This window comes from Brassica napus, chromosome A8 (genome assembly GCF_020379485.1).
Source record: "Brassica napus cultivar Da-Ae chromosome A8, Da-Ae, whole genome shotgun sequence".
NCBI lineage: Eukaryota > Viridiplantae > Streptophyta > Magnoliopsida > Brassicales > Brassicaceae > Brassica > Brassica napus.
The window spans coordinates 7690418-7751365 of NC_063441.1; the positions used below are offsets into that span (position 1 = coordinate 7690418).

Sequence of the window (60948 nt, forward strand, 5' to 3'; positions counted from 1 at the left end):
TTATTCGAGCTGCGACTCAATAAGGTTATTGCCGTCTTAGGGTTTTAGAACTAGGAATCTCGCCGACAGCTCTCGAGCCCAGGCTTATACCTTGTTGTAACGCTCAAACGCAGATTCGGAATAAGATCTACTTTGCTCTCTTTTCGATTTCTTATTTTTTTCGTCTTTATTTCGTGTTCTGATTGCTTGGCGTGTGGTATTAACAGATCTCTGGGACCTCTGGGAAATTAGGATTTTCCTAGGTTCCTTATTTAAACGGATATCGACAGTGCGAATTTCCCACATGTTCCTTTTACAGTTCTGCGCCCGCCCCCCTGAAAATTCCATGCAATCACATTCTTGTTAGAGTGTCGGCTAGCTTCTCGTTCCGAGCCATGCTGTTGTGCGAACCAGAGGCTTTCTATTTCTTCTTACTCAGAGCCTTATATCCCACCGAAGGTTTTGGATTTGGGCCTGCTTTGGAGGAGTTGCCCCTGACTTTGAATTTGGGAGACACGATGCCCCTAGCTAATGCTTCTTTTTGAAAGCTAGGCCCATCAAACTTGGGGTGCCCATCACATTTTTCTTCACCAGAGCCGGCTTCTTCTTCTTCGGCTCATCATCATGCCACCAGATAAGGATGGTCTTCGACTCCATGTCCTTCATCCTGTCGCTATCTTTTCTGTTAACCAGAGGGGTTTTGCTCACATCTGCATTGATCGGTACCGGGTGCTGGATCGATATATTTCAGATCCACTAGTATCAGTTCCTCATCGTCACCCAGAAAATCATCAATTGCTCCGACCGCACCAAGTTTTCTCCCAATCTCCTCATAGATCTCATTTAGCCAGAAATGAGTAGGAATACCCTTGACCGAGATCCATAATTCATGGTATTTGGAAAAGTATCACCAACATGAGGTTTCCGCTCTGAAGGACCAGTAATTGAAATGGCAGGGACGCTTGTTCAAAACCTTCCGGAGGTCATCCTCATAGTTAAAATCAAACTGGAATCTGGAGTTTCCAAGTTCCATACCTTGGACCCGCCCTTCAACATCCCATATCTTTGGTTTTGAAAGAACAGCGAGCAAAGATTCAATGCTTATGTCGTCAGCATTAAGGAGACGTCCTTCAATGCTTCTACTGAGTTGTCGACTTGAGGCAGCTTTATCACCTCGTCCTTGTCTTGCTCCAAAAAGGTTGACACTGGTTTTGGACACTGATGATGCAGGGAAAGAAGCTTTCTTAGTACAGTAGAACCTCTATAAATTAATACTTGATAAATTAATAATTTTTATAAATTAATAAATTTCGCCGGTCCAACTTGAGCCGCTGTAAAATATGACATAAAATAATAAATTAATAATATTTTTAAACTCTCATGTAAATATATAGTCCCAATAAAATCATAAATTAATAATCTATTTGTATATAATTTTTGTATAAGTACAAGATAAACATTATACACCAAAATACTTTTATATTCACAATGAAAATACTTTTATTTTTTAACATTTCAATATATTTTGATAATATTTAGTTAAATTATATCAAAAACCACGTAATAATTTTATGAAACATAAAAATATACACCAAATAAGATAATAAAACAAGATAAAAATCAAATTTCTAAAATTGAAATAACGTATATAGGATAAAATCAAATATTTTCTTATTTATGAATAAAAATATTTAAAATAGAGAAAAAAATCAGAAATTTTTGTAAATTAATATTTCTATAAATTAATAAAATTTCAAAGTTCCAACATTATAAATTTATAGAGGTTTTAAAGTACAATGCTAGAAGTTAAGTTGGAGAAGACGGTGAACAAGACTTTCCTCGAAGGAGAGAGCTTAACTATAGCCCAACAAAATCAGTTGGACGAGTTGGAGAAACAGAGACAGATCTGCAGGGAAAAGTGGGTTTGGTGATGATTTTCCTGAGCGACACCATTTCAAAAATGGAAACCAAGATTGAAAAAGGATTAGTGTTCTCGTGGAGGATGCCATTTTCTCGGAGCTTTTCTGAACAAGTTTTGAAAAACTGTACAAAAGCGGAAATTGAGGAAGTTGTCACTATCTTGGAATCTCGACTCCTCGATTCTAATGTTTGGGAGCATTTTCTCTTCCTTATTCTTTTTTTTTTTTTTTTTGAAACATTTTCTCTTCCTTATTCATATAATTTTCTTGGTTGCTTTAGATTCATTTCTACTTACAAGATGTCTTACGGTGCCATAGAGTTGATCTAATTATCTAAGTGTTATTTAAGAGAAGTTTTTGTGGGGAAGTATTATTGGAACAGAGAATGTGTTAATGCGTCCCTTGTAAGTAAATCTGAAACACCCGCCCCTTCCCATTTCCGACCGGGGTTCCAGGGCACGGGATTTAGGACACACATGTCTATTTTCCCGACATCTCCGTGTGTCCCGTTTCTGGTCCCATGAGTTTCAGTTGCATTTCCTTCTTTACCGTTGACATTTCCACTTATAGTTCTGCAAAAAGGGAGAGGGAAAAGAGGGGTGAGTACTAGTACTCAGTGAGGCGATCCTAGACCAGTCTCCCCCATGAGCCTCTATACGGCTCAATGCGAAACGAGAACCGTCTAGACACTACACTCAGTCGATGCAACCTATCAGCTAGTTAATAAGTTTCATTTCACAATCAAGCACTGTAATGAACTCAGTCATCACTCAATCATAGAATACGGTTTATTATTTAAGACACAACATCCTAGGACTTTAGGACCTACACAGCTCAAGCGGACCATTCCTCCCCTTTTCTTGCTGCATCCTGTGAAGTCGCCTGCCCTGGTAGGCCCGCCGCCCAGTTCCTCGGGTTCGGACCGCCTTTGCAGTGTATTACGACCCCTTCCCGCCAAGACTCGGCGTGACTCAATCTTACCGGCGCCTCTATTCTTACCCTGCCATTTTTATCGGATGCTATGGCCCCGCATCTCCGCCGTTTTTGAACGCTACGGCCGCCGCGTTTCATTTCTTTCCACCCTTCCCCGGGTACTTTATCCCACCCTTCTTGGGTCATTTATTCCACCCTTCTTGGGTCATTTATTCCACCCTTTCCGGGTACTTTCTAATCAATCATTTTCTTTCCTTTTTCTTATCATTTCCTTTTCCTTATCCTTTAGACTCTTTCTTTACTTTCATTTCTAGACGCCACCCGTTCTCGGTGTCACACACAATTCAGTAAACAACCATCTCACGGATGTCCTACCATTCATCTAATCAACCGGTTAACGTTTACTATTAACCTACTTTTAATTCTTTCTAAGCATCCTAGCTTTCAACCACAATCAAGAATAGATCATCGATCAACCAAACATTCATCATTCAAGTAACACAACAAACCGTTTACTGTCCTTAATCAGTGCGAGCGTTCTTATGCAGTATGATCTATCAACCTAACATCAATCAAGATCTAAACCATCCTAATTCCTCATTCAACAGTATACAAGATCATGAACAAGATCTGGAATAGAACACCTCACCTTAGCCTAGATCTGGATCTGGATCTGAGAATAGGGGGTAAGAGAAAACGGGATCTGAGATCTATGACACCACGCGGCCACCACCACCACTCGCGGCTGCTCACGGCGAGGAGAGAGAGACGCGGCCGAGAGAGAGAGGAGAGAAGGAGTCGCGGCGAGGAGAGAGAGAGAAGAGACGCGGCGAAGAGAGAGAAGGAGAAGAGAGGCGGCGCGAGGAGAGAGAGAGAGAGAGTCGACGGCTAGGGCTTCCAGTCTCCGGGAATTCTCTGCAGAGTTTCGCTTCTAGATTTCTGATGAGAGAAAAAGAAGTGGAGGCTTGCTTTTATAGGGGAAGCGGTGGGGAAAACCCTAGGGTTTTCTAATTGGGCTGCAGAGGACCCATTAGCATTTAAAAAATTTAAATGGGCTGGTTTTGGGGTGTTACAATTCTCCCCCTCTTATTCGGAATTCGTCCCGAATTCCAAATCTTCAGTTCGAACTTAACATCCCAAAACCGGGGTGAGTTTCCAAACACAATCAAGGGAAGCACGAAATGACATCCTACTGGCTCAAGATCATTTAAAACCAACAATGAATTTAATAAATGAAATGGAGTAGGACTACAATAAATAGATAGGTCTCAAGGTATCGCCAAAATCCGCGAATACCCCTATAACAAGAAAAGAAAAGCTAAAACCAAAGAAGAAAACCATGTCCTACTCCTACTAGCTGACTCTGGAATCACAGCTAGCCACTTCGACCTGGAGACTTCTGCTCCCCGTCCGGCTTAGGACCAGCCGCTCGGCCACTCCCCGTCGGCGACGCCGGCTCCTCTTCCCAGTCTGAGTCCTCCGATGGATCCTCTTCCACCTCTACGTCCTCCTCAGAGCTCGTGATAGCGACGACCCGACGAGTAAGTGTCCGTTCAGCCTCCATTGCCTGACCGGCCATCCGGTTCACCAAGGCGAATTCCAATGGTTCCAACACACCAATCAGCCTGCCTTGAATCTCCTCGCGGAGTCCTGCCTTGTACCACCGGCACCAATCCTCCGCTGTCTTGGGCTTGCATCTTTTGGCTGACTCCAGGAATTCCTCTGTGTACTCCCGGACTGAGCGCGGTCCTTGCCTGGCCTGCGTCAATGTTCCACACCGACACATTCCGGTTATGCTCCTCATACTTCCTGCATCAATGCTCGGAATCTTTCTTGGACGTCCACGTTTTCTCGTTGGTACACTGTCCTCCATCCTGATCGGCCCCGGACCTGCCCTGGTCGGCCCCGACTTCCTGGGGCGCCCTCGGCCCCTTGTGGGCGGCGTCGTGTCAACTTCAGGTGCAAACTGGAAAATACCCTGACCCTGGTACAATCGCCTGTACTCGGCTGCCCGCTGGAAATGGGGCATCAAAATCCGACGACTCACGGTCGTCTCCTGAATGGGGGCGTTCGGCGGCTCTGCGAACTCCATTTCCTCCTCGTCTGGGAAGAGTGCAGGTACCACATCGCCCCAAGCGTCACGGTAGGGCTTGCGGGCGTAAGCCCTTGTCCCTTTTGGTCCATAGCGCATGCGTCTTTCTCCGAGCTCGTGATGCACTGGTGAAGACATCCTGCAGCGTAAAATCAAAGACCTGATCAGTACCTAATAGTAGACATGCATAGATGGCAGTTTTCAATCAATTCTCAAACTAGAGCTGCTTTAACAGACAAAATCCCAGTGTGGTTCTTATCATCTCTTTTTTTTTTTTTTTTTTTTTTTTGCCCCAAGATGATCCTCCATCATCCTTTTTACCCCAAGATGATCCTTAGTTTGGTCCTCACAATCTGAAAATCGGTTTTCTCCCACTACTCGTCCGTCTGTCCCTTTGCCGCCCCGGGTTGCTCCTTCCTCGTCGGCGGGCCCACGCCCTGATGGTGGGACCCGCGCCCATATTTTTTTTTTTTTTTTTTTTTTTTTACTGGGAACAAGTTTCACTGTGATATCTGAATGCCAGAAGTCCATTTCTCTGCAGGGTTTAATCCCTCCGTGAAGTTGTGCACGCCCCGGCCTTGCGTCCGTCTCTTCTTCCCCGGCCTCCCCGGCCCGGTGTGGGGCGGTGTCGTCCGCGAGCCGCTTCCCTCCAGCTCGAATGTCCGGATTTCCATTACCCCTTTGACTTGACGTGCTAGGCGACTAATCCCTCTGTATACTTGCCTTACAACTCCTTGTTACCCATTTCTGAACCTCTGAAACTCCACTACGCCGCAGTACGAAGACTTTTTGTTAACCCGATCTCGGCCGGAAACTCTGAGCCGTTCGAATTCTCCTTCAACATTAGCTATGACGGTCGAACAGAACCATAAGGGAAATGGGCAACGGTGAGAAATGCTGATCCCTTAAGTTAGTATTAAGGGACCTTAACCTGGCTCTGATACCAATTGAAACACCCGCCCCTTCCCATTTCCGACCGGGGTTCCAGGGCACGGGATTTAGGACACACATGTCTATTTTCCCGACATCTCCGTGTGTCCCGTTTCTGGTCCCATGAGTTTCAGTTGCATTTCCTTCCTTACCGTTGACATTTCCACTTATAGTTCTGCAAAAAGGGAGAGGGAAAAGAGGGGTGAGTACTAGTACTCAGTGAGGCGATCCTAGACCAGTCTCCCCCATGAGCCTCTATACGGCTCAATGCGAAACGAGAACCGTCTAGACACTACACTCAGTCGATGCAACCTATCAGCTAGTTAATAAGTTTCATTTCACAATCAAGCACTGTAATGAACTCAGTCATCACTCAATCATAGAATACGGTTTATTATTTAAGACACAACATCCTAGGACTTTAGGACCTACACAGCTCAAGCGGACCATTCCTCCCCTTTTCTTGCTGCATCCTGTGAAGTCGCCTGCCCTGGTAGGCCCGCCGCCCAGTTCCTCGGGTTCGGACCGCCTTTGCAGTGTATTACGACCCCTTCCCGCCAAGACTCGGCGTGACTCAATCTTACCGGCGCCTCTATTCTTACCCTGCCATTTTTATCGGATGCTATGGCCCCGCATCTCCGCCGTTTTTGAACGCTACGGCCGCCGCGTTTCATTTCTTTCCACCCTTCCCCGGGTACTTTATCCCACCCTTCTTGGGTCATTTATTCCACCCTTCTTGGGTCATTTATTCCACCCTTTCCGGGTACTTTCTAATCAATCATTTTCTTTCCTTTTTCTTATCATTTCCTTTTCCTTATCCTTTAGACTCTTTCTTTACTTTCATTTCTAGACGCCACCCGTTCTCGGTGTCACACACAATTCAGTAAACAACCATCTCACGGATGTCCTACCATTCATCTAATCAACCGGTTAACGTTTACTATTAACCTACTTTTAATTCTTTCTAAGCATCCTAGCTTTCAACCACAATCAAGAATAGATCATCGATCAACCAAACATTCATCATTCAAGTAACACAACAAACCGTTTACTGTCCTTAATCAGTGCGAGCGTTCTTATGCAGTATGATCTATCAACCTAACATCAATCAAGATCTAAACCATCCTAATTCCTCATTCAACAGTATACATGATCATGAACAAGATCTGGAATAGAACACCTCACCTTAGCCTAGATCTGGATCTGGATCTGAGAATAGGGGGTAAGAGAAAACGGGATCTGAGATCTATGACACCACGCGGCCACCACCACCACTCGCGGCTGCTCACGGCGAGGAGAGAGAGACGCGGCCGAGAGAGAGAGGAGAGAAGGAGTCGCGGCGAGGAGAGAGAGAGAAGAGACGCGGCGAAGAGAGAGAAGGAGAAGAGAGGCGGCGCGAGGAGAGAGAGAGAGAGAGTCGACGGCTAGGGCTTCCAGTCTCCGGGAATTCTCTGCAGAGTTTCGCTTCTAGATTTCTGATGAGAGAAAAAGAAGTGGAGGCTTGCTTTTATAGGGGAAGCGGTGGGGAAAACCCTAGGGTTTTCTAATTGGGCTGCAGAGGACCCATTAGCATTTAAAAAATTTAAATGGACTGGTTTTGGGGTGTTACAAAATCGTTCTTAAATCAATAATAAATCTTTCTTAATCAATCAGTGTCTACATCTTATAGATCAAATCTAGACAACCATTTTAAGATTAATTTGTAATCAAATAATTTATTTTTAATTGTCGTTACATTTAAGGACGTAGCTGTTACATGACGCATGCCGTATGGAAGCAAGATAGATATCGACCGGATAAACATCACACGCACACGGTTTCGAAGTGTGTCATGCATCATGAAAAAAAATGGCCAGATGCATGTCCAATGCAATTTTTTCTCCTTAAACACTTTTTTTATTGTCCAGACTAGACGACTTTTGTCGCAACTACTATAAATTTAATCAAATTTATTGTCAATATTTAGTAGAAAATCAATGCTGTTAAAATTTTCAATTAATTTCCCATTCTATTGGTTCTTATTATTATTACAATACAGAAAAAGAATTACTATATAATATAAACTAATTAAAAAAGGAAAGTAAAAATGACAAGTTTGTATTATTTACCGAAAATGATTTAATTTTGTAGTGGTAATTTTGAAACTGTTTTATTTTATTTTTTTCATCTGGTAATTTAAAATTTTCTAAAGTAATCAACATAAATATTACTACAAAATTAACTCAAAATATTTTTTGGTTAATTTTGTATTGTTAATCTTATTAACAAATATAAATGAATTAATAATTATAAGGACAAACATTCTTACACATCTGACTAGTCAAATAGAAATCTTGATAAAGTGATAAATTAAAAAGAATTAGAAAACAAAGAGCGGATATGGTAGAAGACACCCCCTAGGTTTTACTTCCCCTCTCCAGCTATATAAATAAAGAGAATTGTGTAAGAATAAGAGAAAAAAAAAGAGAACGAAAAAGAAGAAAATAAAATTCGATTGAGATAATAAAGTAAGCAAAAATGTTGCTGGTGACGGCACTGGCCGAAATGGTGAAGGAATACACGGTGGTGCTCGCCGCAGTTGTGGAACATCTCTTCTCTCAGGCACCTTCTCCAGCAAGAATCCGACTTCCTATTTTACAATCTCTTTCCTTTCCATGATTCCAGTTCCTCTCAACCTATTTTCCTTCCTTTATAACCCAAATCTTGATGATTTTTTTCTTTGCTTACTTTGTGATTTTAATTTGAGTTGAGATGCGTGTAACAAATCTAGGAGATTGTTTCTAGAGATATGGGCGCATGGGAGAAGTTGGCTCCCCAGAGCTTTTGGTGGATATAATATATTTTATATTTCGGCATCGCCAGTGACAGAGGACCGACACGTGGCAACACGTGACTAGTCTGGATCACTTATGTGGGGTCAGGATACCTCTGTATAATTAAAAAAAAAAAAAAACAAGTTACAGAGCTTTGTTAGTATCTCATTTTGTGGTATTTGTCTTTGAATTGATCTTGTTACAAATTTTTTTTAATCGAAAACGAATAGAGAAGAAGATTCTGTTTTTACGTCTCTTCTTAGTAAAGATAAGATCGGAGATACCCATCGAGAAGGTCTCAACACTCGAGTTATTTGTCTCTAAAATCAGGGGGGAATCTCATCGAACCTTGAAGACATTCGTCAACAACCTTTGTTTTGCTTTCTTTTTCTTCTTTTTTTTTGCCAGAGGTGTTTTCACACTGACTGTTGGCTCATTAACCTAACATGAGAATTGAGGGAGAGCAGGGTCGAACCTTTAGTGCATGGTATGCATCGCTAACGTTCTAAATGGTAATAGCGGCTTTAAATAATGTGGAATGTAACGACCCAATTTTGGTCTCGGAGTTTGTTAGCTTGCTAAAGCATATGCACATATCCTAAGTCCCAATCTTTCTCTATAAAAACCCATCCAGCCTTGGTTTCTCCACCTGCAAAGAATTAAAAAAATCAGAAGTTAGAAAATTAGAGAGAGAGAGAGAATTAAGAAAAAGAGAGTTCAAGAAGAAAAAGAGATGGGAAACCTTTGTAGAGATGGAGCCACCAGAGAGACTGAGCCACAGCTGGAGCCACCGCACGTTGAGCTCATCACCACCATTCGCCGCAGCTGACAATCGCCGGAAACCGCCATGCCTTTGAGCTTTGTTTTCGTCCGTTCAGTAAATCGGCCATAACTTCCTAACCGTTGAGAATCTCACGCATGCAAAGCCGTGATCATGTTCCTCTCATCAAGAAGAAGCTGTATTTACCGACCATGCCGCAATCGGGGTCTGGACGAAGCCGTTAGAACCTCTGGAAGTTTCACCTCCGCGTGCAAGCCACGCTCCGCCGCCGGGAATCGTCTCCGCCACTTTCGACGCATAGTGCTCTAGGCATATATTGATTGTTCTGTGTCATGTAGGCACCGTGTTTGTTTCATACTAGAGTTAGGCCTACATAGTTGTAGTGTTATGAACTGAGTCAGTGGTTTGCGGTTTAGCATCCCATACCTCGCTGGGCAACTCCCCTGTTGCTCACCCCTCCTTCTTTTCCCCCTTTCAGGTGAGACTCACGACCAGAAGTGATTACATCGGTTTGGTGCTTTGGGTGTTATTGGGCTTTCAGGCCTTTGGGCTTCAGACGTTTCCGCTTATTTATACATTTCAGACTTCCGGCTTTATGATGTTTTTATTATTCAGACGTTTATTTTATTTACTGGATTTCCAGCGTAGACGTTGACTTTCAAATATTTATAAATGGAGATTTCAGAATTTATCATTTATCGTATTATTTTTATTATTTCGAAAGTGACCGGTGTCACATTTTTGGTATCAGAATTATTTATTTATCGTAATATTTTATTATGTAAATCGAGGTGTCACAGTAGAACTCAGTCTTATTGTGGTACATTTGAATAAATTCATCATGCTGAATAAGTTTATTTTACGTAAAATAAACAATGCAAGATAGTATTTAAATGGTGACAATAACAACCGAAATATATGTAAAATTTTGATAATTTTTGTGATACTTTACATAATATACAGAGGTTATTACTCAATAAGTATAGAAAATTTGTGATAGGGACTAGAATATCATACAAGTTTTGAAAATTATTCAAATGTTGGTAAACACCTAGTAAATTACAATAAACAACCTTGGCTAAATTTTTTTAAATGTGATTAATTATAATTAAAAATGATTAAAATTATTAACAAATCCACGTCACTAATAGCTGTGATCTCATTTTTTTGTTAAATATAAATAATTCTAATTTGATGGCGGTTACAAAACAGTTTTGGCGATTTTCTGGGCGATTTCGAAAGTGACCCAGATCCTATATTTTCTCACCACGATCTTAGTGGTTGAAGGGTTTAGATTTTGTGAATGTGGGTTTTACACACGTTGTACTCCCACTATGCTTTGTACTTCCATGGGGGAACCACTTTCCCAACGTGATGAGTGTGTGCTATTGAAAACTGTAAAGGCTATTTATAGATGGCCTTGGGAAATTTCTTTATCCGCACTCAAACTTTTGCTATTTCCAAATCTTCTTCTCCTACTACAGACACTATGACAGAAAACATTAGACGTGTGATTCAAGACATTTTTCTTGGTAGTAATGATGCTCCCTTGTCCTACCCTCTGAAGTTGTAGGTCAGGCCGCTGAGGAGAATCGTTTCATCTTGGTGGAGTGCCCAACTATGCCGCAAAAACAAAATCTGAGAGGCATTATTGCAACCATGCCTAGGGTTTGGGGACTGGAGGGTTTTGTACATGGTCCGGTTATGGAAGGAAGGAGATTCCAATTCATCTTTCCAAGTGAAGAAGCAATGGACATGGTGTAATGACCCGATCCCGGCCCTTGGGCCCAAGCTGATCCGCAGCCTTACCATTTGCCTATGTATATATGATTCCGGTTTTAAATCTTTAGATTCAAAGTTCATTTCATTATATATGATCCGCGGATTGTACATTCAAACCTTGCAGGATCCAAAAATAAAAGTTCTTTTTCCTTGTTGCTTTTGGTGTTGTTGGACATAAACCTGAAAGAAACAAGAAAATTTTACAAGTAAAAATAAAAACTAAAACCAAAACCTAGACTAAATCTGTCCACAAAATCTAATGGCAAATCTAATGTTCCCCGACAACGGCGCTAAATTTGTTATGCTCAAATTACCCTAACGCAACTCTTTCTAATAAGAATCAATTGCAGAACTTAGCGATCGGATCCACAAGAAGCGTGTGTACACTGTAGACTATAGGTATCTAAACCATTAAAGCTGAAATACAAATGAGAATTAACCTTTAATTATCTTTGTTAATTACAAGTTGTGCCACTGGTTGTTGCTTTAAAAATTCAATCAAATTAAGAGAATATTCATAATATCTGAGCTGATAGCTAGAACAAAGGCATCGTCGATGGGGCCAGTATCACAAGAGGATCAGGCGCGTAATGTCCTGAAGAGAAGAATATGGAAAATCCCTACACTACCCAAAATTTGAATGTTCTTGTGGAGAGCTGTGTCTGGTGCGCTTGCGGTTACGGAATGCCTCAACTCCAGAGGCCTCGGCGTTGATATTACTTGTAAACTATGTCAAAGTGGACCAGAAACAATCAACCATGTCTTGTTTCAATGTCCAACTGCTTCACGTATATGGTCTGATATCGGCATTATTCTACCTTCTACATTCCTGCAACGTGCTCTTGAAGAGAACCTCTCAGTGGCTTTTGGTATGATGGAGGATAGGAACATACCGACGACCTTAGCTCGCTCTATTCCATGGGTATTATGGTTAATATGGAAGAACAGAAACTCTATTCTGTATGCCGAGACACAGGTTTCTCAAGAGAAAACATTCCGAGACATAAGGGAGGAAGTGGAACAATGGTTCTTACTGAACGCTGTCTCACCACGAGATAATATGGAGAGACCTTGTTTGCAGAATAATGATAGATGGTTGCCACCGGAGGAGGGCGTGATCAAGTGCAATATTCACGCCAACTGGAGGAGTTCAACCTTACATAGTGGCATAGCTTGGATAGCAAGAGACCAGGATGGGAATGTGTCTTACCATGCACGTGATGCGATCACTCACGCACCTGACCGTATGGTAGCAGAGATTCGGTGTGTGATCTGGGCGCTGACGAGTCTTAATGATATAGGAGTTACAAAAGTGATCATTGCATCAGATTACAATGAGGTGATGGAAGCTATCAAAGCCCCGCTTCAATGGCCAAGGCACATAGGTTTATTACAACAGGTGATAAAGCTAACGGAAAAATTTGAAATGGTGGCTTTTGAAGGAGAGAAAACTACAGCAAATGGGATTGCCCGTGATATAGCTAGAAGCGTTTTGAGAGATGGAAGATTTCAATCCTATTTAGCGATGGGAGGCCCCTCCTGGCTTCACGACCGGATTGCTCGAGAAAAGATTTGAAGTGGCTCTTGACTCTTATTTAGAGTGTTGTCTGCTTTCATTTTAAATTTACTACCATGTGGTAGAAGGCATTGCCTTAGTGTTTTATGACTCCCTATGATTAATATCATTCCAGACGTTCAAAAAAAAAAAATGCAAACCAATGAAAGCTAAACATTTAAACTCCATATTAATCTGACCAGCACATTATATATGGGTCCCATTTAATTAAATTTCACGTGTATCTATACTATTAAAAGGGAAGCAGTCTTTAAAAATCTACTTATAAAAGGTTGTTGGACCTATCTATAACAATTTATTATATTTTTAGTCCTACAATTAATTACTTTAACTATACGCAGTTAATAACTAACTATGCATATTTATCTTTTTATGTTACCATAAAAAATTAAAACCCCTAACATGGTGGGATCACAATCATTGTGATGAAGAAGTCAAAAGATTAAAACCCCTATACGAGAATACTATATTAAACAAGATCGATCATATTTATCCCATCAACAACGATTACCAAATCTAATGACACTTAAATATACTACCAACTACAACAATCTAAGTTAAATAAGAATACATATACTATTAAGACATAATCATTCATATTTTTTTCACTTTTAATGAAAATGACTATTTTCCAAAATTTTCTTAGATTTACAAACAAAATTTAATTCTCATTGATTAAAATTTTGTATTTTGGTTTTTGGGACAAAGACTGCATACCTATTAATTTAATTCTTTGGATTCATGATATATTAAAAATTCTCATTCTATCAATCATAACTTTAATTTTATTAATACGTGTGAACCAATTGTATGCTTCTAAAAAATAAAATATATACATTTAAATTGTAATAGTGTTGATCATTACAAAACCTATAAATTAAAATGCATAATATAAATACAATGAATTTATTTATATGACAAAAAAAGTTTATTTAGTTTTATGTACTATTATAAGGTATTGATGAAATATTAAATAAGTATTAAAAATAATTATGGTTTTCCCGGGTCAATCGGTGTCGGGCCACATGTTAATGACAGATTTTTTGGTTTTATTGGATTTTTAATTAATAAGTTTTCACTAAATACGAAGTTTGTGGAAACAGATGAGTTTGTAAAAAAATCTGAAAGAATGTTATATGACGAACATAAGCCAGTATGGATTATATACGGCCACCATGTTTACTGGTTCGATCACAAGTTTGGATCGGATATAAAAAATTGTTTATATCTTAATTCGTTTATAGATCACATATGTACTCCACTAAAAAGAGTTCAATAATTTAGAAAATATAATGCTTTCTTCTCACCAATTAAATGTACATGCACTATTAGTCATCATCATTAATATTTGTAAATATACAATTTGTACTTTAAATATTCAGGTACCCTTTAGTTTTTGGTTCAGTTTTAATTTTAAGTTCTAGAAAAATATGATATTCTCGGTTATTTATGAAATTCAATTCAATTTTTTTTTTCAGTTTGTTACAATTCAACTCGAGATTCCAAATAAATGTACTTAAACTTATACTCTTATATAGAAAATCATCTAAAATATATACTTAATTTTGAAAAAAAAACCCGCGCTTAAATATATACTTAATTTTGAAAAAAAAAACCGCGCTTTCCAAGCGCGGATCAAAATCTAGTAAACATTATATTGCTAACTGTTCAATTAGTCCACTTTGACATCTTCTTACATGACAACTGAACATTAGTTTTTACACTCTATTGAACATTATGTATTCTGTTTTTTTTTTATCTCTTACACATACGTACGGTACACAATTATTAGATATTATTAATCATAAAAGCATAATAACATAATATTTTCATTTTCATATGTTATTAGTACTATACATAATTATATAAAAATACATAATGTGTCTCTTTTCCATAGAAATCATTTTTATATTTTTTAAAAACTTAATTTTATATTTTTTTTTAATATTCTTACAAATAAAAATCTAACGACTTTGAGACTATAAGTCTATAATCTTATTTGCAATAATTTATTCTCTAAATTTAATATTTTTAATAAATTATAAAATTAAACTAAAATATTTATTATTTTGATGGATTTCCATTGAAAAAGTTCATAGGTTAGTACAAATTTTTAGAAATACATATTTAAATTGATTTACTTAATGGATTTTAAATAGATAATTATAAGAACATCTGTTTATTAAATTTAAAGTAGTTACAAATATTTTATATTATAAGCTTTAAAGAAATACATGTTAATTTACATGTATTATATAGTTTGCTAATCTTAACCCATCTTACCAACGTATTAGATTTTATTTTTGAACATAAATATTTTATACTTACGAAAATAAAATTTATAAGATTTATAAATTTAATACAAATTTATTATGTTTAGCTCAATATAATAAGTTTCTTTTAATATATGATTGATTATGATTATATAATATATAAAATATTACAGAATTTTTTTATTTTTCATTTTATAAAAGATTTCAGAATTATTAATGTATAATAATATTTCAAACTAATTTCGAAATTAGTGAAAATATTTAAATATAATTTCGAAAATGAAGATCTTGTAAAAATCTTTTAAAACAGATTTGTTAGAATTTTAAAATAAATATATTTATATTTTAAATGAAAAGATATCAAAAGATATTATGATTAAAGTATTTTAAAGATTCTATGTATTATTAGTCTTAATAAAATATATTTAATAAAATTTATAAGTGATGGTCCAAATTAAAAAAAAAATCACACATGAAAAAAGTCATGACTTCTATTTTAATATATAAGATTGTTAGCTTCACTATAAATTGATTTCATTCCTAACTTATAGCAAAATATTTTTAAAAATGCTTACAATGTACTTAGTGTATATTATAATTTAAAACATATCATTACCATCACTATTAATCAACATGATCGTTGTGTGTTTAGCTGCTTTATTCGATGAAAATGTACAGTGTTTTCATATTTATGTATTTTAGATATTTCTGATGTTTAGAGTATTTTTTTATTTCAAATATTTATTTCTGGATGTTTTGATATTTTAAGATATTTTGAATAATTTAAAGTATTTTCGAGTATTTTACAGAATTTTGGATATTTTATCTAAAATAATTAATATATTTGAGTATATAATTGTGATTTTGGTGTTTTTTGGTACTCTAAATATTTTGGTTCTTTCCAAATTTGGTTTCAGTTATTCACGTTCTAAAGTTTTGGAACTGCTCATTTATTTTATGAATCTATATTTGGATTTGGTTAGGTTTTTATGACTACATGTATTTTGTTCGATACATCTATTATGAAAAAATAAACGAATCAATAATTTTTTTAACGGAAACATAATCCCGCGATTTAAAACACAGATCAAAATCTAGTTGAGATTAAACTAGACAAGTATATTGAAAGCAATAAATAAAACAATAAATATCAGTAGTAAATAAGATGCAGAAAACACTAGCTTAGGGAATTTCATAAATGATATCAAAATTATAATTTATAGATGTTAAAGGTGGGATAGGTACCATCCTAGAGCTTGAATTCAATTAATAAGATATACAACTCTCGCTGCGAGTCTAATCAGATGTCTAAATCCTATAATTTCAACTCTCGTATGTGAATTAAGGAAGAGTTTCGATCAATACTACAGAGTGTTGATTGATACTTCTTTTACACAAGCATTACTGTTCAGATCGATTTACTCACTAAGCTAATTAAACCAACTCTTTTATGCGCCTTACAACCTAGCTCAGCATGATTAGTTTCAGGAGTCGAATCCACTCTCGCAGTTGTCTATTATCTTATCTTTAAGTTTTTAGTTAGCTAATATAGAATACAAGCAATAAGTTCAATCCTGTGAAGGATCCAATTAAATCATCGTATCAGTTCTATGTTTTATAATTCATCAAAACCCTAGAAAACCCTAAATCTAACAATGTAACCATTCATCTTTTTGAAACACTTTTTTGAAACACCTGTAACCATTCATCTATCTTATTAAAACTCAAGTACAAAATTGGAGTGTTTGGAGACTTGAATAGGACTATTAAAAAAATTTGGAGTGTTTGGAAACATAAATTGTAGTCTTTTAAAAAAAAATTAATTTTGTTTGGAAACAAGGATAGTAGTATTAAGAAGAAAAAACTTAATGGGCTTATGTTTTTAAGAAAAATTAAAAGTCCATCATATTATAAAAAACTATCTATCTGGGCGAGATTTAAAATATACGAAAACGGGTCAATCTAATCGCCTAAAACTTTTTCTTTTCTAAACTAACCATAAAACAAAATTTAAACTTTATACACATATTTCAAATCAAAATAATAATTTAAAGTTGATTTATATCAAAAATTGATTAAAAACTAATACATATATTCAAAAATGGATTTTTACTAAACTATTTTTCAATAACCATTATACAAAAGTGTTGTCAATATATATAATAAAAATACAATACAAAGCCCAATTTGAAATACCAACTCAAATTATCGTTTTTAATATTTCCTATTAAGTTTTATAAATATAATATATGTAATTATTTATATGATGGTACGTATAAAATACTATTAATTATATGATTACTTATATGATGGTACGTATAAAATACAATTAATTATATGATGACAGTATACGATATATAATAATGAATAGGGATGAGATTTCGGGCACCCATACGGGTTTGGTTCTGATCGGTTTGTGTTTCGGGTTTTCGGAGTCAAAGATTTAAGCCCTATTAGGATGTTTCTAAATTTTGGTTTGAGTTTGATTCGGATCTTTGCGGGTTTGGTTCGCGTTTGGATAACCCATTTAAATTATTTTTAAAGTTTTAAATCATTATCTATTTTAAATTTCTCAAAATCTTTAAATAAAATACTATATTACCTATAAATTTGAATAACATATGTCAGAATACCTAAGCTTAACATATCAATTGGTTTGATTTAAAATTTTGGATACAGAATCAATAATTATTTTAAGTATTTTTGGTGATTTGAGTATACTTTAACTATTGCAGATATTTACTTTTGACTATCTATATATATATTTTCAAGTATTTAAACCAATTTAAAAGTATCATTCTTAATGTTTTATATACGTTAAATCTAAAAATAATTAATATATATAAGTATATAAATCTATTTTTAGATAAATTCGGGTACCCGAATACTTCGGTTCGGATCAGATTTGGTTCTCTAAATAACAAAATTTTGAATAATTCGAATATTTAATCAATTTATGTTCGGGTTTGGTACTATATTTTCGGATCGGTATCGGTTCTGTTCTTTGGATTTATTTTGTAAAACCTTAATAATTACATGAAAAACAAATATCAACATATTTTTCAAAATATACACCCGCGCGCCTGCGCGGGTCAAAATCTAGTACATATTAAAGCAAGACACAGAGATAAACTAAAGGAATTACATTAAAAATATAGAGTAAGAAATATTAGAGTTCCAATTAAATCTCTGAAGGAGTCTTCTAATCTTTTCTCCAAAACTCTAAGAACAATAAAGCTTCTATGAAAGTATTCTAAAGTATGTTAAAACCATATTAGCATAAACAATGGCTTAAAACTATATATATATATATGTGTGTGTGTGTGTGTGTGTATAAAGGTGGCCAAGGGAAATCTCATAATATGTGGAGACTTCTGGGCCAAACTTGACTTTGGAAATTGAGTTGGCCCGTACTCGCGTCAGTGTCGAGCGATACCAAGGATGGTTTTCTAAATCTTGATTCAATCTTTTATTTCCTTGAACAACTGCGATTTTCTTTATCTTTAAGCTCCATATGGCTTTATGATATCTACAATTCTCCAAAACATTTTTGGACCTTAAAAGACTCTAAAATAGATTCGAAACATAATATAAATACTCTAAGTAGGACTTGTATTATGGATAAAAACTGATGAAATCCATAGTATATCAAGGTCCAAGAACCACCTACCAAACATATATTCTCTGAGCGTAAGATTTGAGATGTTTCTACTGGTGATTGGATCAAATTTGTTGTAGTTGGTTCATTTTTCTGAAAACCATGCGTGACATTCTCCTTGTACATATCTTATCAGCTCAAGCGGGTCTCTATCAATTCCTATGAATAGTTTATCGTTCCTTACTTTCCATAGATACCAAATTATCCATGGATAATGGTCTTTGTCCATCTTCGGATCTCCAATACTAGTCTTTAACCAAAAGAATATAATTCATGTTAATGTAAATGCTGGACACATGGAAAATATTTGGAAGAGACTGTGTAGCTGCTAGGGCCCTTGCTTGAAGTGTTGGTGGACATTCAACGATAGCGTGAGTTACAGACTCATAAGGTTTCTAACATCTCTGACAAATATTATCAATTGCATAAGTAGACGGTTCAAAATTCTTTGTGACATCTACATGTCATGTGATTAACTGATATATAAGATGACAAATTTTTTGAGGAGCATTTAACTTTCGAGCAAATGCTTGGAGTTTCATGATGCTTGGATATGTGTAAACAACATCTTCTTCAATTTTTAAGTTTGTGTTTGGCCACCCAGTATCCTGACTTAATAGTATACATACCACTTTATGGTAAAACTCTATCAATAAGTATCACGATGTAAAGATCGGCTTATGGCCAAGCTTCTAATCAAGGGTATATTTTCTTATGCTACAAAGTTCTCAAGCATTGTGATGTCCCATTCTTTTGAGTTTTCAATAATAAAATCACTAAATGTCATTTTGGGATGTGCTACTGGGAAATTTGGCCTAGCGGAAGTGAAGCCGGAATCCATGATTCTTCTCATACTTTTACATCATAACCTGAATGTATCTTCTGCCGAATCCCCAACACAACAGGGGCTTCGCTGTAGATAAGCTAGTTAATATGTATGAAGGGGTATCTATACCACCAGCTCGCAAAAATATGTTCTTAAGAAAGATAAATAATTTGCATTTCGAGCCGCTAATATTTTGTAGAATTCTTAAGTATGAATCCATTCCACCATCATTTTGGATTCCAAAAGTATTCTTAGGTATTTTCATGGACTCTTATTAAAAATTAAAGATGGTTTATCAAAGTTGAAGTCTTGAAATATTTAAGTATTCATTGATCTGAAGTCTTTACATATTTAAGCATTGGCGGATCCACTAAAGAGATTGGGGTGTCAAATCTGTACAAAATTTTAATTGTGCGTAATATCAACAAAATTTCTTGGTAGTTTTGGCAAAATCATCATATTGACACTTTTTATTTGTTTTCTTTCTTTTAATTGGTATTTTGACACCCCCTCAACATAATTCCTGCATCCACCACTGTATTTAAATATTTAGAAGGTAGATACGATTAGTGTTTAGAATGTAAGATAATTTAGTTTTTTTAATTGATTAATCATTATTATTTTATGGAATTTTGTTTTGTGTTAGAAACTCGACAATCTTATTTTTATCAAGTTTTTGAAATTTTTTGAATTGTTACTTTTTTCCGATTGGACAACTAATGACTTTTAAACGAACGTGTAAATTTTACAATCAAAAGAGAGAGCATATAGGAATATTTAAAAATAAAAGGTGTGAAATAACAAAGGGTAGTTCACTCGAATAGACATTTTTAAGTTTTTCACAAAAATAGATTTCAAAAACTAAAATGACCAAAATAGCATATTTTTTATTTTGAAAATTTTAATTTTTTTTAATTGTTAAAATTTTAAATCTTACCCGCAAAACCCCACTTCTCAACTCTAAACCCTAAATTCTAAACCCTAAATCCTAAACTCTAAACTCTAAACTCCACCCCTTAATTCTAAACTCTAATGTCTAGATTACTTAAGAACATCTCCAAAAAGGAACTCTATTTTGAAGTTTCCAAAATTCTATATTTGAAGTTTAAAGGTGTTCTTCTCCAAAAGCAAAAATTTAAATTCAAATTCAAAACTATTTATATTTTATAATATGGTCCTTATATTTGTCATAACTAATTTGAATTCATAAAACTTTTGTAAATAACTAGCACATATATAAACATATTGCAACAATATTAATTAATAAAATATTTTACTAAAATATAAAAATTTAAATAAAATAACTTAATTAATATTAAACTTCAAACAAAATACCATATTATTTCATAAAATGATTTTCGTAATGCATATATAATCTAATAGTGCATCTCGAAGTAAAAATGGCTCTCCTCATTTTTACTTTGTAGATTACGAACTAAAAGTTGTTAAAATTTGATAATATTGATACTTGTAAATACATTAGATCGGAACAAGAAAGTAAAAGAGAAACATAAAATATTGCTAAAAGACTAATTTCCTTTCAATTATATTAATAGTCGTGAATATGTTCGATATGAACAAGAAAGAATTGTAAAAAAAAAACATCAAAAACAACAACAACAACCATTTTCAGTAACACAAAAAAATTTGGACAATATTTGAAAATTTTGAAGGTTCCGGATCAAACTTACTGACTATTAGTGTTGTTGTAATATTTAAATTTGTGTAATAGTTATGTCTTCATGTAATTTTTAAAAATCTTTTTGTTAAGTTTTGTTTTGTATATTATTATTGTCTAAATCTAGCTTAAAATATTTTAAATCTTCTTTTAAAGTTTTATTTAATTTTATGTGTAAAATTTAAAATCTGTAAAAAAAATTAAAATATTTATGAGATTTTTTTTTAAGAAATAAAACAATAAACGAGAAAATATTTATGAATCATAAAGGTGATGTGTGATTGTAGAGACCAAAATGCAAATAAAAATATGAAACTTTAAATTTGAATTTTAAACTTTAAATATAGAGTTTTACTTCTCAAAACTTCAAATCTGAAGTTTTGAAGTTTCTTTTTAAATAGCAAAAAACTTCATATTTGCAGTTGTAGAGTGTCTTTTGAAGATGCTCTAACTCTAGGGATATAAAGATATATTTAATTATTTTGATAAAACATTTAAATTTATTTTGTTCATTTTTATTTTCAGGTTTATATTTAGGGAAATTGCATCCTATAACCATAAAAAAAATACAAACCCACTATCTAACCAAAAACACTCTCTCTCTCCTTATTTCTCTTCCTATCTCTCTCTAACCTCTCAATAAAAATCTAATTACTCTTTTTTTTTGGTTATTTGGCAAATAAGCCCTTATATTTATGATAAAAAAAAAAGTTTTTTATTTCTAGGTAATTTTCTCAATAACAAATCGTGAAAATCTCGTCGTCATCCGAAATTGGACGAGTCAGTAACGACGTGTTTTGTTATTCATTAATTTTAATCGACTCTTGACCTGAAGAAAAAGCTTCGCAAGGAAGGGGAAGGTGAGAAACGAAACCTTGTTCGAAAATCCCCTTCCGTTCTCCGATGAAGCAGTGTAGTCTTGGAATTGATGGTTTACGAAGCTCTCTCTCCGCTTCCAAATCTGAACACGAAGATTCTATCTTCCGTGATTATACTTTAGACCTCTCCTTCTTGTCCTCCGATGATTCTCTCTCTCGCGATGTGGACACAACCACCAAAGGTAACTCAAAACTTCTTTAACTTCTTTTTTTTTTTGGATTAGCGGATAATTGGGTACCTTTTGTGTGTGTTGTTTGCAGCCTTGCTAAACCCCAATCCACTTGTCTCGAAATTGCCTGAGATGCTGATTGTGTCCTCCACCGTTGCTGGCGATGGCGAGCTGGAACTGTCATGTGCCAACGCAGCTGAACATTCTTCTACAGACTCTGAAGAAGATACTCCTTGCTGGATAGGAATAAACTCTCGCGAGACTCCCGCCTCAGCTGGTGCCATTTGCAGGCGTTCTACTGATGATGATCTCAGTGGGTTTCGTAGATTGAATCCTTTGGCGCCACAGTTTATACCATCCAACTCTATCAAGGTTCTTGAGAAGGATGGTTTGAAGAAGTCTCTCTCTTCTGATTTCCCATCATCCTCAGCGGAATTCAACTTAGACGATGCTGCAAGCATCTTGGCTGATGAGAGTTTGGGTTTTGTATCTCAAGATGGAAATGAGTTCCAGCAATCTAAAAGGTTGGATCCTTCGGCTCCTGTGTTTGTTCCCTCAAATGCAAAACTAACTCCTTCAGCTTTTGAGACAAATGCACATTCAACTACTTATTCAGATAATAAGTTGCTAGGGAAGGTCAAGATTGATACACCTTCGCGAGAAGCTGCTCCTATTCATATATCAGGTTCATATAACAAGTCTCGTGGTCAGAGGAGACTGAATCCATTGGCTCCTCAGTTCTCTCTTCCTGATACCAAACCGAAAGCATATAGCTATGGAAGTTCTTCATTTAAATCTCCAACAGCTGACACTAACTTTGGGTCTACAAAGTGGTATGCGGTGGAGCCAAACACTACCCTTTCAGTGAACGGTAATCAAGATTTTCCATTTCACGTGGTGGAAACTGCAGCGGGTTCGTCTTCAAGGAATGCGAAAGCTTCATCTGGTGGCTCATCTCCAAAGATGGATGTGATGAAACTACTTACAACGATTCATGGACTATCAGAGTTACTAACACTTGCACATGGTTCAGAATCTTCAGATTCACCGGAAGAGCTTCATCTCATTAACAGTACTGTACAGAATCTCAACATGTACATCCAAAATGGCATTCAGGAACGAAGCGTTGTACAACACAATTCATATGATCTACAGCTTTTATCTAACAAGAGTAAGGTATCTTGTTCCACCTCTTGGCTCTTGTAGATTTTTTTTACATAAATGATATTGTGTTAAATGTGTCACCATGATTCAAAATCCTCTGTGGTATTAGCTATCGATTAGAGACCTTCAGCTTCCGAGCACAAACAATATGACCGTCGACCTTGGTGTTAGAAGGAAGGAGAAATACTCTGTGGTCTCAGGGGAGACGTTTCCAGATTCTGGTTTGTATCAATATGGTGTGACCAAAGATGAGGGGTTTGGTCAGGTATGGCTTTTTTTTTTTTCCTCTGCATACTTGAGATGTGTGATTTAGTGTTTATCAGGAGGTAGATCTTTGGTTCTGATTAACATGCAGGTTGGGGCTAAAAGTGGTTACCAGCAGAATCATCAAGGCGAGGAGCAGATTAACCCGCAGTCACTGTTCTATAAAAGCTTATGGCTAAAGGCTGAAGCAGAGAGGTGTTTGATGGTATACGAGACTTCTCTTTCGAATCCTGGTTCTTGAGGTGTATTAGAAAGGTGACATCAAATCATCCCATATTACCTCATCATTTGACATTTTATTGAGGATGAAGTTTAATGCAATTTTACATGTGGTAAGGCTTGCACAAGAGGTCCTTTTGTTCATTTGCTTTCGATTTTGCAGGTTCGCATGTAAAATTTCGGAGAACAGGGCTGACATGTGTTGTGACCAAACGTGCAGAAGGATGAAGTTGGTGCTCTCTTTTTTTTTTTTTTTTTTTTTTCATTCAATTGTCATGCTCGAGAGAATGAGTTTAGTTATAATCTCAGTACTTTACTTGCATAATCCTTACTGATCAAAACTTGTCTTTCTTTTTGCCAGAATCTGGGTGCTGTTTGGTCGTGGAGCCTTTTGATTGCTGAAGATTTTAATGTTTTCTTGTTATGTGGTCCTGATCTTGAATTATCAGATGTATAAACAAGCGATTTGTAACTTTTCTCTTAACTATGTCATAACGCTCTTTTGTAATATAGTGCTTTTTTTCTTACGAACTTGGAATTGAGTCACGTAAGTCTTGGATTTTTCCATAGTATGGAAAGAGAATGACCCTAAGTAAGAAATAAGTAGTGTTCCAAGAAAGTGGTTAGCTAAAATGTGGCAGGAAAAGAAACAATGAAACAAAGGCAAAAGAAGAAATGGCTATGCAACGTGAGTTCCGCAATGGCTGAAACAATATCTCCATCACTTTGCCTTTAGAGCCTTCACGGCTTTGACCTTACAGACACCTGCTTGGGTCATCACAAGCCACAAGGTCAATGTCTCTTATTTCTTGTGGACAACAAGTGGTGACTTCAGAAACATCACTATGGATCATGGTTGCCGTGTTATGCAGCTTGAGTTTGTAGCTGAGAGCTCAGATCATGATTCTTGCCTCATTCCAAATATGACACAAGTCCCGGAATTGGGACTATTGTAAACGTCTGGCTTCGGTATGACGAGTAACACTTGAGGGATGCAATATTCTCCAGAATCAAAAAGTTTTTCATTTACCAGGAAGATTGAGAAATGAGAGTTTATGGTTAGAAAGTTTTACATTCTTGATAAGAATCTTCTAAATGGTGAGGCAGGTTTCATGCCAAACTTCAAACTTCATAACAGCTTTGCGACTTTTTTCTTCTCACTTCTATTTTTCTTAGAATTCTCATTTCCTACTCCTACATGGCCTAAAACATAAAAGAACTAACCTCAAGAACATAAAAGTTCATCTTTCAAGAATGTGTAAACAAAGAAATGCAAAGTTGACATCACTATATCCAACTGAACAATACTATCAAAGTTTTATACAAAAGTCAAACACAGAAAATTCACATGTAAGAAGAAACATAATAGCACAAAAGTTGTAACTCAAGCTTGACATTTTCCAGACGAGTAAAGCCTGAGAAAATGTGATCAAAGCCTAGTCATAGCCAATAGTCTTATTTTAAAAATCCCATTGGGCCTCACTCCACAAATATTGATGTTTGTTTCCTCTCCAAGACGATGATGCTCATTGACTCTGCCTGGCTCTCTGATTGTCTCTGCCTTAGCTACTTGTCTTATCAAAATCCCTCCCAGGAGAATATTTAAACCGACTGTCTCTTTTTATGGTCAGAATTGTCAAATTAGAAGCTATTACGTCTTCTTTATAGTCAAAAAGAAATGATGCATTCATAATTTTAAGCTATCACGTCTTCTTTATAGTCAAAAAGAAATGATGAATTCTCAAAAGACACTTCTTGGTTCAGTTTCAAGAATCAAAGGAATCGCAAAATGGAAGAAGAAAACCTTTCTTTGTACGCCATGATCCTATCAAGCTCCTCTGTTCTTCCTATGATTCTGAAGACAGCAATAGATCTTGGCCTCTTCGACATCCTATCCGAATCTGGCCCTTCTTCTCCCCTCTCGGCTTCTCAGATCATGTCTCTCTTGTCCACTCAAACACAAACACACCACGATTCAACTTTACTCAATCGGATTCTTCGATGTTTAGCGAGCTATTCCATACTCACGTGCTCTGTTTCCACTGACCAAGGTGCCCCACGTGAGGTCTACCGCTTAGCTCCTGTTGCCAAGTACTTCACCAAGAACCGAGACGGAGGTGGCTCGTTGGCTCCGTTGGTTAATCTGTTTCAGGACAAGGTCGTGACTGACATCTGGTAAATTCACTGACAACATCCTAAACTCTTTTTGTCTGAAACATGATGCAGCACTCTTTCTTGTAGGTAATCTAATTAATTATGAATTTATTTAAGGTACGACCTTAAAGACTCTGTTCGTGAAGGAGGACTTCCATTCAACAAGGCTCATGGTTCAAGTGCAGCCGAGTTGGTAGGCAGAGATTCTAGATTCAGAGAAGTGTTCCAAAGCTCCATGAAAGGTTTCAATGAAGTTTTCATGGACGAAGTTGTGAATAAGTACAAGGGCTTTGATGGTGTGAATTCGCTGGTGGATGTTGGTGGTGGAGATGGCTCTATTCTCCGTAAAATAATCTCCAAGCATCCTCACATCCTCAAAGCTATTAACTTTGATTTGTCCTCTGTTATCAAAAACACTTCATCAGCTTCTCCAGGTATGCATAAAATACAAGTTCTTGCAAAACTTCTGTTGTTTTGTGATAATGATTTCAAAAGATTCTTGATTTTGTGTATTGTAGGCATTGAGAATGTTGCTGGGGACATGTTTACAAGCATTCCTAAAGGAGAAGCCATTTTCATGAAGGTTAGTTTATTTGAGAGTTTCATTAACTCGTGAGGCTTAACAGAAAATCTAACAATGGGTTTCTTGTGTGACTTGTTACAACTACAAATGTGGATGCTCCATAGCTGGGACGATGAGCATTGCGTGAAGATACTCAGCAACTGTTATCAGTCGTTACCGTCAACTGGTAAGGTGATTGTGATCGATATGGTTATCCCGGATTTTCCAGGAGGTACACTCTTGGACAGAAGCTTGTTCCAGTTTGAGATGTTCATGATGAGCATGAACCCATCTGGGAAAGAAAGAACGAAGAAAGAATTCGAGGTCTTAGCTCGCCTCGCTGGATTTTCTAGTGTCCAAGTTCCATTTACATCTCTCTGTTTCTCTGTTGTGGAATTCTACAAGAGTTTGTGATATGTACTTGTACAAAATAAATTGAAGAAGAAAAGGTTCACATCCCCAGACACTATTATTTACGATGATTTATCTATTTGTCATCAACACATTCATTCTCACCAAAAAAATGATATGACTAAAACAAATATGACATGGTATCAACCTTGTCAAATTTCCTTATGAAAATACATTTACGATTTTTTTAGAAATATTAATAAATTAAAAATATAAAATAATAATGTCAAAATGTAAAGTAAATTTTTTTAAATATTATATTTAAACTTATTATTTTTGCGCTTTGCGCAGGAAAACTCCTAATTTTATTAGAAAAAACTGTAAGCTCAAGATGTAAACGATGTTTCGTGTGAGTTACACAGCCCACGGCCTGTGTTACACATGGTGTATAAAACAAGTGGAAGCTGTTAGTCGAAGATAATGATCTAAGATTCTAGGAGGTTTGGCCAGGTGGCAAACAAGAAGATTTGGAAAGATTTATGTCTATCACAATATATATTAGTTAGTTGTAGTATATATGTGGGATCGAGCATTTCAAATAACTCACCGGTTTTGGGAATTTCATATCGAGTTCTAGAGAGTGTTCTGAACTGCGATCATTTGATAACAAGTGGTGAGAACATCTCGAGCACTGTGCTTTGGGTAGATTAAGAATTGTTATGTCTCTAGTCAAGTGTGACGTTGAGTAAATCAGATTAAACAGATTTAAGAAGATTGTTTAAGTGATTCTTAATATACAAGTTGCTTTTACTTAGTATTGCTATTGTTCTATCTATTATTGGTATCCATCAAAACTTTCATTTGGTATCAGAGAAGCTCTCCTCTATAGACCGCCTAGTCTACTTACAGGTTGAAATCATGTGGTAATCATGGAAACCAAGAAAAGAATCGTAGCATTACAAAAACCGGTCATGCTGGACGAGGGGAAACTTTGGACACTGGAAAACGAGGATACGTCACATCATCAGAGGCATAGATGATGATGCTTGGACTGCTGTACATCAAGGATGTACCACTCCTACTATGGTTATGGAAGACAAGACTATCGTTCCTAAACCTAAGGAAAGGTAGACTGACTCTGACAAAGCTGTCTCAAAGATCAATTCCAAAGCTCTCACCACCATATTTTCCATTGTTGATTTTGATCAGTTTAAGATTATACAAGGCTGTGAATCTGCAAAGGCGGCATGGGATACTCTTATCACTCACTTTGAAGGTAACACAAGTGTGAAAAAGACAAGAATAGATTACCTTGCTTCAAAATTTGAGAACTTGCGCATGGAAAATGACGAATCCATTGGAAGATTCATATCTAAGATAAGTTCAATTGCCAACGAAGCCTCGGTTCTTGGAAAGAAGTATAATTAGAAAAAATTTGTTAAGAAACTGTTTTGATGCTTGCACTCAAGATTTGAAGCGTATAAAGCTATTCTCAAGATTGATGTGAATACTCATGAGATGAAGTTCAACCAACTGGCTGGTATTCTGAAAGTGCATGATATTGAACGTGTTGAAGAACTCCATAAAGGACAGAAAGGTGTAGCATTCACTGCGGAAACAAAAGAAGAAGATCGAGTGAAACATATCAAGGAAAATATGAGTCTCATGGCTAGAAACTTCAACAAGATGATCAATATGTTTTGTAGTTTTGACGGGAAGACATGATTTTACGGTTTTGGTGAAAAATGATTTTATAGTTTCGTGAAAAACACGATTTGCGATTTTTACCGGAAAACTCAATTTTACGGTTTCATTAGAAAAATATGAAGTTTCAGTTTAAAAATAATATACAACAATTACAATAACTTATTTAATTAATTTTATATTTGTATTGAATTTTTTTGGTTCTTTAGATTTTGAGATGCAAATGTTGCGTCCAAACTATACATATTTTAATATCTCAAATATTAAATATTGTAGATTTTGCATCCAAATGCAACGTCTAAATGTTGATGTAATAATGTCCAAACGAATAACATCTGAATATATGTATCAATATGTAGCATCTAAATATTTGTATCAATATGTAGCATCTGGATACATCTGGATATAAAAGATCTGGATACAGTCATGACCTTGCTAATTTTCATGAGACTATTGCTCACCCCTGCACATAACCAGCATTCATGCGTTTCAATTTTGATAACATTACCTAGATATTATTTGTAAAGTAATTTGCATGTGTCATCACCACATTCAATTTCAACAAAAAATATAACATATCTTTCAAAAATGTGACATGACACTAATCTTATTGTGACATGTATAGTTTTACTTATAAAGATTTATATTCTTTTGTAGAGTATTTTTTTTAATATGGTAATGACTATAAATTCATATATTATAATTAATGTAAACTTTTATAAAAACATTTATTTTTGGAAAGACTATTAAAATACATTAATAACTAATAACTCATAAAATATTAATTTGACATATATATATAACATTAATAAAATAAGCTAAATATACTTACGAATATATTTTTTTACATCAACATATATATCATATTCTGTATACATATAAACATTTTACCCAAATTAATTGGAAGTGTGAATCAAAAATATACGAAACTAGAGTAAAATAGTTAAATAATATTTTTGATAATCAAATGTTTAAAAATTTATTTATCGGTTCATTAGGTTTATTAAAAGGTAATTTTTCTCAGTTTAACATATGTCTACTAGAACAAACAAAAATCCATTTTTTGAGAATATATATATATACATAACTGGGTGATAAAAGAAATATTTAAAATAAATAATCATTAAATATAATATAATATAGTTAATAGTTTTGTTTTCATAAAATATAATTAACATTATTAAAATTTAAATAAAACAAAACTGAATTAGTAAAACCAAAACAAAAGAAATAAGAATACAAAAATATGTATATGATTTTTTTTTTTAAATTTTTGAAGTTAAAATATAAAAATAATAATGTTCAAATGCACATTAATTTTTTGGAAAAGTAAAAAAAAAATACAATATTTTAAAAATTTTTTTTTTTGCGAAACGGGGTAGAAAACACCTAGTATACAGAAAACACATGTTGCAAACCAAGACATTAGACATCTTTATATGTATCTCGCTTAAATGTCTACTTGGAAATTACATTTAGAAACGAGCAAGGCATTATCAAAACATAAACTATTCTGCAGGCTTTTACAACAAAACTGCTTGCTTTTTGGGTTCAAGAACCGGAGGGTCAATGTCGATCCCCATGTTAGCTGCAGTTCCTGCAATGATTCTCATAGCAGACTCAATGGTCGTGCAGTTCAGATCGGGCAGCTTCTCGGCTGCAATTGTGCGCAGCTGGTCTATTGTAATTGTCCCAACTTTATCTTGCTTTGGATCTTTGGATCCCTTTTCAACACCTATTTCCATGATTCAACAAATTTCAAACATCACAAAATTCATACGATATAAATGATTTTATTGCCAAATGATCTGGAACAAGGCTATCAAATTAAAATCCATAGCTGAGAAGGAGCACAAATTCTAGCAAAAACTAAGCAAGATAAGATTCACGAAAGCGCCTAAGATGGTCAAATGGAAATTCATTGATCATGGCACCCATTCAGGTTCGAGAAAAGAATACCTGCAGCCTTAAGCAATAAAATCGAAGCAGGCGGGGTCCTCAGGATAAGAGAGAAGCTCTTATCCTGCAACCATACCATATAAACAATCTCATAAAGCTTATCACTATTTAAATTGCGCTCCTATCACAAGGTGAAAATTGAAAAAACCCAAACTTCTCTAGCTTAATAGAACCGGAAATGAAGATACTAACCAGCGTTACCAGCAACTATATTAGACTCACATCGAAGACAGTGATTTCTACGGGAATGATATAACCAGCTTTATCAGCGGTTCTAGCATTGTAATCCTTGCAGAAAGCCATAATGATGACTCCCTGAGGCGCCGGAGTTGCTTTCCCGGCCTCTAGAGCCATCTTTATAAGCGAACATTCTTTTGTAAGACAATCGAGCGCGAAAGATACGATTTTAAGCAAATCTCAGGGCAGCGAGAGGACTGTACCTTATTGACAAACAGAATGTAATATGAAATATCTTCATTAAAGTTAAAATGAGTACAAGGAGGAGTATTTATACTCAAATACATTAGACTGCTCTACACTAATATCTACTCTATACAAGTATGTGTATGCATATAATATACAGTATGTAATAGTCCCCCTCAAGATGGCGTTAGAATGTTAAGAAAACCCATCTTGGACATGAAATTGTGAAACAATGCAGGGTATAAAGCTTTCGTGAACGGATCAGCCAGTTGATTATCCGTCCGAACGTGTAGCGTTTTCAACAGTCCACGAACTAGCTTCTCTCGTATAGAGTGACAGTCTTGCTCTATGTGTTTCGTCCGTTCGTGAAAAACGGGGTTCTTGGCGATATGTAGAGCTGCAGTACTATCACAATAGAGAACAGGTTCAGAAGGCTCAGCAACTTGTAAGTCATTTACCATCCGGGAGAGCCATATCAGTTCCTTAGATGTAAATGCCATCGCCCTGTACTCTGCTTCTGCAGAAGAGTGAGACACCACATCCTGTTTCATGGATTTCCAAGAGATCAATGAGTTCCCAACAAAGATACAAAAGCCAGAGATGGAACGTCTTGTATCTGGACACTGAGACCAATCTGCATCACAAAATGCTTTAATGTGAAAATCATCATCAACCGGATAGAATAAGCCTTGACCAATGGTTCCTTTGAGGTAGTGTAGTATCTTGTTAGCTGCCTTCAGATGAGGAACACGAGGCGCTGAAGAATACTGACATAGTTTGTGAACCGCAAAGCAAATATCCGGTCGAGTAATTGTGAGATAAAGGAGTCTCCCAATCATTCTTCTATATGATTCAGCATTAGGAATAAGATCTCCATCTTCAGCTGCAAGTTTAATACTCGGATCCATAGGCACGGAGGAAGGTTTACAGTCAAGTAGACCTGCATCAGTAAGCAATTCCAACACGTACTTATGTTGACAGAGAGATATACCAGAGTTAGAACGGGCAATCTCAATACCAAGGAAGAAGCGAGGTTGACCGAGATCACGCAGCTTGAAGCTTCGTTCTAACTGACTGATAAAAGAAGTGATAGCCTCTTGATGATCACTGGCGATTAGTATATCGTCAACATATACTAACACCATAAGAAACCATTTCTCAGAATGAGACCAGAAGAGAGTGTGATCACCATTGACTTTCTCAAATCCCATATCCATAAGAGTGCCAGAGAACTTCAGAAACCACTGTCTTGAAGCTTGTTTCAAGCCATAGATAGACTTTCGAAGACGTAAAACTGCATTTGGTGGAAGATTGTCCCCCTGTCTCTCAGCATATCCAGGAGGTATATCCATATAGATTTCTTCTGCGAGGTCACCATTAAGAAAAGCATTGGAGATGTCCAGTTGATGAAGAAACCATTTCTTCTTTGCAGCTAAAGCAAGTAAGAGTTTCACCGTGACCATCTTAGCTACGGGAGAAAAGGTATCGACAAAATCCACACCCTCTTTTTGAGTGTACCCCTTAGCCACCAAACGGCTTTTGTGGCGATCCAATGTGCCATCAGCATTCAGCTTTACCTTATGAAGCCATCTACATCCAATTGTCTCCTTTCCCTCAGGTAGAGAACAGACATCCCAAGTACCAAGGCGTTCTAAAGAAACAAATTCATCGTCCACTGCAGCACACCACTCTTTAGACTTCTTCACTTCATTGAAAGTTTTAGGAGTAGTGATGTTGACAGTAGAATTAATAAAAGCAAAATGATTTGAGGAAAGTTTATCATAGGAGAGAAAAGCAGAAATGGGATAAAGAGAATGAGATGAATTACAAAGATAGTCTTGCAAATGAACAGGATGTTTGCGAATGCGAGAAGATGTAGTTGCAGAAGGCAAACCTACATCAGAAGCTGAAGAGGCAGGAGCCGATGATTCACCAGACGATGATGGTACAGAAGGTACACTATCATCAGGCATAGCAAGACATGGAAAGAAAGCTTTTGCTGTATCGGAAAGAGAGGAAGCAGCAAAAGGGAAGATGTTTTCATGAAATATGACATGCTGTGAAATGGAAATACTGTGAGTTTCAAGATCAAGGACTCTATACCCTTTGTAACCCGTGGGATATCCAAGAAAAACACATGTTTTAGCTCTAGGAGCAAACTTAGTTCTACCCTGGGTGGAGGTACTTTTGTAACATAGACATCCAAAGCTTTTAAGATTGTGGTAATCTGGTAACTTGTTCATGAGAATTTGAAATGGTGATTTATTACCTGAAACCGGTGTGGGAATCCTATTGATAAGAAAGACCGCTGTAGAAATACACTAAACCCAGTACTCAAGAGGAACATTAGATTGAAACAAAAGAGACCTAGCAACATTAAGGATGTGCTGATGTTTTCTCTCTACTACTGAGTTCTGTTGGGGAGTTTCAGGGCAGGAGTGAAAAGAAAGGATTCCTTTTGAACGGTATAGGTTGGTAAAGGATAACTCAGGAGCATTATCAGACCTAACTGCTTTAATCTTTTTATTAAATTGGGTTTCAATCATAGTGATGAATGCAGGAAACACAGTTAAAACATCAGACTTAGTTTTCATCAAATAAATCCAAGTTGCTCGACTATGATCATCTACTATGGTTAACAAATATCTATTTCCTTCATGAGTTATAACAGAGAATGGACCCCAAACATCAATGTGAAGCATGTCAAAAGTATTCTCACTAATGTGATTATCAGATGGAAAAGAGAGACGTTTTTGTTTAGCTTTAGGACATATATCACAATGAAAAAGTTCAGGTTTCTTTGTTTTATTCAATGATAAGGTTTCATACAATGTATCAATCTTAGCCATAGAAGGATGACCTAAACGATTATGCCATGTGTGATGATTAACAGTTGAAGAGCAAACTACACTGTTCTGATTATCGAGAAAAGCAGGAATGAGAGAACCTGAATCAAGAACATAGAGATTGCAAATTTGTCTACCCTTGCCAATCATCAACTCCCGTGTAAGATCCTGTATAAAGCAATCAGATGCAGTGAAACCAACCATAGATTCAGTATCCTTAGTCAAAGAACTAACACTTAACAGATTAAAACGAAACTGAGGAATGTATAAAACGTTTTTCAGTGTTATGTTATCAATAAGAGTAATAGGACCTATGCCTATAATGCTCACTGAGTTTCCAGTAGGTAGGGTAACAAAAGTGTTTAGTAAGGGTTTAAGGGAAGTGAAAAGAGACTTGTTATGACTAACATGGTGAGTAGCACCTGAATCTATAACCCAAGACTCACTTGAAACTACAGTATTTCCCGAAGAAAGAGCTGAAGGCATGCCAATAAGAGAGAAAGTATATAGTGGAAGGAAAGTACCATTCGCTTTGCAAGCTTTTGGTACAGCTAAAGGCGAAGGAAGAAGTCCGTCTTGTGATGATGTGCTGCCCTGACCGTGAAGTTGAGAACTGAAGTACGCAATGAACTGGTGCATCTGTTCTGGCGTGAGAGAAGAAGACCCTGGTGAAGCTATAACCTCTGGCTGATCAGTCTGCGTGAGTACTGCATTAGCTGTTACTTGAGAGTTCTGAGACTGAGGCTTCTTAGTAAAGAACTTCCCTTTAGGTTTGAATCCTGGAGGAAACCCATGTAACTTGTAGCAACGATCGATTATGTGACCATAACCACCACAGTGAGTGCAGACTGAACGATTCTTGCCATAGTTAGGATTAGAAGAAACTTGGAGAGTGACTGTATCAGCTTCAGTGTGAAAAGAGTTCCTTGCAGAGCGTTGACTATCTTCTTGATCGAGAATGTTATACACTTCAGAGAGAGAAGGTAAGGTTTTCTTCATGAGGATCTGACTGCGGATATGATCATAGCTATCATTGAGTCCCATGAGAAAATCTATGACTCTGTTGTTCTCATTTTGAGCAAGAAGACCTTCAACAGTGCGAGCTGGAACATGAAGGCTATTGAGTTCTTCCCACAATGACTGAGTCTGAGTGTGATAAGAAGAAAGATCCATGCTGCCTTGCCTGAGTGAATGAAGTTGATGTCGAAGCTTGTACAGTCTTGGAAGATTCGATTTGTGGAACCGAGTGTGTAGATCCTTCCATATATCCGCAGCTGCTCTGAAATAGAGAATACTAGTGTATATCTTCTTAGATACACTGTTGAGCAACCAGGACTTCACCATACTGTTGCAACGACACCAAATCTTATAGTATGGATCAGTTTCAGCAGGCATCACAATAGATCCATCTGATATCTTGCATATTTACATTGTTTTATCCATTCATTCATAAACATTTTCATCATATAGATTAGGATTTAGACATGTTTAGGTTGCATTTTGCATACATATGTCTCTATCAGGTATTTGAGTACCACATGGAGTTTCTGGAGACATTTGGATGCATTTGGAGCTTAAAGGACGTGAAACAGGTGATCATTGGACGAGCAGAGCATGGGAGCGAGGTTCCGCAGCGACGTCATGAGGTCGCTCCAGAGCACCTCTCAGAGCGACCTAGCTAGAGCGACCCCGTGCAGTCGCTCGCATCTCACACCCCTCTCGGAGCGACCTCCCAAAGCGACACCCCGAGGTCGCTCGCGTCTCTATGGCAAGACGACAAGAAGCGAAGCCCGGAGCGACCTCTCAGAGCGACCTACCAAGGTCGCTCCCGATCCAGAGCGACCCGTTGGAGCGACACACCAAAGTCGCTCGCGACCTCTCGCCTGGAGACACCAAAAATCGGCCCTGGAGCGACTTCCCGGAGCGACACCTGCAAGTCGCTCCGCGTTATTTTGCTGCCGAAAATCATGATTTCTTAAGGACCTTTTTGCAATTTATTTTGGACGTTTTGCACTTGGAAAAACCTATGTTTTAAACATCTTTTGTAGCCACCAGAGGCAGATTATCTTTTATCTTTGATCTATTGAGAAAGACACAAGAACTCTCTTGAGAAGTTCATCTCTTGGGTTTTGATTTGTTATGTTCTTGTGTTCTTGTTGATTTCTTATCTATTTCTCTACATGATTAATCTGAAATCCAATATGGGTTTAAGAGGAATCATGGAGATTAGTGAGTAATCACCTTTTGAATTCATGGGTTAGGGAGATTAAGGGTGATTAGGTTAGAGCTAGGATGTTTTAGTGTAGATCATTCATATTTCCTTGCTAGTAGAGTAATCATAATGCATCTTCTGAGTTGGCCACTCAGTTGTTGATCTTTAGGCATTTCTCACCCGAAAGGTGTTCGATGAAATGCCCGAGACAACTCTCCTAGGCTTTTAGTATACTTTGCCAAAGACATTTGTTGTTAAAGATGCTAAGATAGCTAATAGACTTGTTAGTAATGATTGCTTTCATATTATTCAACCAAAGACATTTGATGTTTGAGATATGTTAGCAAATGAGCATTCATCTAGACATAGAGCTTGCTTAGAATTGTGTCTAGGCTTAAGGTTGATAGTTTGATTGATCATTTGCCATCCTTAGTTCGATACTTGATCACCCAAGGTCTAATCCCTATACCCATGAGTTCTCTTTTCCTTTAGTCAAGAAAGTATCATTCTGTTATTGCTTTCTAGTTTTAGTCATAGTTTAAAACCCTTCTAAATCATTGGTTGCACTTAGATTAAGTGAGTACTTGCATTCTCAGTGCTTTGATATCCCTCAGAACTGGTTCGACAATCATTTATACTACAACATTTGTCTTAGGAGCCTTGAAAACTCCTAACATCAAATTGGCGCCGTTGCCAAATTCTGAGTAGATTTGAACATTGAGATTTAGTCACTTGCTTGAGACTAAGTCATTTTTATTTTCTTTTGTTACTGATTCTCTTTCTTCACCTCCCTTTAATCTACAGGTGTATGAACTTGAGGAGCAGGGGTCCATCAAACCTAGTTCCAATAGCTGCAGACATCAGAGCTTTAGAGAGAGAGTGTGCTAGAAATAGAAGAGAAGAAGAGCAACAGGCTCACTTGCAGAGATTGAGTACTGATATGGGAGACATACCTCAAAACCAACAGCGAGCAGCTCGACCCATTGGCACTTACGACCGCCCCAACATTCATGGTCATAGATTGGGAATCCGAGCACCCGCTGTGGCAGCCAACAACTTTGAGATCAAGTCAGGACTCCTCAACGTGATTGAGAACAACAAGTATCATGGCTTGGCTCTAGAGGATCCATTTGATCACTTGGACAGGTTCGACAGCTACTGTGGGTTGTCAAAAACCAATGGTGTGTCCGAAGATGCCTTAAAGCTCAAGCTATTCCCTTTCTCTTTGGGGGATAAGGCACGTCAGTGGGAGAAGTCTCTACCCAGCGACTCCATCACCACTTGGGATGACTGCAAGAAAGCATTCTTGGAGAAGTTCTTCTCTACTTCAAGAACTGCTAAGCTGAGAAACGAGATCTCCAGCTTTCAACAGAAGGGCTTGGAAGGCTTCAGTGAAGCCTGGGAGAGATTCAAGGGCTACCAAGCTCAATGCCCACACCATGGTTTCTCTAAGGAGAGCTTGCTGAGCACATTCTACCGTGGTGCTCTCCCTAAGTACAGAGCCAGACTGGATACAGCTAGTAATGGGTTCTTCTTGGGGAGAACTGAGGAGGATGCAGAGGAGCTGGTTGACAACATGGTAAAGAGTGATGCAGTCTACAGTGGAGACCACGACAGAAGCAGTAGAACTGAGGATAAGCAAACGAGGAAGGAGTTGAAAGCTCTACAGGATAAGATAGACATCCTCCTTGCTGATAAAGCTACCCAAGAGCAGCTGCACTTTGTCGGCAACCCAAGCCAAGAGACACCAGCTATTGTCCATGAAGTTGAGGGTTTGGAAGGTCAGGAAGAGCTGTGTTTCATCAACAACAATGGTAGCTGGTACAAGAAAGAACCCAACTTTCAGTACAACAACTACCAACAGAAGTCCTATTCCAACAACCAGCAGAGTGGTTATCAGCCTCGGAACAACCAGCAAGGCAGCTATCAGCCTCAGCAAAACCCCTCGTCTGGTTCCTCTGCTCCTCAAGAGAGCAGCACTGATACCTTACTGAAGCAAATCTTGGAGTCTCAGACTAGAAGTGAGAAGCAAGTTGGTTATGAGTTGAAGAACCTTCATTCCAAGATTGATGGGAGCTACAATGAGCTCAACAACAAATTCTCACACCTTGCTTCTACAGTCAGGAATTTAGAGAATCAATTTGCTTCCATGAACACTCACCAGAATCGCCAGCAAGGATCTCTACCTGGAAAGTCTGACCAAAATCCCAAGGAGGCCAAAGCTATCACCCTTAGGAGTGGTAAGCAGTTACCTCCTAGAACCCTCACCAAGGATGCTGAGAAATTAGGTGAGGGGGTTGCCATCAACATAGATGATGAAGTGGTGATTGTTGATGAGAAGATCAATGACGAGATCTTGGAGAAGATAGTGGAAGCCAAAGGTAAAGGAAAGGTTGGAGAGGAGAAGAAGACAGTAAAGGATGGTGAAGTTGTTACTCCAGCAAGTGAAAGTTCTTTTGTTCCTCCTCCCTATGAACCCAAACTTCCATTCCCTGGTAGATTCAAGAAGCAGCTGCTAGAGAAGTACAAGGCTCTGTTTGAGAAGCAAATGAGTGAAGCTCAGGTTGCAATGCCCATCATCGATGCTTTCATGTTGACTCCTCAATACAGCAAGTTCTTGAAAGATGCTGTAGCTGCAAAGAAGAAGGAGATGGAAGGCATGATGATTCTTACCCATGAGTGCAGTGCCATCATCCAGAGGCTTGATGTTCCAGAGAAGTTAGAGGATCCAGGAAGCTTCACACTACCTTGTGCTCTTGGACCTATGGTATTTGAGAAATGTCTCTGCGATTTGGGAGCTAGTGTCAGCTTGATGCCTTTGTCTGTTGCAAAGAAGCTTGGATTCACTCAGTACAAGAAGTGTAGACTCTCTCTGGTGTTAGCTGATCGTTCAGTGAAGTATCCTGTGGGCATCTTAGAGGACCTCCCTGTGAAGATTGGAAGGTATGAGATACCTACAGATTTTGTGGTGCTTGAGATGGGTGAGGAGGCTCAAGATCCATTGATTCTAGGAAGGCCATTCTTAGCTACAGCAGGAGCTATTGTTAATGTGAAGGAGGGCACGATTGATCTCCATTTGGGTAAAGAGAACATCCTCCACTTTGACATCAAGAGGAAAATGAGGAAACCAACTGTGTTCGGGCAAGCCTTCTACATTGAAGAGATGGACACCCCTGCTGATGAGCACCTTGAAGAGTTACCACCTGAGGACGACGAGGAGGGAGCATCTCCCTCTACTCATTCCCTATAGAAGGTAACCCACCACACTCCCTTGTATATACCATTTCATTTTTGCATATTAGTCTTCTTTTCGGTATCTCTCTCTCTACTTGACGACACAGAGACTGTGTCACTCAAGTTTGGGGGAGGTACCAAGTATTTGATCATGTTTGCTTTGATGTTGTTTCATTGAGTCATGCATGGCATACCTATTTGCATAGATAAAAAAAAAATCAATCATTTAGTTTGCATCATTTGCATTTTTAGGAGAGTCTAGAGCATATAGGTTGCATTCACTTGCATTGGGAGCAATGATTTGAATGCCTTGTAAAGAACACTACGTTGCACTTGACTAGCTTTTGCACCTCTCAAAAAGACTTGTATGTTTCGAGCCTTGAAAACTCTTCCTGAAACTTGTTGATTGTTGAAACTCAGTCTTTGAAGCCAACTACAACCTTATTTGAACTGAATGAACTTAATGCTTCTTGCTCATGGTCCCTTGTGTACTGAGTCATGGCTATACACACTGGAGTTGTCACATCTTTTATGCCAATCTTTTTGACAAACTCTAGTGGTAGACCACTCCCAAAACCTTTCCTTCCTTTTAAGCTTTCATTGTTTGATGAGTGAGACCTTCTTCGGAAAGTCTTACATGCGCATAATGTTGAGAGTATCGGGAACGACAATGCTTGATCTTCATTTTTGCTAGATTGGACACTCTTTTGTCTAGCTATAGGTGGGAGGGTGAGTGTTAAGATCATGATTTGGGAGAAATGAAAAATAAAAATGATAGACTCTTTGTGCTTAAGTGAATTGATTTTCTGGGATAAGTAGAGAACCTCTAGCTCTAGTTTCGAAAAGTCTTGGCCCCCAACCTAAAAAAAAAAAAAAAAAAAAAAAATCGAAAAAAAAAAAAAAGAAAAGAAAGAAAAGGGGGCTAGCAAAGTTGTTAGGAGCTAAGAAATGTTTTGAGGTTGTGAAAAATCCCTTGTAGATTTCAAAAAGAAAGAGTTAAAGTTCTTAAGATCTTTTGGTGAGAGATGTGAGTTGGGTTTGACATTTGGGAATGATTGTGTAATGTATGTTTGGGAAAAGGGTAGAACAATGGAGATTGAGCATTGTATGCATGAGTTGGTCCCTTTCTTAGATATATTATGTGCAATGTCAAGGCTACTTGTTTTGAGAGTAAACCACCTTAAAGATCATATGTTTTGAACCTCTTGAATCACTTGAATAAAAGCCTTCCCTTACCCAACCAAATGACTTGGACCAACTGACCATTTGCAAGAATTCACCTGATGTTTTGTGCTTAATGAATGTGAGAGTTGGTTGATTTGAATGTGTGGATGCTTGATGCTGAGTGTAAGAACAAAAAGAGTTAAGATAGGCCTAGAGAAGCTAGAGTGTAATAAGAGAGTGTGCTAGTTGTGTTTCTTTTGGCTATGTGCTCCCTCCTTCAACCTCTCTCCCTATGAGTTCTAGAAAGTTCACTTGTGGACAAGTAAAAGAACAAGTTTGGGGGAGTTGATATCTTGCATATTTACATTGTTTTATCCATTCATTCATAAACATTTTCATCATATAGATTAGGATTTAGACATGTTTAGGTTGCATTTTGCATACATATGTCTCTATCAGGTATTTGAGTACCACATGGAGTTTCTGGAGACATTTGGATGCATTTGGAGCTTAAAGGACGTGAAACAGGTGATCATTGGACGAGCAGAGCATGGGAGCGAGGTTCCGCAGCGACGTCATGAGGTCGCTCCAGAGCACCTCTCAGAGCGACCTAGCTAGAGCGACCCCGTGCAGTCGCTCGCATCTCACACCCCTCTCGGAGCGACCTCCCAAAGCGACACCCCGAGGTCGCTCGCGTCTCTATGGCAAGACGACAAGAAGCGAAGCCCGGAGCGACCTCTCAGAGCGACCTACCAAGGTCGCTCCCGATCCAGAGCGACCCGTTGGAGCGACACACCAAAGTCGCTCGCGACCTCTCGCCTGGAGACACCAAAAATCGGCCCTGGAGCGACTTCCCGGAGCGACACCTGCAAGTCGCTCCGCGTTATTTTGCTGCCGAAAATCATGATTTCTTAAGGACCTTTTTGCAATTTATTTTGGACGTTTTGCACTTGGAAAAACCTATGTTTTAAACATCTTTTGTAGCCACCAGAGGCAGATTATCTTTTATCTTTGATCTATTGAGAAAGACACAAGAACTCTCTTGAGAAGTTCATCTCTTGGGTTTTGATTGTTATGTTCTTGTGTTCTTGTTGATTTCTTATCTATTTCTCTACATGATTAATCTGAAATCCAATATGGGTTTAAGAGGAATCATGGAGATTAGTGAGTAATCACCTTTTGAATTCATGGGTTAGGGAGATTAAGGGTGATTAGGTTAGAGCTAGGATGTTTTAGTGTAGATCATTCATATTTCCTTGCTAGTAGAGTAATCATAATGCATCTTCTGAGTTGGCCACTCAGTTGTTGATCTTTAGGCATTTCTCACCCGAAAGGTGTTCGATGAAATGCCCGAGACAACTCTCCTAGGCTTTTAGTATACTTTGCCAAAGACATTTGTTGTTAAAGATGCTAAGATAGCTAATAGACTTGTTAGTAATGATTGCTTTCATATTATTCAACCAAAGACATTTGATGTTTGAGATATGTTAGCAAATGAGCATTCATCTAGACATAGAGCTTGCTTAGAATTGTGTCTAGGCTTAAGGTTGATAGTTTGATTGATCATTTGCCATCCTTAGTTCGATACTTGATCACCCAAGGTCTAATCCCTATACCCATGAGTTCTCTTTTCCTTTAGTCAAGAAAGTATCATTCTGTTATTGCTTTCTAGTTTTAGTCATAGTTTAAAACCCTTCTAAATCATTGGTTGCACTTAGATTAAGTGAGTACTTGCATTCTCAGTGCTTTGGTATCCCTCAGAACTGGTTCGACAATCATTTATACTACAACATTTGTCTTAGGAGCCTTGAAAACTCCTAACATCACCATCAATGAATCCAAGTTTATTCTTAGCTTCAAGGCTGGTAGTCATAGCAATAATCCAGATACCGTAGTTCGTTCCGTCTAATGCTTCAGATGCTAAAACTAATCCAGGATGATCAGAGCTATGCAGATAGTACGGACTATGAACGTTATCAGGAGAGTTGGATACCTCAAACGGTTTAGAGACGCGAATCGGAGTTGGATTGTCAAGATTCTAAGCGTTTCGAGGTTGATTTGAAGATCCAGACGCCTCGCGATTAGGTATAGACTGAGGAGATGCATCGCGACGAGTCGGAGTGAGATCTTCCGGAGTAGAGCTCCGATACTTTGAGTTACACTTTCGTTTCCCCATTCCGAGAGAGGATAGTTGAGAAACGAATCGAGATTAGATGAAGATCGATGACGATCGATGATGATGAAGAACGAAGCGGAAGACGATGGAAGATGATGAATGATGATGAAAGATGGTGATGATGAGCGGAAGCGAAGAGAGATCAGAGGTTGTTGAATGAATGAATGAAGATCGGAATCAACGACGATCGGAATCAATCAGCGATGATCGGAGAAGATCAACGACGATCGGAGAAGAGGATCGAAGATTGAGCTGAGCTCAGTCACTCTGATACCATATTGACAAACAGAATGTAATATGAAATATCTTCATTAAAGTTAAAATGAGTACAAGGAGGAGTATTTATACTCAAATACATTAGACTGCTCTACACTAATATCTACTCTATACAAGTATGTGTATGCATATAATATACAGTATGTAATATACCTTTCTTGGCTTTGCCTCCAGGTTTTGGCGGAGCCATGGCGATGACGGTGGGAAATCTCGGGGGTTGGGGAGAGATGTGCGAACTGTCTCTTTCCTAGAAATTGGACGGAGACATTTGCTTTGGAGGATAATTTCGTAGAAAGAGAGTATGAGAGCTTGGTGTTGGTATGGAGAGAAGAAGAAGTGGAGCTGCACAGAGTTGATAGAGAAGAAGACGCCATTGAATTCTCAGTTAATGAAAGTAGTGAAAGCAGAACGTTGAGTTCTCGGATTGGGAAAACATCCTATCCACTTTTGAATTGCACTATGTGTAAAGAATTGTTGTTGTGATTGGTAAATCAACTTTAAGAGCTCTTAAAACTTTCTAAAAAAAATAAGTCTTAAAAGTCAGACTTTCGACCCTAAGCGCCCCTAGAGAGACAAAGTGAGATCTAGCGTTCTCAGCTGATTTTCTCCCTTCTTGGCTGATTTTCTACTGAGCCAGACCAACAATTTGGAGTTATGGCTCATATGGAAAGTTGCAAGGATTAATCGTTTCTCTCTTTTTTTCTTCCTTGATTTCCAAGGTTTCAAATCCCAATAAAGTTCGGTTATGATTGGAAGCACTGCAAAGTTTACACCATGGTGGTTCTCATTTCAGGTGCATTTCACCTCTTTGAAGATCTTTTGAATCATGGAGGATTGAGGTCTATTACATTCATTTCACCTCTTTGAAGATCTTTCTCTCTTTTGTACTAGTGTAATTCTGCAGTATGTGAAATTATGCGTTTATGTATGAACAGTCTGGTCATGAACTTACTTCACTTATGATGGAATGAATGATTTAGTAAACTTTACCCAATCTGATTTTATTAGTTTAAAAGTTTTCAAAATCTCCTCAAGTCATTTTAATTATTTATGTTCGCTAATACACAACTTTTTCTTAAAACCTAAGGAAATATAGCTTTTTTTTTCTTAAGTTACAGTCCTTAGAATTCTTTTAAAGAGTGTTGGTGAGAATTGGATTTATAATGATTATTAAAAAAAATTCAAGTCTAGTGTTATTGGTTTATAGATTTTCATATTCCCATTCAAAATCTAGTGTTATTAGTTTGATGATTTTATAATTCTATACAAAATCATTTGTTATTTAAAAAGTTTATATTTTAATTATTCTACAAATCTATTAAAGTAAATGTTTTTGAGAGTTGTATTCTTAATTTTTGAACTCACAAAACTAGATTTTGAGAATACTATACATGTATCCCTTAGATTCTTAAAATTATTATATTACTTTATTTTCATAGATTTTCACAATATACAAAATTCTCTACAATTTTTCCTAATTTATTAATTACTCAACTTTTAAGATCAACAAACTCTGTAGAAATCTAAGTCTCACTAACAATTTTAAGAGTTTAAAGCCAACATTTGATACTTATTAACAAATATTGGAAGAAGAAACATGAATTCTTAAAGAAGAGCTAATCCATCCAAGCTTAGCCATCCACAGCGAGCTATTTCCACGGTAACCCATCTATGACAACATATCTATTCGACCGTTGGAAGCAAGAGAAACCATTTGAATTTGAATCAAAAGAGATGTTGGAGAGTTGTCACATCAGACTCATTTGTTTAGATTACTTTTCTGTACAATCTCTCTATATATACGCAGCTGTAGACTACAATAAAAGATTAATGGAATAAGATTCTCCTTCTTTACTCTCTCTCTCTTAAAAACAACTTCCTATACTCTCTCTCTCTCTCTCTCTCTCTCTCTCTCTCTCTCTCTCTCTCTCTCTCTCTCTCTCTCTTTACTTTATGGATTCACAATTCTCTCTCTCTTGTTCTTGGGCTGTTCATTCTGGTTACATATTTACAACTCTCTATCTCTTCTAAGCTCATAAACACCTATTTTCTTCTGCAAAATCATTTCACTCACCTCAATTTTTCACTTACTTGGTTTACTTACTCAGTTCTCTTGAAGAACACTCTTTTATCCAGTGGATAATAAGTCTGATCTTGCAAGTTTTATTCATTTCTTTGGAAGTGCTCACCCTGTTTTGTCCATTTCAATTCATCTTAAGAGAGTACACTTAATTTCTTCTTGGTTTCTCTCTAATCCAATTTTCAAAATTCAAATTTCTACTCAGTTCACTCTTTTACCCGCTGGATAATAACAAATCGAAATGGAGAAGAACAAACGAGTGATCATTTCGGTTACCCTGAAGGGGGTAAACTACATTACTTGGTCACAATTGACCAAGATAGCCCTTGGAGGAAGAAGCCTATGGGAGAACATCACCTCAGGTACAGCACCAATAAAAATCACTCAAGGAGAAGATGGCAAGGAAATGGTAGTGGTAGATGAAGGAAAATGGAGTCAGGAAGACCTTATGGTGTTGTCTACCTTGCAAATATCACTTGTTACTCCAACTATGGAGTCCTACTCTCACTGTGAAACCGTAAAGGAGTTGTGGGATGTGGGAACCGAAATTCGCACTGTCGATTTCCGTTTAAATAAGGAAACTAGGAAAACCCTAATTTCCCAGAGGTCCCGGATCTCTGCGAGAGCCAACGACAAGTGATCGAATATATGCGGAAATCATGAAAAGATAACAAACGAGTTTAGAGAAAACAGTAGATCTTATTTTGAGTCCGCGTAAGAGCGTTGCAATCATTACAAGAGAATACAAAGGCTTTGGCCGCAGGGGCCGTCAGCGAGTTACCTAGTTCTAGCAACATAAAACCCTAATCCTAGTTGAGTCGCAGCTCGATAACAAAGGACGAAAAAGATATCTAAAAGGCTTAGATTGATTTCGGACTGAACCTTGTTAAAGGCTGCCTACGTACCCCTTTCGAGGATCAAGCCGAACGTAGTTCAATTGATAGAGCTGGACAAGAGATCGAACTGCCTGGGCGAGTTCGTCTAGTAATTGAGTGCCAGTCATAGAAACCGAACTTGTCGAGAATAAGCCTAAAGTTTCTAAGTGCAGAGAATTCCGAATCTAAAAAGTTCTCCCCCCCTTGCTCCTCGCCTAGGACTCCTTATATACTAGCTCCAAGGTCGGTTTACGCTTTTACCGATCTTCACAATTATCTGTGATATTCCATTTTTTCCGGTCATAGCATAAAAATGGAGATATTCCATTTTTTCCGATCTTCACAATTATCTTCAAAACTTCCGTATTTATCCGCGGAAACTTGACATTTATCCTTCCTTGTGGACCAAGCGTAACCCAGTCTGTGGTTTACGGGCTTTTGGTTAGGAAAATCATAGGATGGGCCTCGAGTCGTGTTTTAGGTCCCTTTGGGCCGTCTTCCGACTCGACACGTTTACTACGAGTTTTCCGCGGTTTCTAATCCGCGAAGTTTGATCGATGAATTAGAATGGCGGGAAACATGGACTGAGCTTGCTACGGTCTTCGGGAGATAGCATTCGAAGGTTTTGACGAGAATGCAAGAACTGGTGTCGTATTGACGTTCGGAAAGGTTCAATCGCTACACAGCGACCGAACTTTGGCTCGAGCCCGGTCGCTTCGTAGCGACCGAGCGGGACGATCGCTCGGTCGCTACGTAGCGACCGAGCGGGACGATCGCTTGGTCGCTACGTAGCGATCGATCGGGACGATCGCTCGGTCGCTACGTAGCGACCGAGCGGGACGATCGCTCGGTCGCTACGTAGCGACCGAGCGGGACGATCGCTCGTTCGCTACGTAGCGACCGAGCTTTGGCTCGAGCTCGGTCGCTACGTAGCGACCGAGCGGGACGATCGCTCGGTCGCTACGTAGCGACCGAGCGGGACGATCGCTCGGTCGCTACGTAGCGACCGAGCTTGGCTGAGCTCGGTCGCTACGTAGCGACCGAGCGGGACGATTGCTTGGTCGCTACGTAGCGACCGAGCTTTGGCTCGAGCTCGGTCGCTACGTAGCGACTGAGCGAGACGGAGGTTCGGTCGCTACGTAGCGACCGAGCTGTGTGCATGCTTGGTCGCGTATCGATCGAGCTTGGCTTGTCCGCGGTCTGATTTCCATACTCGAGCTTGTCCGCGGCCGATTTGGATACATGTCCGTTTCCTTGGGACAATCGGTATTTAGTGGTTCGATTGAGATTTGGACGATATTTTACTGCAAGGCTGTTCGTAAAGATATCTTTACGAAGATTACTTTTCGTAAAAACGGTTATGCTGACTTTTACGGACTTTCAGGCATTGATTCCGTCGTGACCGATTTTGACCCCAACAGTTAGCCCCCCAGCTCGTTAGAACCATGAGCTTACAGCGTGAGGTTCTAGCGAGTGGCCTAGCAAGTTAGGCAAGTAAGGTGAGTTAGGCGGAATTAATGGTTGAAAAGGTCAGTGGTAAATGGTTTTCTCGCTCTCCTAAAAATAGAACGCGATAAGATTGGGGCTGCGCCTTATGACAGCTGCCTACGTACCCTTGTTGAAGGGATCAAGCCTTTCGTAGTTCGTCTTTGAGTTAAGGATCTTATGACTAGTTTTCTAGTGAGACATTTATGGTCTAGTTTTTATGTAGCGGTTATAAGGCGTGTTGCTGCCGATGGCATTTTGTATGGATGTAGAAGGAAAACTACGAGTTGTCATCTCGTAATCTAACTCTGTGTGAATTGCTATATCCGTAATCTGTTTCGAGAGTTTTCTGCAGTGTGTAAACTTGGGGATTTCTGAAGATTCTCGAATATTGGCAAAGAGACAAATTTTGGGATCTCGTATCAGGGTGTTTGATACTATGCCTAGAGATGTTAGAGACCAGTGCGCTGGGTTTAGGGCAAGACCTAGGTTTACTCCTGGTTTTAGAGGGTGCGATGACTAATTCGACTTACGTATCCCGTTTCAGTTTCATCCTGATTCCATACCGATTTAAATTCCGCGATAGGTTCTCGGCTTATACGACTTGTATGGTTGGAATCGAGCATCTCTCCGGAGATCGGAAGTGCTGGACCAAAATTTTGGATTTCTTTTATAGCGCTATTATCCTTGTGTCGGATGTACGAGAGTCATCTCTACGAGATGGCTAAGTCTGTTTAAGACGTTGAGAGTTTGTTGTGATCAGCAACAAACTTAATGGTAAAAAATACCGTTTCGAGTCTTCGCGAAGGATATGTTTTGAGAAGATGTTAGTGCGTATGACTGTCTGGTCTTCCAAGAAAATGTTTTTATCGAGGAAGGAAATTTCGTCGAAGAACGAATCTTCAGGCGTCTGCGACGTCTCGCGATGCTGAAGATTTGTTATTCTTTCGTATGCCGCGTTTCGGGCTTGAAATGTTCGCGGGTTTGTAGATGTTTCGCGATGTTGCAAGGGTTTAGTCTTAGCCCTGTGTTTGAGAAACATTCTGGTTTGACTACAAATGTTCGCAGCCAAAATTGTTGTTCCTGTTTGGATGCTAATAGTTTTATTTGCGATCGAGGAATTATGACTGAGGTGTCATGTAAATTTGTCCATGGGAACATGCGTTTTCCTTCATAGTGTTTTGTGAAGTGTTGGCCTTCCGAGATCTATTTCGTGGATTCTTTAGGATGTTTCGTATAGCTCTAGGAGCTTTGTTCTGAATTTTTCTTTACATGCCGCGTATTACGGTTAAAACGTTGCGGGCTTGGAGGAGCGTATTGAACTTGGTCAATTTTCGAAAAGTTTAGATTTTCCGTTAACCGTTTGGTTGTTAGGACTTAGTTTCGTTACGAAGAATTTATCATATGATTTCCGACTGTGGGCTATACGATAATTTATCATATCACATAACCGATTTTACGAAGGTCGTAACTTAGTGATATGTATACATATGTCAAAGTAGCATTATTTCTGCGGGTTCTACGAGAAACATTCCCGTTGTGATTTTGATCTTAGGTGAAAGTTGCTTGGAGTTACCCATGGAGTATTACCGAAGTTTATTTCAATACGATCTAGTCGCGGGACGTTTTTCATAGGTTACGCTTGGACTGTGATTTGGTTGTTTCCACGTTGACGACTTGGGATATGTCGGTTCCGAGGAAATTACCAGAAATGAATCGGTTTTAAGACGACGTTCATGTCTCTAACTTTTTCTCTTTTTAGGAAGCGAGCTTGATATGCGTGGCGATCGTTTCTCGACTTTCGGAGAGTTTAGATCGGTTTGCAAGATCTGGATGACCAATTATGGAACAATATATCGAGACAGGAAAAAATCGCTTAAAACTTAGTTCGCTAGACTATCCGCCTAGGTTTTACGTTCCCTAAAGTTCTATGGCAGCCTCAAAGTAATTTCCTGCGAAAATTCCAAGTCTGATTTTAAAAATTTCAAGTCGGAAATACCTTAGTTGTCCCTTCTCAGTTTTGCGTGCTCATTTATGTTTCCTATTCTCGTGTATGTTCGCCATTTCCGATATTGGTGTTTATCCTTTGAAACTTGACATTTATCTTCCGAACTTGACTGTTATCTTCTCCTTAGATAAGACGTCGATTTTTGTAAAAAGGTCCAATGTAATCGTATAGTTAAGGCGGCTAAGGTGTTAAGTTAACCATTACCGTTTTATACGATTAATCTGAATCCATGCGAGAAAATAGGTCTTTGCGGTTTTTTTTTTTTTTTATATCGTAAAGTCTCAATGGTAACTTTAATCGAGGCGAAACAAGAGACGTTTCGATCGGGATTCGAAAGTGAACGCAAAGATGGAGGTAGGGTGAGCAGAAACAAGTCAAGGAGTTTAAGATGAGGTTTACTTGTTTTGTCGTAAAATCGCAACGGAAACTCCGATTGAGACGAAACGAAAAGCGTTTGATGAGAATTCAAAGGAGAACGCAAAGGAGGACCCCTTTGAGGCCTGACAGGTCGCTATAGCGAGTGAGGATGTCATCTCGGTCGCTATAGCGAGTGGAAGGGAGCCGAGACGAGTCCTACTTGTTTTCGTCGTAAAATCTCAACGGAAACTCCGATTGAGACGAAACGAAAAACATTTCGAAGAGGATTCAAAGGAGAACGCAAAGTAAGAACCCTTTGAGGACTTACAGGTCTCTACGTAGCGACTGACAGTCTGACAGGTCGCTACGTAGCGAACGGAAGCAAGCCGAGAAGCGTCCTACTTGTTTTCGTCGTAAAATCTCAACGGAAACTCCGATTGAGACGAAACGAAAAGCGTTTCGATGAGGATTCAAAAGAAAACCCAAAGGAGGACCTTTCTGAGGCCTTACAGGTCGCTACGTAGCGACTGACAGTCTGACAGGTCGCTACGTAGCGAGTGGAAGCAAGCCGAGAAGCGTCCTACTTGTTTTCGTCGTAAAATCTCAACGGAAACTCCGATTGAGACGAAACGAAAAGCATTTCGAAGAGGATTCAAAGGAGAACGCAAAGGAAGTACCCTTTGAGGACTTACAGGTCGCTACGTAGCGACTGACAGTCTGACAGGTCGCTACGTAGCGAACGGAAGCAAGCCGAGAAGCGTCCTACTTGTTTTCGTCGTAAAATCTCAACGGAAACTCCGATTGAGACGAAACGAAAAGCGTTTCGATGAGGATTCAAAAGACAACCCAAAGGAGGACCTTTCTGAGGCCTTACAGGTCGCTACGTAGCGACTGACAGTCTGACAGGTCGCTACGTAGCGAGTGGAAGCAAGCCGAGAAGCGTCCTACTTGTTTTCGTCGTAAAATCTCAACGGAAACTCCGATTGAGACGAAACGAAAAGCGTTTCGATGAGAATTCAAAAGACAACCCAAAGGAGGACCTTTCTGAGGCCTTACAGGTCGCTACGTAGCGACTGACAGTCTGACAGGTCGCTACGTAGCGAGTGGAAGCAAGCCGAGACGAGTCCCACTTGTTTTCGTCGTGAAATCTCAACGGAAACTCCGATTGAGACGAAACGAAAAGTGTTTCGACGAGGATTCAAAATAGAACCCAAAGGAGGACCTTTCTGAGGCCTTACAGGTCGCTACGTAGCGACTGACAGTCTGACAGGTCGCTACGTAGCGAGTGGAAGCAAGCCGAGACGAGTCCCACTTGTTTTCGTCGTAAAATCTCAACGGAAACTCCGATTGAGACGAAACGAAAAGCGTTTCGACGAGGATTCAAAAGAGAACCCAAAGGAGGACCTTTCTGAGGCCTTACAGGTCGCTACGTAGCGACTGACAGTCTGACAGGTCGCTACGTAGCGAGTGGAAGCAAGCCGAGACGAGTCCCACTTGTTTTCGTCGTAAAATCTCAACGGAAACTCCGATTGAGACGAAACGAAAAGCGTTTTGACGAGGATTCAAAAGAGAACCCAAAGGAGGACCTTTCTGAGGTCTTACAGGTCGCTATGTAGCGAGTGGAGAGTTGGCTTGAGCTCGGTCACTACGTAGCGACCGAGCAGTGTGCGTGCTCGGTCGCTACGTAGCGACCGAGCAGTGTGCGTGCTCGGTCGCTACGTAGCGACCAAGCAGTGTGCGTGCTCGGTCGCTACGTAGCGACCGAGCTGTGTAATCGTTTTGTTGTGTTTCTTTTTTCGCGATTAACGTAGGGGTTTTTCAGCGGTTTTTTTGGGAGAACAAGTTTTATCCTTCCGAAATGTTTTCGGAAAACGTGTTTTGGTAAAACCCTTACGCATCGAGATTTGTTTACGAGGTTTTGATAATATTTATCGTTTCCCTTCTTGTTTACAGGGAGAAATCGCGAGCTTGTTTAGTGCTCTTCCTGTGGCGGAAGGTCGCGACTAAGTTTTCGATTTTGTTGAATACTACGGCGTTTGCATAAGCGTTGGCCATAGAAGCAGTCAGTGCTGCGAGTTTGTCTTTCATATATCCAAACATCGTTTCGATCAAGCGTTTTGTGGCCATGAGTAAGAGTAATCCGTAACCCCCCCTCCTTCTAGCGCCAAACTGTGGTAACCGAAATTCGCACTGTCGATTTCCGTTTAAATAAGGAAACTAGGAAAACCCTAATTTCCCAGAGGTCCCGGATCTCTGCGAGAGCCAACGACAAGTGATCGAATATATGCGGAAATCATGAAAAGATAACAAACGAGTTTAGAGAAAACAGTAGATCTTATTTTGAGTCCGCGTAAGGGCGTTGCAATCATTACAAGAGAATACAAAGGCTTTGGCCGCAGGGGCCGTCAGCGAGTTACCTAGTTCTAGCAACATAAAACCCTAATCCTAGTTGAGTCGCAGCTCGATAACAAAGGACGAAAAAGATATCTAAAAGGCTTAGATTGATTTCGGACTGAACCTTGTTAAAGGCTGCCTACGTACCCCTTTCAAGGATCAAGCCGAACGTAGTTCAATTGATAGAGCTGGACAAGAGATCGAACTGCCTGGGCGAGTTCGTCTAGTAATTGAGTGCCAGTCATAGAAACCGAACTTGTCGAGAATAAGCCTAAAGTTTCTAAGTGCAGAGAATTCTGAATCTAAAAAGTTCTCCCCCCCTTGCTCCTCGCCTAGGACTCCTTATATACTAGCTCCAAGGTCGGTTTACGCTTTTACTCTTCTGCCCTTAAGCCGTCATAGCATAAAAATGGAGATATTCCATTTTTCCCGATCTTCACAATTATCTTCAAAACTTCCGTATTTATCCGCGGAAACTTGACATTTATCCTTCCTTGTGGACCAAGCGTAAACCAGTCTGTGGTTTACGGGCTTATGGTTAGGAAAATCATAGGATGGGCCTCGAGTCGTGTTTTAGGTCCCTTTGGGCCGTCTTCCGACTCGACACGTTTACTACGAGTTTTCCGCGGTTTCTAATCCGCGAAGTTTGATCGATGAATTAGAATGGCGGGAAACATGGACTGAGCTTGCTACGGTCTTCGGGAGATAGCATTCGAAGGTTTTCACGAGAATGCAAGAACTGGTGTCGTATTGACGTTCGGAAAGGTTCAATCGCTACACAGCGACCGAACTTTGGCTCGAGCCTGGTCGCTTCGTAGCGACCGAGCGGGACGAGCCCTCGGTCGCTACGTAGCGACCGAGCTTTGGCCCGAGCTCGGTCGCTACGTAGCGACCGAGCGGGACGATCGCTCGGTCGCTACGTAGCGACCGAGCTTTGGCTCGAGCGTTGTCGCTACGTAGCGACCGAGCGGGACGATCGCTCGGTCGCTACGTAGCGACCGAGCTATGGCTCGAGCTCGGTCGCTACGTAGCGACCGAGCTTTGGCTCGAGCTCGGTCGCTACGTAGCGACCAAGCGGGACGATCGCTCGGTTGCTACGTAGCGACCGAGCTTTGGCTCGAGCTCGGTCGCTACGTAGCGACCGAGCGGGACGATCGCTCGGTCGCTACGTAGCGACCGAGCGGGACGATCGCTACGTAGCGACCGAGCTATGGCTCGAGCTCGGTCACTACGTAGCGACCGAGCGGGACGATCGCTCGGTCGCTACGTAGCGACCGAGCTTTGGCTCGAGCTCGGTCGCTACGTAGCGACCTAGCTATGGCTCGAGCTCGGTCGCTACGTAGCGACCGAGCTTTGGCTCGGTCGCTACGTAGCGACCGAGCTTTGGCTCGAGCTCGGTCGCTACGTAGCGACCGAGCGAGATGGAGGCTTGGTCGCTACATAGCGACCGAGCTGTGTGCATGCTTGGTCGCCGCGTATCGATCGAGCTTGGCTTGTCCGCGGTCTGATTTCCATACTCGAGCTTGTCCGCGGCCGATTTGGATACATGTCCGTTTCCTTGGGACAATCGGTATTTAGTGGTTCGATTGAGATTTGGACGATATTTTACTGCAAGGCTGTTCGTAAAGATATCTTTACGAAGATTACTTTTCGTAAAAACGGTTATGCTGACTTTTACGGACTTTCAGGCATTGATTCCGTCGTGACCGATTTTGACCCCAACATGGGATACCTTACACAAGGTGTATGGCAACACTTTAAACGTGAGCATAATCTTTGACGTGAAGAGGAAAATTAACAATTTGCAGTAGGAGGTGATGGACTTCACCAAGCACCTTGGAAAGTTTAGTCAGATGTGGTCTGAGATTGAAATGCTGACCAACCACCACTGATCCTTACACCCTCAAAGAAAGGCGTGAGCAAGACAAGGTCTTTGGGTTACTTCTGACACTCAATCCGAGCTTTAATGATGTGTTCAAACACATCTTGAGAGTTAAGGAGCTTCCAAGCATGGGTGATGTGTGTGCTCAGTTTCAAAAGGAACTAGGCTCATATGGGTTGTTTGGTGGAAAAGGGAAGCTATCTATGGCATACAAGGCTGCAAAAGTGGAGAATGCTTCAGCAAACAATGGAGCTTACAAACCAGCTGGAGGAGATAGGTTTGTGACTTGTAAACATTGCAAGAAGAAGGGACACTCCAAGAGCAACTGCTGGATTCTCCATCCTCACCTTAGACCACCCTCAACAAACAATTTCAACCAAGGCAGAGCACATGAAGCAAGAGCTCAAGTAGTGCAACCAAACAATGCAGTCTCCATGCGCATGGGAGAAGATGGGAGACCAATAATTTCAACCACTCATGCTGGTGGATCTACAATGCAAACCACTTCTCAGCTCTCAAGTCAGACATTAAGCCCTTATAAAGGCTCTTAATGCAAACTCTGGTAACATCAATGTTAATGCTTTGAATTCTATTCACAATGAATCTCATACTCCTAGAATTTTGATTATTAATTCATGAGCTTCTCATCATATGATTAAGGATGCTATACTGATTAGTGATGTCAAACCTGCTCTAGGTAGTGTAATGATTGCAAATGGAGATCGAATTCCAATTGAAAGAGTAGGAAATCTGAAGCTGTTTGATAAGGAATCACAAGCCTTTTACATGCCCACTTTCACCTCTAACTTATTATCTGTTAAGAAAGCAACTAATGATCTGAATTGCAATGTTATTTTCAGTTCTAATGATGTTTGCTTTCGGGATACTAAGACTAGTAAGTACTTTGTCATTTTCTATGTTGATGATCATCATCACTGGAAGTGACAAGGAAGGTATCATCTCAACCAAAGCTTTTCTTAAATCTTCATTGGATATTAAAGATTTGAGTGAGTTAAAGTACTTCCTAGAGACTGAAATATGCTGCTCTAAAGAGGGACTCTTCTTATCCCAAAGGAAGTACACACTTGATCTTTTAAATGAGACATGAAAGCTTGGAGGAAGAGTAACCAAAACTCCACTTGAAGAAGGGTACAAAGTATTGTGCGAGGGGAAGTTTGAATATAAGCTATTTGGAAATGTCAAACTCTATAGGAGAATGGTTGGAAAGCTGAACTATCTAACCATTACAAGATCAGACATATGCTTTGCTGTGAATCAAGTCAGCTAACATATGCAAGACCTAAAGTTCATCATTGGAGTATGGTGGAAAAGACCATGAGGTATTTGAGAGAAGCTTCGGGTCAAGGTGTATGGATGGGTTGCAACAAGAGCACAGAGATTGTGGGATATTGCGATGCAGACTGGACTGGTGATATAGTGGACAGGAGGTCTACAACATGCTATTGCACATTCATTGGAGGCAACTTAGTAACTTGGAAGAGCAAGAAGCAAAAGGTGATATCATGTTCAAGTGCTGAAGCAGAGTATATGGCAATGAGGAAGCTCACTAGTAAACTCATTTGGATCAGAAACCTGCTAGGAGATTTGTGCATAGAGACAACAACACCAATCACAATGCATTATGAAAATCAGGCGGCTATTCATATAGCATCAAACTCAGTATTTCATGAGAGGACAAAGCACATTAAGGTGGATTGTCACAAGGTGAGACAAGCTGTGGAGCAAATGATCATATTGCCTTGCTACACAAGGAATGAAGATCAACTTGCTAACATCTTCACCAAAGGAGCAAGTACCAAAGTTTGTGAGTCCATCCATCCAAGGTTAGGACTCATAGACTTGTCCAGATCATGATCATTTTGGCCATGAAGCATCTACTCTTTTTTCTTAGTGTGCTTTTATCCCATTGGGGTTTTCACACTAAGATTTTAATGAGGGATGTAATATATTCATGGCTTTCAAACTTGACCATACCTTATGCTCAAGTTTGAGAGGGAGTATTGAGAAGAGGAAACATGAATTCTTGAAGAAGAGCTAACCCATCCAAGCTTTGCCATCCACATATAGCTGTTTCCCCGGTAACCCATCCAAAACAACGTATCCATTCGACCGTTGGAGGCAAGAGAAACCATTTTGAATTTGAATCAAAAGAGTTGTTGGAGACTTGTCACATCAAACTCATTTGCTTATACAATATTACTTTCTGTATAATCCTTCTATATATACTCAACTCTAGACTACAAGAAAAGATTAAGGGAATAAGATTCTCCTTCTTTATTCTCTCTCTTTCAAACAACTTTCTATTCTCTCTCTTTCTCTCTCTCTCTCTCTCTCTCTCTCTCTCTCTCTCTCTCTCTCTCTCTCTCTCTCTCTCTCTCTCTCTCTCTCTCTCTCTTTTTCTTTTTCTGGATTCACAACTCTCTCTCTTTTATTCTTGGACTGTTCATCTTGGTTACTTATTTTCTTACAACTAAGACTTAAGTGCAATGGAACCAATAACATATATGCTACTTCTTTGGATTATGACCTCACACAAAAGCAAGAACTTGTATTTTTTTTGTTGCTTTTTGTTTTATCTCTGTGAATTATGTTTTTTTTTTACGTCGAAAGACCATTCTATTACTCAAACTTGATGTGGTCTGGATAACCAAACCGGAATAGAATAACCAATAAAATGTAACTCCCTATGGAAGGATCTAGCAGTCTTAGCTAAAAAGTCTGAAATCTGATTGCGCGCTCGTGGAACATGAATGATGTTGAAATCCGGAAAGCATATGTGTAGCGTCTCTATCCTCTCCAATTCCGTCACAAAGCTTGGCCAAGCCTGAGGTTCCTTTATCACCGCAATCAGCTCCTTACAGCCTGTCCCGAAGCTCTGGCATGTTGAATTATGTTATGTAAGTATGTAAACAATAGATCTAATAACCAGTGAAAAATATTATCCAGACATGAAATCCATGATTTTACTATTCAAAGCTAAAATTTTCAAATATCAAATATTAGCTTATATAGTAGACTGAACTTTAAATCTTGGATAATTTCATATGTCAAAATTTTTCGTTGTCCTCAATGTTGATTTTGGAAAACATTAGTTCTGTAACGTATGTTCCTTGTCTGTGATAAAATTATGGGTCCAAATGGTGACCGCGGAATTGGTAATATTAGCTGGACGGAATTTTTGTGCGGTACGGTCCAAGTGCGGTTCGTGCAGTTTGCGGGACAAGTGTGGTTTTGAAAAAACTAGCGGTGCGAAATTGTGTTGATTGGTGAACATGTATAGTTTGCAGAATTGAACAATTAAAAAAATAATGTTAAACAAAAATATCAATGAAATCAATATAATTTAAAGTTCAAATTTTCTATTTACTGTTATTGATGTAATTGTTTTTCTTATTTAGAAACTCTTAATACCAAAATTTACCTGAATTAAAATTTAAATTACATATATATTTAAAAAAAAGTAAAATTCAAAAAAAAAATACTATCGACTATTTTGATTTTCGCACAACATATTTGCAATACTACAGCAGTATCATGACAAGATCACAGTGCTCCATTCCATATATACGTGAATAACATATTCAAATCACAGATGCATTATCATGTCGATTCCAATCCATTCCTTGTAACTCAGGCTCCACTTTTACGCATATATGAGTCTCATCCATAGCTCCAACGAATCCACTGAAAAAAGGATAATATCTTCGATCTGAGTAAATTTTTTCATGAATTCGCATTAGCTCTTGTCTTATTTGAGTTCTAATATAATCGCATGCCAATAGTTCTGTTGCCGTAAGAACTTCCATAAATTTTCTTTGAACCGTCTCCTGATTTCGACTAAATCTTAAACCAACATCTCTTTGAACTTCATTATGCCCACATATCTATAGAAACTTAGCCACACTTTCTTCAATACTTACATTTAGTGTTGGTTGTAGACCATAGCTTGTTTGTAGTGTATCACACAATGAGCAGAAACACGGCAGTGACATTCGTAATAACTGAAGACAAGCATCATCATCTTCTTGTAATCGTCGCCATATATTTCTCCAACCTAGACCTCTATCGGTTTGTACTGGTGCCCTTTCAAAATAGCGATGATAATAAGTCAAAGTTGGATTGATTATTAACTCTGCAAACTGCTCATTTTCCAAATTCCACATTTCTATTTTCTCTTCGTAACTTAGATTGTGTATACCTTGTGCTCGTAATTGACATATACGAAAAACCTGAAATTTTAAACATGAAATAAAATAATCCGTCAGTAAATATAAAATATATTAACCAAATAAAAAAGATTATAACACTAAAAATATGTCAATATCTTACAATAAAAGCTAAAATATAGAAATACAACTATCAAAAAACTAATCTTCGTCTTCTGAGTAATTTTGGTGACTTTCATTTATATTTATAGATGTTCCCCACATGTTGAATAAACCTCATGGTCTAGGTGTATGTGAAGTATGACCAGCATTATCGTGTTTGGTGAAATTCCGACTGCTGCATTATTTTCTTGAGTATTCCTCAGACTTTCTTCTTCACTCCAACGGAAAATCCATATTGAACAGTTGTTGGATTCGTCCTTGATGGTCCGCCTTGTTGAAAGTTTGATAAAATCCCCCACCCTGAAGTATTTTGTGAAAGTCCCCACTGTGAAGCATTTAGTGGTGTGTCCCACTGTGAAGCATTTGGTGGCGTACTCCACTGTGAAATATTTGGCTGTGGTCCCCATTGTTGAGAGTTTGGTGGTGTGCCTCATTGTTGAGAAGTTGGCGGTGTGTTCCATTGTTGAACATTTGGTGGTTGTCCCCATTGTTGAGTTGGCTGGGTTGCACCCCACTGCTGAGCATTAGGTGTTGTCCCCCATCGTGAAACACTTGGCGGTGTACCCTATTGCTAAGCATTTGGTGGTGTACCCCATTGCCGAGAAAACGGTGGGGTACCCCATTGTTGAGCAGTTGGCGGTGTGCCCCATTGTTGACTATATGAACTCCTACATGATTGGTCAACACCTAACTGTTTTGGCACATCTTCGTTGTTTCGTGAAACACCAGTCATAGCTTCTAATAATTGTAACTTATCTTCATCGATGCTTCCAGCTATATCAAGAAAATACTTACGCCAAAAGACTAACTCTTTAAGAGTATTAAGGCATGTCCAGTAAAATCTTCATTTTGGAATGTCTAGAGGAAGAAATTTTTCTTCTGCCTTTTTCCATTCATCATAGTTTTCTTGGTCAAAAGCACATGGACGAAGTTGTTGTAAACTTTGTCGTTGAAATTCTGTATATCCAGCGATAGTGTCTTGTATTGTTGTCTCAAAAGATTGTCTTCTTCTATTTCCTCGTTACCCACTCTTGGGAGGAACTCCAGAAGTTTCTCCTAATCTATGAGATGTGGTCCGACGTCTAGCGCTTGATTGTAAATTTTGTCTCCCTCGTTGATGGCCTCTACGAACTGTTTCATTGGTATCTTCATTAAAATGATGTGTCCCAAAGTCAACTATAGCACGATACACTTCTTCTTCTTCCATCTCTTGAGGTTGTGTTTGTGGTCGATCACCACTATTTGTGTCTGATCCATCGTCAATTTCTTCATCTACTAAACGTGTGTTGATCAACTCTTCTCTTCGTTGGCGTGCAGAGTGTTGAGATTGCGATTGAAAATCATGTAGTGCGAAACATCGTACCATCACCTCCCAAAAAATGAGTGGCTTTCGGTTCAAGCTTTTTGTTAATTTACATTCCTATAAGTATACAATCATTAGATTATTTTATATGTAAGTATTTGATTTTGTTATTATAAAAATTATGTATACGTACGACTTCACGTTCCTTCCACCATGCCTCAGACGCATATATCATAGATGTATCAGGATCAACCGAGATACCAGTAAAACTCATTAGAGTTTTCCATCTCTTATAACTTTTTTGAATTCATCAAGCTTGTTTTTGAAGAAATTATAAGTTATATTCATATTGAACGCTCGGTTGAATTTGTCAACCATATACTCTCTACCGATAACTGATGGAGTTTTAAGAGTATAATCATCCAAAGGAACTGCTTCATCGAACAGTTGAATTAATGTTTTTTCTTGTATGTATGACCATTTGTATTTGTCTTTATTCTACGAATTTATAAATTATAACATTAGTATTAAAATTAAATTTGCAAAATTTATAAGTCAAAATTAGTAAAACTTTACCCTTAAAAGTTGCTTCTGCTAGAGGAGTTGAATCTTCCGCCGGTTGGTTTGAATTTGTTGGTCTGCAAGAGTTGGTATTTCGCTGGCGATTTGACGACATCTTCACCTTCAATTTGAATATAATAGTTAATACTATAGAATCTTAAATATAACGTAAACTATTACCTTTTTAAAATAAAGTTCATCGTATTGTTAAGAAATAGTAGTTTTCTTATATAATGATTATGTTTTTTTTCCCAACTCATTTGTATATAAAAATAACAAATTGATTTAAATGTATAAAGGTACATTATTATTTATAGTAAGTAATCAGATTATGTAAACATTGTAAGCTATAATGTGTGTAGTTAGTTTATGGTTACTTAATATACTGTTAACTATGGTTAAATCTTATTATTTAACATATTTATATAGGGCAATTGTCAATAATAGCACCTTTAGAGTTTTTGTCTCAAAAATGACACTAGAAGGAGAAAATCACAAAAATGACCGTCATTAAAGGGTAAAATATCTCTAATACCCTTGGTTTAAAATTAAATAAATAAAAATTAAAAAAAAATTAAAAAAAAATGAAAAAAGAAATTTTTTTTATAGTTTCAGATTATATGTTTTCAGATTTGAAATTGATTATAATTTTTTTTTT

The 60948-nt window shown here is 38.3% G+C and overlaps 3 protein-coding genes, 1 non-coding gene and 1 pseudogene across 5 annotated transcripts; 2 read left to right on the plus strand and 3 right to left on the minus strand.

Moving 5' to 3' along the window:
- The first annotated feature begins 21995 nt into the window (after window positions 1-21995).
- On the plus strand, window positions 21996-24462 carry BNAA08G06710D. Of its 2 annotated transcripts, XM_013859708.3 has the most exons (6): window positions 22003-22300; window positions 22380-23464; window positions 23562-23717; window positions 23808-23971; window positions 24099-24164; window positions 24297-24462. In XM_013859708.3, exons 1-4 carry the CDS (start codon window positions 22144-22146, stop codon window positions 23955-23957), a joined length of 1548 nt encoding a protein of 515 aa, XP_013715162.1. In that variant the 5' UTR covers window positions 22003-22143; the 3' UTR covers window positions 23958-23971; window positions 24099-24164; window positions 24297-24462. The 2 variants fall into 2 exon arrangements, with proteins under 2 accessions (XP_013715163.1, XP_013715162.1); XM_013859709.3 differs by lacking the exons at window positions 24099-24164; window positions 24297-24462 and having other exon boundaries at window positions 21996-22300; window positions 22380-23459; window positions 23808-23883.
- Window positions 24463-25578: 1116 nt separating this feature from the next.
- LOC106418764 (caffeic acid 3-O-methyltransferase 1) lies at window positions 25579-27152 on the plus strand. The gene is made up of 4 exons (XM_013859522.3): window positions 25579-26110; window positions 26207-26523; window positions 26608-26672; window positions 26763-27152. The coding sequence occupies exons 1-4, from the start codon at window positions 25725-25727 to the stop codon at window positions 27063-27065; spliced, it is 1071 nt and encodes a 356-aa protein (XP_013714976.1). The 5' UTR covers window positions 25579-25724; the 3' UTR covers window positions 27066-27152.
- A 2962-nt stretch (window positions 27153-30114) lies between these two features.
- Window positions 30115-31019, minus strand: LOC106418758 (50S ribosomal protein L11, chloroplastic-like). The gene is made up of 3 exons (XM_048737422.1): window positions 30888-31019; window positions 30666-30786; window positions 30115-30441 (listed from the first exon to the last, which is right to left on the minus strand). Exons 1-3 carry the CDS (start codon window positions 31017-31019, stop codon window positions 30230-30232), a joined length of 465 nt encoding a protein of 154 aa, XP_048593379.1. The 3' UTR covers window positions 30115-30229.
- A 6466-nt stretch (window positions 31020-37485) lies between these two features.
- Window positions 37486-37592, minus strand: LOC125577534. Its single transcript, XR_007315941.1, has one exon. It is a non-coding gene; the product is annotated as a small nucleolar RNA R71 (small nucleolar RNA).
- Window positions 37593-57849: 20257 nt separating this feature from the next.
- On the minus strand, window positions 57850-60405 carry LOC106418819 (annotated as a pseudogene).
- Between the last annotated feature and the right edge of the window lie 543 nt (window positions 60406-60948).

Coding starts and splice junctions, on each gene's coding strand:
- BNAA08G06710D (XM_013859708.3), top strand. CDS start 22,144: ATGAAGCAGTGTAGTCTTGGAATTGATGGTTTACGAAGCTCTCTCTCC. Junction 23,465..23,561: donor TTTTATCTAACAAGAGTAAG/GTATCTTGTTCC, acceptor CTGTGGTATTAG/CTATCGATTAGAGACCTTCA. Junction 23,718..23,807: donor AAGATGAGGGGTTTGGTCAG/GTATGGCTTTTT, acceptor ATTAACATGCAG/GTTGGGGCTAAAAGTGGTTA.
- LOC106418764 (XM_013859522.3), top strand. CDS start 25,725: ATGGAAGAAGAAAACCTTTCTTTGTACGCCATGATCCTATCAAGCTCC. Junction 26,111..26,206: donor AAGGTCGTGACTGACATCTG/GTAAATTCACTG, acceptor AATTTATTTAAG/GTACGACCTTAAAGACTCTG. Junction 26,524..26,607: donor CACTTCATCAGCTTCTCCAG/GTATGCATAAAA, acceptor TGTGTATTGTAG/GCATTGAGAATGTTGCTGGG.
- LOC106418758 (XM_048737422.1), bottom strand. CDS start 31,019: ATGGCTCTAGAGGCCGGGAAAGCAACTCCGGCGCCTCAGGGAGTCATC. Junction 30,787..30,887: donor TAGAAATCACTGTCTTCGAT/GTGAGTCTAATA, acceptor ACCTTGTGATAG/GAGCGCAATTTAAATAGTGA. Junction 30,442..30,665: donor TTTATTGCTTAAGGCTGCAG/GTATTCTTTTCT, acceptor TCATGGAAATAG/GTGTTGAAAAGGGATCCAAA.